Genomic DNA, 69195 nt, shown 5'->3' on the forward strand with positions numbered 1-69195 from the left:
CTTCTCCATGGTATGTAACAGACCCACGTTTCATATATCCTTCAGAAAGGCACTAAGTAGACTACAAATCCACCAAACTGCAGAAGAGATTTGAAAGCACACTGAGATAAGCATGTGAGTACAGAAGAGAGGAGGAGGAATTTTTTAAGGACATAAGAATACTGACCTAAATCAGAGCACAGAAACACTAACTAGCATGTGAAGCAATTCTATCCATGCAGCACAAAATATACATTTTTAGAAAGAAGATTCTTGGAGATTTAAACCATAAACTATGTACATAGCTCCCTCTGATGACCATTGGACACGATACAATGCAAGTCTCCTTTTACTTTTGTTCGTGCATTCAACTGACAGCTGACTGGTTAAATTCTAATTGCTTCCAAGTGAGGTCAGCAAAGGTATTTATCGAAAAGGACTGAACGGGCTCAACACACACATGCACGCGCACGCATAAGCACATACACACCATCTCTCCAGCCTGTTGATTTATGGAAACAATTATAATTCTGGTGGAGTCTTTCTGAGCTGAGAAAGTTTGTAGCTACAGTAGAGTGTCTCATGTTGCAAAAAGGAGACAACAGAAATGGAGTACTTGGGTATCCAGCTCTTATCAACAGGAACAAGTAAGTTATCTGTCCTTTACAAGATTATTCAACAGTTTCTAACAGCTAATAACTTGTTTTTCTTTCTATATGCTAGATGCTAAGAAAAGAATTAAGAAAACTATTTCTACTAATAAACTGAAAAGGGTAGGAATAAAATCAGAGGGCTAAAGCCATGAGATCTATTTTGAAACCTGAACTAGAGAAAAGTTATATTATAGATTGTGCTAAAGTAAATATATAGTTATGAAGTAATGAGGAGAATTTTATCATTCATGAGAGTTGAAATGAATCAATAGGAGATTTTGGAAGGACTTAAAACTGAAGAGAGAACTGTGTTTATAATCAGTGTAAATGTATGGTTATGTAAAAAGTTGTATGAGAGATATCTATTGTATATGCACTAGCATGTTTTTTAAAATGAGCTCAGCATGTCATGTATTTCTGTGTAGTACTTTTCATTAGCATAATGTATCCTTGCACGTTTGTAACAATTGAGCATAAAGACTTACACATGCACCTTTTCTCACAGATCTTTTACTTTCAGTGCAAGCAGCAAATTCAAGTAGTAAAGAAGGTCACAACAACAAAGGTTTTTATAACTTGTGTCTTTAAAGGATATTCTGACTGAAGAGATATTTAAGAAGCTCTTCTATTTCGCCATTAACTATTAAGGAATAACGATCAGAATTCTAGAAGAGGGAGCAATCTCACTTAAATGAATCTGTAACTCGTAAAGACAGAAGGCAGGTCGGTGACCTAAGAGCAACAGTCTACTTGAGATTTAATTTTCATTATGTTGTTCATGAACACCCAGAACACTGCACTATAATGCACAAATGGATACTGACATGGATCCTGCCAATTTTGCTCTACAGATCATACTTTTACATTATCTTTCTAATGGGCACTATATCTTTAGCTTGCAATGACATGACTCCAGAGCAAATGGCTACAAATGTGAACTGTTCCAGCCCTGAGCGACATACCAGAAGCTATGATTATATGGAAGGGGGGGATGTAAGAGTGAGAAGACTTTTCTGTCGAACTCAGTGGTATATGAGGATTGATAAAAGAGGCAAAGTGAAAGGGACAAGAGAAGCAAACAACAACTACAGTAAGTACTATTTTTGCTTTTTCTAAGTTTTTAGAAATTTACACATCATTGTTTCCTATTCCTTGATTTACCATAATTCCAAAAGAGTTTTGTATGGTGTACTGACCATTGTGTGAAACGAGTTTTCCAATTAATCGTACAGCAGGACATTTGCTATTGATTTTGAAATGCGTCATTTTAAATACTGCATTGTAGATCTGTTAATGTATTAGTTACAGCTGGGAACTATTAGCAAACAGAGAGCCTATTTTAACAAGTGAACTAAGGTTGTATGTACAAAAATGTATAGCCACCAACTCTCCTCATAAAGTACTCCTGAAACATTAAACCACATTTATATGGAGCACAAACTACCTACAAGTTTTGTGTGTTTGAGTTAACAATTAAAACACAGAAATACTAGAAAGTTCAATGGAAAGAATTATGTAAACTGTCTTGCAAAATCTTTTAGTTTGCCAAGCCAGGAACAAAATCTATTATAGTTTCTGCAGTTCATTATTACAATGATCATAATGCTGAAAAAATATTCTTCCCCTTTCTTCCAAAACCATGACTCATCTAGAGAGAATGGACATACAATATTTTATGAAGCTGTAGTGAACACAAATTCTGATCTGGAAAATTAATTGTTGTACTAATATGTATCTTCCACACAAATACCTATATAATCTTTGATTAATATTTGAAGACATAAATTTTTACAGTTACTGTTTTTGCCACTTTTGTGTTGTTACAAATGTATTGTTTATTTAGAGAAACATGGCATCTGCTTGAAAAGGCATTACTTTATTAAGATGCAACAGGAAAATACGTAGGATTATACTGCACATTTCAAAACAAAATTATAACTAAAAGGGGCCAGGGACATGCTGGTCTAGTGTTTAGAGACAAATAAAAGGACAAATATATTCCCAAGAATGCTGTTTTAAAATGATTTAATTTCTTGTATATAATAGTGTGCTTTTTATAATAGCAGCAAAAGAAATGCATAAATCAAACTTCAAGAACTGTTAGTGTGTTTGAGCCTTCAGCTGAAGCTGAGTGCTTGTTTTCTAACAGAGCAGCACTTTCGCGTGCTACGCGCCTGGCTAGTGGGCTTCATAATTTATTCCTTCGCTCCATGACTACATTAAGAGCTTGGCAACTTGTGTGGCTAAAACTGCATTGACTAATGTTACTGTTTCTTTTAAAATTTGTTTCCATATGTCTCCTTTCTTCCTACACTATTACGTAGTGAATAACCATATTCCTCTGAAAGACAACACATGGCCAGCAGCCAACTAAATTATTTGGTCCATATTCAAGAAGACTCCCTTTGAGTTTCAGAAGGGCATTGCTACAATAGAGATCCATTGGACTAGTTTTGAAGTGAAGTTGTTCCCATAAAAAAAATCACTGGAAAACGTGTTACTGACTGCTGAAACTGATTCTTCAGAATTAATGCAGATAAATGAATATTCACAGTACCAATTTTTTTTCTGTTATTATTTACAAACACATTATGACAGCATCTAGAGCTAAGTAATTTATTATACAGAGTTGCTTTTTAGTTCCACGATGCTTAAGTGAAACTTCATTAGCAATTTAGCATTATTTCAAATTCAAGCAGAGGTTCTCAGTTCTCTGAAAGATCCCATTCTGCTTAAGCACATTAATAACACCTATAAACATTCTGTAGAGCCCGTTACAGAACAACACATCCTCTTGTGCCAATGATGTAGTCTCTTGCAGTTTCCTGAACACTTAATGATAATTTAGTGATGGTAACTATTCCAAATTACAGAAAGGCAAACTTGAGTCACTAAATCCTTACGTTTACATTGCAGTGGAAAAAAAACCCAATCATTTTTCTGCAATGCAATGAGTATGATGAGAAAACCATTACAATTTCATTTGGTTTATCTGGTAACTGATGTGCACTGTGATGAGTCACCTTTAAACTGGCAGAAGTATGTAGCAAGTTCCCACCATCTTAACTTGAATTTATCTATTGTATCTTAAGGAATAACATCCAAATGCTTTTGTTGAACAAGTATATAGGCAAATATAGACAAAGAGGACTAGAAAAATGTGAACATTGATAATCTGGGTTTTCTGAGAAACTAAAGAAATTAGTACTGTACAATGTTACGGGAACACTTTTTGTCATATCCTTTGCTCAACAAAGATGTAAACAGCCTTTCTGAAGATGTGCCTATGGCTCTCTACTAAAATCAATAACCATAAAGAAAATTATACTATATGAGGGGGCAAAAAGCAAAACAAACAAAACACCCAGAAAAAAATAATGCCCACCTGGACTAGTACATCTTCCCTAAGGAAAAAAAAATTAACATTAGAAGTTTAAAGAGGCTATTTTTATCCAGCTTCTCTGAAAAGTGTAATTTTAAAATCATACAGATGAAAAGGATGCATTTCTGTGTGTTCAAACATTCTTGTTCCATGATTTCTGCAAGTCAGTAAAAGGTAAATCAAACCTGTTTCTTAGGATGGAATGCCAGAACTGCTGCAGTCAAACTGATCAGTGGACATGAAAAGTGTTGCTCCAAGAGCTTTCTTCTCATTTTATCCCAATTTTCCACTTACATAATAAATAAAAGGAATTCTTTTCCCTTTTAAATTTGCTAATTTGTGCTACTAAAATATGAACAAAATAATATTTTTACTTATCATAACTTAGCTTTATGAAGGAAGCTGTCCTGACAGTTCTGTAGACCAAGTGAGCTACTTCTTTTCAGCCCATGATGTGTGAAGCATGAATACTGTGAAGAACAATCTTCACACTGAGAAATGTCTGTAGAAGGATAACTTCACCACAACTCTGGCAAGTGCCAAAATTCACAGAGGTTCTCTTACCAACTGGGACTATAACTATAAGGACACAAAGATGGTGAGGAATTAAGGTCTTTGTATTTCAAACTTCTCTAATTACAGAATAAATATATATATACCTACTATGAAAGTAACAGCATAAATAGTGAAAGTGTTATAATTTCTAAGGTTTTCAATTAACAGCCACTGTATCAAATGTGTGTGGATTCAAATTTCACATCACAACTAAATACTGAACCAAATCTTCACTCACCAATTATAAATAATCTGTATGCATCAGATTTTTATTTCTAAAAAACATTAGAATTTAATTGCTTAGTTACAGAAATACACGTGTGCTGTTTCAGTGCGAGCAAATTGCCAAATCCTGTCTACAACAGTGCTGACCTTGTTAGGTACCCAAAGAATATGGTTCTGTGCACAGTTCAGAAAGCAGCAGAGCCTTCTGGTGGACATAAAGGTGATAACTCAAGAGTGAACTAATCAAATCAGAGGACAGTGATCGCCACTAAGTAGGGGAAATCAATTTGCACCTGACAGCTTTGCTTTCAGTCTGAAACCTAAATGGCAGAGGGAGAACTGAGAGTCACCCACTGACTTAGAAGGCAGCAGCCAAAAGGTTAGGTCAGCCAGAAAAATCTGTCATTATTCATAAAAAAATTTCTCATTTACAAAACCTTACTATAACTTGCCAAAGCCTGAACCTTTTTAACAAAAAATAAATTCTGCATCCTGTTCAAGGAAAAGAATCTAAGTGGGCACACAAAATGCACTTTCTGAATTCATGATTGTAAAATGTGAGATTGACTGAACAAATCTTGGAGATAACAAGGCAATTTGCTAACTCTTAATCTCTGATAGAAAAATAAATCACTCCTTATCACTGTTTACTCCTGCTTTCGTTTCAATTTGTGTTTCAGAATTTTGCCAGATTTAGTTAATTTTTGTTCAGAAAAAAGGCAGGAAAAATCAGTTTGTTTTGACTCTATCCAAGAGGATTTTTAACTATGACTGGATGATGCTTTAGGACTTTCCATGCTCTGTTGCCTTTGGAATCTCATTTTAAAGACTTCAAAGGGTCTCTTAGTTACTAGGAAAACCTTCCGGGAACCTGAATCCTAACACGTCTGATCCTATCATATTCTATGTGTGCTCTAAACCCAGAAAGTGCCTATTTCCTCTTTTTTATCAGTGGGTAAAGCCAACCAAAGAAAAAATAGAGAAAGTAGTCTAGTGAGATCTTGACATAAAATGGCTGAAATCTTGATTACAATTTTATCTTGGAAAACTATTTCTATTTTGACCACAATCCAACAAGTCCAAGTTTCCAGCAATATTAAATTAATTTCAACTCAGTTTTGTTCAAATGTAAACCCTAGCTGATGACAAAATACACTTCATATACATCTTAGTGGTTAAATATTCTAACTTGCTTAGAAGTCAGAATTACTTTCACTAGCATTTTATATAAGCTTCTTAGCATAAAACAAATGTAAGTATGCTGCGTTACTGTATCAATTTTATTCCTGTTGCTTAAATACATATTACATAGATGAGCCAAGAAGATTCAGCTCCTGAAAATCAGGTATTTCAAGACAGGTGTTGATGGACTAGATGCAGTTAAGGCTTATGCATGTTCCAGACAAACAGAAAGTCTGTCTCTGCAATTGCATTCTTGGTTTTTTAAGATATTGTGGTTCAACCAACACTTTGGTGCCAGAAGAACACAAACCTTCACTAACATGGAAGTGGTTTGCTTCACATTAGAACTCTGCTAATCTTTCCAATTATAACAGAAATATTTAATTCAAATGGAAATATATACAGATCCTCTCAAAACCCAGCACCAAGGAACACTTTCTCTCTCACAGTAACTAAACAAACCTAATACACCAGACTCCCCTGCTGCCTCTCCAGTTCTTTGTCTGGCTCAGGGGGTACTCTCACGTGTAAGCCAGCAGAGAGATCTATGCCTATCTCTCAGCCTATGCTTTATCACAAATCCCAGGTTTTCACCCTCAACTGCTGATGAAGATGGGTTTTAGCAAAGATGCAGATAACAGAAGTGGCTGAGTTGTACCTGTCTTACAGCTTCTGTTGAGTTTTTTTTGTGAGTGTAGCATTTGTGGAGGTGAGAAGTAAGCAGGGTGTGAAGACTGAACGAATTGCAACAAGATTCTTAGGTGTCACCTATCAACATCCAGATCACTGCTCAACTGGCATAGTATAAGAGGGGTGCCACAGAACACAATTAAAACTGTTTACAACTTCTGAATTTACCTCCTGAATCTTCATCACCTTGTCTGTTCTTAGGCACTTGCCAGCTGAAAAAAAAAATGTGTAAAGCCAGACGGTAGCAGTTTACACTCACTTTCTTCTCACTCTCATGAACAAAAATGATTGCATAAGCTCTGTGGGGGAAAACTCAAACCTCTGGCCTCAGGCCCAGGCAGCAGCTCCACAAGTTAACATACACCAACAGGGCTATGCCTGCCTGGGGGAGCTTCAAAACTGAGCTACCATCAGTCTGAGCAGTGAAAAAACCGGAGTCTATACACACTGCCCTTACTGATTCCTTTGACCTTGATACACCCTCGTAGTCCAGCTGTGACTGGGCAGTTTTTCTGTATCTCTCAATACCAAAATTTATCAGAAATGAGCAATAGTGCAGTTTTGTAGAATGATCAATCAAATTTAGCAGCCAACTGCAGAAGCAGTCATGGGACACATAAGATAAATTGTAGCTCCTTTTCCCCCCACAGTTTTCCCCCCCACATTGTTTACAATTTCTGAATCTTCAAAAAATTCAGTGTTGTATCATTAAATATGTTATTGCTCCATCCTAAAGAAAATGTGCTGAAGTGGCCCTGACCTGAAGCTCAAGAGACTTGAGGCTAATCCAAACTTCTAAGCAATTTGCTTACAGACTTTGGGAAAATTCTTCAAACTCTCTATGCCTCTATGAAAAAGAATTATTCACCTCTCCGTAAAGAGCTTTAAAAAGTATTAGTGAAAAAACCTTCCAAACCACAAAAGAATTGTGTGTTAATCTTATAAACATTAAATAATTTGATAATAGAACATTAATTGACTAACTGAAAAATAAACTGAAAGTCCTGAAATCAGTAGCTAGACAGAAAAACACAGAGCTCAGATGAATCTTAAAGAAGCAATTTCCATACAGGCAAATAGAATTTGGTATAAAATTTCCTTATACAGTCAGTCTTGCAAAACAAAGCCCAAACCCAGATATTCCCCTTCACAGCTTCCAACTTTCTGTATTGTTTGATTATCTGAAAGTGATTGTTGCAGATTTCTAGGATCCTGCAATACACAACAGAGTTGGCTTCTCCCCCATCTTCCTTAAGGCTTAGGAAGACCAAGACATCCTAAACCATATAATTACACTGTTCCACACTACAAGATCTATCAACTATCAGTATACTTTGGAACATGTTTCTCCTCAAAACAGAGTAAGTTTAGGCAAATGTAGGCTGTTACTCTCCATGGGTGGCACACTGCTTTTGTTGCATAATTGACTGTCTATGACTATATTTGGCAACTGTATTTCAATTGTCTTGTTTGACCTTTGACATTATTTTTAAATCTGGATATGAAAGAAAGATCAAGTTAGCCTTCTGGTGTATGCAATTTAGAAACATTATTAATAAAAAGTTAATAGTGAAAATTTTTATGGCAGTAACATAATAGAGGTTAACAATCATAGCACTGAATTGTCACACTTTAAAACTTTCATAACACATGACATCATTTATTCAAATGGAAAAAATTCTTTGTAACAATTGGCGTTGAAAAGTTAGAAGTGGATATTCAAGATGTGGCCCACAACTTCATGAAAAGACACCAAAGAAGCAATAAAAATACCAATGCAATCAATATACTCTTTTGACTATTATTTAGCTTTTAAAACAAAGAACAAAACCAGGATGAAGTTATTAAAGGGTCTAGATACTCTATTCAAAACACTGAAATCTTCCTTCTGCATCCATTTTTTTTTCAAAATTAAGACCAGGCAGAATATGGATAGATCAACTCAAAACTACAAATGAAAACAGCAAACATGATCATTCCATGGCATTGATAAACACAGTGACTTCACTAGGGACCAACACACACCACTCATGTCCATCTCTTCAATAATGAAACATTTTGAATACCCCCATAACCTGGGGGATTTTTCTTTTTGAGGTGTTTCTTAGCATTAGTACTTCCATTTTTGGTACGCTGGCTTGCTTCTTTTTAAATGTGTCAGCAGACACTGGGAGGTGCTATAGACTATAAAAAGAAGGTGATCAGACTTGTCCTTGGCTATTTTGATACCTTGGGTTTTTTAAAAATTGTCTAACTAGAAGGTATTGTATTTCAAAGCAGAAAAAATAGGCCCAACTCTTAAAAAGAAGAATATTTTCCTTAATAACCTTGATAATTTTGTGTTTTATTATGACCTTTAAATGTCACATGGGGCTTGATATTTCAATCAAAAGAAAACGGTCACAGGGGGAAAAAAAGAGAGATAACTTCATGACTGTTAAAACACAGAAATTCATTTAGATGAACATACATGTTATCTAGAGCTGAAAAAATATTAGAGGGAAAAAATAACCATAGTCAACATCAAATTTGGAAAAGGTTGTATGTGAATCTGTGCTTGTCAGGTGAACTGGTGCCGTTGTTCAGTGGCTGTTTGTGTGCACAGCTGGAAGGCAGTAGCAAACATGGAGTTTTACATGCCAGGTGTGTGGAAATGTTCACTGCAAGAGCTTGCTGGCTTCTTGAATAACACATTCACAACATTACATGGTGATGATAGACTTGTCCTTTGAGTGGCCTACATGAACTCTAAGGGTGGCAATGTTCAGGCTCTCTAGCTAGTCACTGAGCAGATGGATTTGGGAGAGAATGCTGATCTAGTCAAAGGAAGAAGGCAGCAAACAGTGGAGTGATTCCATCCAGTGTTATGTAGGTCCTAGTGAAAACAAGAGCTATATTCCCTGACAGAGACTCTGAAGTAAACCAGAAAGGAAAACTGAATCCTGGAGAGTGCAGTCAGTACTAACACAATAGGAAACTGCAACTTTCACCAGCTTTCAAAAGCAACTTAAACTCCACAAAGCTAATTTATTTCCTTTGGAATAGCCCAGGCAGCTTGGGGACTGCACATAATGTGCAAGATGATACACAGAAATCCAAGCAGTTTTTGAGTGCTTATTGGTGACACTTTACAAGGATTTGGGGAACTAGCTATGTAAATCCAGCACAGAGTGATTCAAATAATGGAACTTGCTTGATAGAGCTGCCTTACAACAAGGGAGATTTAGACTGTGGGAAAGGCCAGCACAAGATCTCCCTCAGCAGCTGCCCTTTATGCTTGCTTGTAGGAAAACTGCACCTGAGAAGTCCTGAAGTCATCACATCCATGTAGCTTCCCAATGCTACAGTAAAAAATTGTAATAGTACCTTTACATAAAGACAGGAACAAATACCTGTGCTCAGTGAAATTCATCCCATCTGAATTTCACGCACAGCAGGAGTGCCTGCATTAGCTCAGCACCATCTTAGCAAAACCATACTAGAACACAGCACAGAAAGAATTCTCTGCCATGTACATCTCTGACCACATCTGAATGGCAAATGTGACAAAATTCACACAGCACTCTGCCTACAAACATTACTACTAATGAAAAGCAAAATCGTATACAAGTACTTTCAAACTAACTGGTGACAAAAAGCCATTCTTTTCACTTAAATAAGCTTCACTCTTCTAACCAAACTTCTGACGTTTTTTACTGAGCATGGAGATTCCACTCAGTATTTCCAACAAAGACGGAAAACCAAAACCAAATAAAAAGGTACCTAATTCCCAGGGCAAGCAAGTTCTTTAGAGCACTCTAAATGACTGCAAACCAAAACAAAATATCACCTACCGTACCAGGTAAGAGACAACATAAGAACTGTGGTAAAAACCCCAGCAGGAAATGGGTGAAGAGCCTTTTCCCTGTAAGGAATCCACTCCTAACTGCTGGCCAGACACAAAGGCCTGGCTCTACCCTCCTTCCTCTCATTAGTATATAATCAGGTACACAGGTGCTTTGAATCTCTTGCTCTGTTTTGCATCCTGCCACCCCATCAGTACTGGCACTGCTTCACAGAGCCAAGCATACTCTTTGAGCATCCACTTCAGCAACCAGAAAAGCTTTCTTATTGAGGCTGTGAAAGACAGTCTGGCATGTTCTTCTACCTCACTAACAGTGCAACAGCCACATATTTGTGTTGGACTTTGTAGTAGATATTTATTAGTTCAAAGGAAATCAAATGTTACATCTATTTTGAGAGTAGACTTAGGAGTGTCTGCTCAAATTATAAAAAAAATGGCAAGAGTCCTAGGCCACTTATACTCGTCCCTTTAAATGCCTTTTAAATTGAGCAATGAAAATAACACAGCTATTAATAAAACCAAGCTTTTAGATTATTATACACCAATTTCAATCAGAATGTTTATATTAGCAAACTGGCACTCAGCCTCCTTTATCAAATATCATACTAAAATTACTTAGCATGCCTTCATTTCTGATTGCACCCTTATGTGACTTGGGAAATTCAGTCTATATTACTGAATAGAACTATCATGCAACAAAGCTAAAGAAAAAAAAAATTGCCACATCTTTCTAGGAAACTATTACCACATATTTCGCAGAAATCATGCTCTGTTGATTTTTTAGCTAAGCAATACAGTGTTTTGAATTTGAATTCCTCTAATTTAGTCATTCTTCTAGGACACATTCTGATGAAAACTTCTGAAATGGCACTTTCATCCAGAGGGAACACTGGAAGCAAAACCAGTCTATACCAAAACCATAAAACTACCATTAGACGAAAAGGAGAATTATCAAATTATTCATAACATGCAAGACAAACCCCACTAATTTAGTTTGGTGATGAACAGCCTAACTCTGATCCAGGGAGATTATTTAAGAGAAACAAATTAGTAACAATGGCTATATCATAAAAGCAGAAATTGATCTAGTGATGAAAGATATTTATCATAATTATACTGAGAAATTATTGGAGAATTATTCAGAACTGTTCAACATTTGAAATGGAATACACTTCTGTGTTTGTAAAAACAAGACTTTTTCTTCTTAGATAACAAAATATTCAATAAACACAAGTACTTGTACACTGTCTTTTTCATATAGGATCTGTAGACAACCCAGAAACAGCTCTCTAAAAGGGCTGACTCAAGGGACTACTCAGCTACTCAAGGGACACTTCAAGATACCTTAAGAAAGGGCAATACTTAAGGCTAAACCCTACAGCATATATATGGTGCTTACATTTCTACATCACTTTAGGTGGTATCTACAAAGATGTGCAAGTTGCCACTGTTATGCAACTGTGTGAGACAAAAATAACAGAAGTCATGTTTTCTGACTTTGTCCTAATCACTTGTAAGTGATAATCTTGTATACATAAGATAAAGACATGTTTCTCCTCCTAGGGCTCAATTAAAATCACGACTGCCATTATTAAAATCTTTTTTCCCTTTCTTCTTCTTCACATTACTGTTCACTGTTTTCTGTCTGTGATGTCATTTTGTTTAGGGTATCCTTATTCATGTATGAGAAAACAGATTAAATATTACTTTTGTACAAACTATTTCCCCAATAGACTACCCAGATTCCAAAGGTGGTCACCTCTTTTAAGGTGATTTAGAAAAATGAAGAATATTTATGTCTGTATACAGCACTGTAAATATTGAGGATTTTGGATCACAGCTTATTATATTGTCTTGTTCATACTTCAACAATGCGGTTCTGGGTGTTTTCAGCTGAACTGAGCTTAGCAAGGAGAATTGTTTGTTACAGTGCTCATTTCCCGAGTTGACTCTCCAACACCAGACCCGTCACAGCAGGATGGTTCCTTTCTTTGTTTTCCTCTTAAGAGCTATCTGGCAGCTGCACCCCAAACTAGCCTCTGTCAGTGGATTCCTAAAGAATTCTGCATACATCATCTCTTGTAATCACATGTGCTGCAATCTATATCACAGGTGGTATTGTACAAAAAAGTCGGATTTGAGCCCTGTCAGACCATGCCATATTTGTTTCATTAATTTCAATTTCTATGTGAAAAAAACAATTCCCTCTCTGTGTGCATGGTATTTGATTGAAATAAATTCTCCACAATACAGAGATGTAATCAACATGAGAAAGTAATTGCCAAGAAGTACAGCATTAGCTCTTTCCAAAAAAAAGTCAAAATATGTCTTTTCTATTCATACTGACTTAGGGATGAACTATGGAAAACTATCACTGATGGTCTAAAGAGCTGCTGTTGAAAGTAAAGAATATTGCACAGCTGTGGAGGAGTTAAGTTACTGACTAGTGGAAAAGCTATCTAACCCTGTGATTCATTAGGAAAAGTTTGCTCAAGAGTTGAAAGACCCATATTAGGAAAGAGACAAATACATGCCATTTGTAAAAGTCTGGCTCTACTGAAATCAGTAAAAGTTTTGTTATTGATGTCTATCCATGACTGAGGAGTTTATTTTAAAATATGGCAAATAATAACTATTGCTCCTCCAAATCCATGTGCTTTTACTTTAAAATATCGTTTCATAACATTGGTAATAAATACTGGGCATAAAGGAAAATGAAATTCCTGTTCCACTATTAATCTCTTCCTGACTTTGAAGTCAGAATGACTTCTCTGTCTTACCAATATCTATGTAGGAGTGATGCTGCTATCGCTATTTATTCTACTTAAGATATGGTCTGAAAAGTGCAGGACATCAGAATATACCAATTTAGGATACTCAAAAAATAGTTAGCTGTCCCTTTTCAAATAGATGTGCAAATTTATATTTACATATGAAAGATATAACTGGAAGTTTATTCTACATTTTTCTGACCTATATTAAAATCACAGATTCACATTTCTATACTGACTAAAAACTGATAGCATTATTTATAGTGAATGTATATTCAATAGTAGAAGTACTATATAAGAGTATGAGTAGAATCTCATTTTGTGAGATTTTTTTCCACCATAGAACATTTTCTTTTACATATGAATCAAGAATATTGATTTTGATATTCATATTGATATTCATGGGGGAATTAAGGTGGCACAAAAAGACGAAGTTAAGAACTGCAGAATTAATTTGTTTCATTTAGTCTGGTAAAAAACAACCATCATCTCAGCAAACTTGGATAGTGTTTCCACAGTTCTTTGCTGCAATACAGCTGAAGTCACAGATATTTTTATGCAAAGAAAGAAAAGGTTTCTTCACCACTTTAAATGCTTGGAATAGCCATAATTGTTTCAGTCAGAGCAAAAAGCATAGCAAATCCTTTACTAAGAACAGGTTTTCTTTATATATTTTAGAACATACCACCACGGGCACAGCCAAGCCCTGTGCTCTTTTAACTGTACACTCTTCAAGGCAGTTCAAAAATTTCCTGCTAAGTTCAACGTTATGGAGTCACTATTCTTTTATGTTGCAAACATTAGGAGAGAATAGTACCATAAGGAGTAGAAATGGTCATAAATACAATGCAGGCTCAAAAAAGGCTGTCAAACTGAGTCTGCCAATCACAGAATTATGCAAATGTAATGCAAATCCACCACAAAATAAAAATGTAAAAGCTGAAAACCCTTTATTTGCATATGCAGCATGTGCTACCCAGTCCAGATTCTTATATTAAAATCCCACTAACAATTACCTGAGTCATCTAATTTTATAAACCTATGGAAGAAATCTCATTTTACTCTGCTTCCTTAAAACGAACATTTTATTCTTCCCTTCTTGAACAAGGTCCTTGTTGAAGCCCATTACTGAAATGTATGTTTTCAAATATCTACAACTCACAGACCAGCTGTTTCCCAGATTTTAAAGGGGTCCATATATTCTGCTACAGGTTGGTTATGTAGTACTTCTGTGGAGCTCATCAAACTTCCATGACACCACTACATACAAGAACAAACTGTAGCAGAAAAAACTGAAAAGTGGAACATTCTCAAAGGCTCCTGACTGAAGCTGTTCTCTAATGCTTGAATGGTATGAAATCTGCCATTTGTTTCAAGGTCAAGAGAAAAGTATGTCTTTACACTTACGCCAATGCACAGCTCTGTTGTCCATCAAACAGGTTGGTTGATTATCATCAGAGATGGAAATCTGGAATTCTACCAATATAACAATAAGGATGCCAGAATGGATCTGAATTTAGGTTATTAAATCCTTTAACAGACTGGTCACAGATATCTTTATTGCAAACAGTCACTGTATAGTGATACAGCAGTACCTGTGTGCTTTGAGAGCTGAGAAAATGAAGTACTGCAGTTTGCAGGCACAGGAGAGCTCACATCCTTCCTTCGGCTGCTCAGGGCCACAAGAAACTTTCCTTTGTTAAAAGGAAAGGCAAAGGCAAAGGCAAGGGCAAGGGCAAGGGCAAGGGCAAAGGCAAAGGCAAAGGCAAAGGCAAAGGCAAAGGCAAAGGCAAAGGCAAAGGCAAAGGCAAAGGCAAAGGCAAATAAAGTGAAGTGGTTTCTGCCATATTTTACATGCTCTGGTTAATTGAGAGAATACCTCATGTGGTGTTCTTGGTGATAATGCAAAGGAACACTGGGTAAGACAACAAGGCAGCTTTCTAACTTCATAGTTGCCATTTTTTATGTTCCCTCTATATATCTTTAGCTCATATAAACTGATAATTTAATTAAAATAAATATAACTGCGCTCATTCACAAATGGGGATATAAAAATTAGAACAAAAGCAATGGAAAACTGGATTATGTACAACCAAAAATATACTAAAAATTTGTTAAAGTTAATTAAAACATTTAAAGAAATACAATATAATTTGGCTAATCCTATGCTCTATTATTTGTTCAGCATTTATTACTTATTCCATTACTTTTTTACATTAGCTATGACTGATAACTTCTTGTCAATATAACATCACACTATTCTATCACAACACACTGGAATGTGAGTACTAGAACTCTGATTTCTACTTGCAGGGTACAAGTAACTGTCACTGAAAAGTGAGGCCACTACTCCTATTTAATGCAAATAAAGCAAAACACAGAAAGGCTGTGGACTCTAGAAAATAGAAAATGTTTACATTATTCTAGTTGAAATGGTTTTCTCACTGACTTCCTGATATTATGCACCTGGACAAAAGTAAGAGTGTGTATGGATACTTTTATCACCAGATTCAAGATGGTTACTCTACATCCTGGCATTTGCAGTCAAAACTGAAAAGAAGTCCAGATTTTCCAACTGGTCAATTGAGCTGAATTTAAAAAGACAGATTAAAAAGTCACATAAATAAATACAGAATAAAAGAAGTTTGGCTGCAGCTCCTACAGTCTACTTGCTATGGTAATAGCAACTGGTCCTGTAGCAGAGGAACAATTTTCACTGCTGGTGCTGATACTGCTGTTTTTCTGTTTTGGTATAGAATTGTAAAGCAAGATAAAAACTCAGGATAACAACTGGATGACAATTACACATTTACAAATACCTGGCCATGTAAGAACAGAGAGGTTTCAAAGTGCTGCCTGTGTGATAGCAAATATTCTATTGATTTCCCTAAAGTCAGGCTTCCAGTCAGGCTTAAATTTTAGACAGGTAAAAACAGAGTGTTTACCTGAAGGAAGAAAATTAATTACTTTAGGCAAAATTAAGACAAGGAATGACTTAAGCTATTTGAAAAAACAGCAATGGTAGCATAATTGACACACATTTTGATCCATATACTGAGCAAGACAGGAGAAACATCTGCTACAAAATCCTCATTTATTTATCAGAATTGAATTAGATTGGTTTTGATTTTAAGGGGGTTTTAATTTTCTCCTTCTATTAGTTTATAATTTAGTCTCTGGTCTTATACAGACTTTGAAAGTTGAACTAAATCTAAATTATTTGTCAGCAGCAAACCAGAACTTGAGCGGCCATACATATAAATATATGTCCAGTAGTGTTTTGAAGGCAGGAGTGAGCCAGCTGGTTTCTATCAATTCCCACTCTGCTAGGCAGCAAGGGGTTAGCACAATTTTCTTAGCAGCTTCTTGCATTTTGTACCTTGGAAGGAATTACGTAGTGCCTGCTTGTGTTCCTCTAGACACTGTAATTGATATATTTAGATATCCAACTTCAGCTGTTCCTGCACAAAATAGCAGATCTGATGTGGAAATGGAACTAAAATCTATGCAGTTGGGCAGTGCTTGCCCTACATTTTACATAAGTATTTGGACTGGGAAAAGATGTGTCTTTTCAAGAGGGATTGCAGTGTTTATGACTGAAATGAGCTCTTAACTACGTGAAATAAAATTTAGCTGTCTAAAATCTCAAACCATTTAAAACTCTTTGCTTCTACACATAGGCCCCTCAGGATACCTTCAAGCTCTAGCATACTGCAGCCACCTTCTTTATTCTGCAACCACTTTCTGAATTTTACTTATTTTAAATAATTTTGGTTTTTAGCTACTTCTGGGACCATTTTCACTGTTAAAAAGTGTTGTATTATATATTTTAACTGATAACACATTGCAGAATGTCATTATGATCAATCTACAGGAACTTAATATTTGCTTTTAATGATTTGTCTCAACAATATATAATTTTAAGTTATCCTCAAAGAACACAGGAAGGCAGTTCTTAGATTCAGTTTTTCCCCAGAATATGGCTCTGCTCTTCCTCTTGTCAAGCCTGTCTCAGGAACCAGAAAAACTGCCACAGGAACAGCTGGAGACAATACACAGAATAAAGCAGCAAGGCCTTGAGCTCAGGGAAAATTTCATATGAAAAGAGCAGATTCTATGTTGGATTTATTTTTGCCCTGTTTAGCTGAATAAATCCAGCACCCTTTGCCACTGTATATTTAGGCTGATTTTGCAACTGCCTGCAGCCAGTTCATACAGGTATGAATGATATACAGATATATATGAAATGCACCTGGATTTAATGTTCCTCAGAACACAATCCAGAGAATGAAATACTTGTACATGGAAAAGGCACATGCACTCCTTTTTTTCTTAGACAAACAGAAGAAAAAGTCTTCTATAGAAACAACATGAATAATTTCATGTCAACTGTGATCACTAACTCAGAAAAGGAGCAAACACAGCTCATTACCAGATGAAAACACAAAAGAGCATAATAACGAAAATTTTGTAAAAAGACAAAGTAATCTATTTAAAGACTTTTGCATTGTGGAAGAATTTGAAAAACAGGAGGCTGTGGTCGTATGTGGAATTTTCCAAGTTCAGATAATCAAAATAGCTGTAGACACTGAAACTGAATCTGGGAAATTTCCCACCTTTAGTTAGATATATCTTATTTTTCTTCGAAAAGGTTAATAAGCAACATTTTACATTTACTTTTGGTATTTTGAGTCTACATTCTGAAAGTCTGCAGAGCTTGAAAGCATCATTTATTCTACTAAAATTGGCACAAAATATTTAAATACTAGAAATAGCCTTCATCTGAGCTGTAGGGAAAGCATTTGTTGTACAAGTTCAACTCTAAAGTATTAAATCATTAATTTTATTACTGCTTGGAAACAATTACATTTTGTAAACAGTCATTCCACTCTTTTTTTCCATTTTTCATATCAGTAAATTATTAATGCTGTAATAAGAGATCACTTTTTCAGACTGAGGATTAAGACTTGAATTTTACATGACAGTATTAATTCTAAAAAATAATATTATTCTTCATTATAACCATATGTTTAGCTTCAGGACAATTTTTATTGGAGGGAAATGTAGTTTCCTGCAAAAATGAGAAATGACTACATGCTGTCTAAGAGGCTGATCAAGAAAATATTTATATAAAGCAGTGGAGATCAGCGAAGTAAAGACTTCTAATAACTTTAACGAGACATTCCCAAGAGAAGGACTGCCTGGGGCAGCATGTTATTCAGTTGGTACTCTGTACTGCTATTCACAAGTCACACCTTGAAATTGAAAAGATCCATAACTTTGCAATCTACTGTAGTGAAAAATATCATACCTTTTGGTTCTGAAGATGAAATCAATTGAAATATTGGAAATAGAGTGGTCTGAATAGCTAATGTTCAACAGACATGCACAGAAGGCATCAGTTCAGTCAGAACATTCTACACCAACTCTTACGATGCCACCATTTTCAATGAAGAATGAAGCATTTGATTTATAAAACTATCTCCTAACTCAGCAAAATTAACAGAGAGTTAATACAAAACTGAGGCAAAACAGGTTCAATAGGAAAAATACTTGAAAATTTTAGGGTATTTCTCTTTAGCAATTATTAATTGCAATACAGTCAATTAAATTCTCACTCCAGTAATTAGAGGAGGTAGACTACAGAGTGCTATAAACTGATGAGCACTGCATTACATTTATACACTTTGAAAAATGACTAAAAATAGGTATTATGGCTTTTAATATTTCCCATTGCAGAACAAATGTGCTAAGTTTAAAGTAAAGACAAAGATGTATTTCCAAGCATAGTTCAAACCACACTCTTCACTTTACACTACAGTATCCATGGTTGGAAGGGTAGATTATACATCTGATGATGCATAAGAAACTGTGTAAATACTTTGAACAATGCAGAATTAAGAATGGAACTTGGCTTACCCCTTCCTTTTCTGCAATAAAGGTAAACACCCACAAGTCCAAGTACACAGTATTTCCCATTGCAGAACAAATGTGTAAGGTAAACACCCACAAGTCCAAGTACACATGCAAAGAACAGATCTTGTAAGTAAAATAACAGCATTTCTAAACAATCATTTTAGTTCCCTGTTGCATCTTCCCTCTTATGTTTGGTTCTTATTTTGCCTTTTTTATACTGTTTTCACAGAGTTATCAAGTTAGCAGTTTGTTTCATAAACCTTAACACGGCTCATATTCCATAACTAACTTATCTGTTGAGTATCACCAGGACAATGGTTTATCATAAAGTTGTTGCATCTAGAAATGCATGTATCAATTAGTTTGTATGACTGGAAAACAGTGGAGATATTTATGGATAAGGTAATGTCAAATAAAGAAAATTTAAAATAATAATCTAATGGAGTACAAAAAATACTTTAATGGACTTCTGCTCAGACTTAGTTGATTTCAATACAGTATGCCTCCTTTTTGTGCCCAATGAAATGCAAAAGGGGAATTAAACATCAGCTACTTATGCTTAATCAAACATTCTATACACAAAGCAAATCCTGTAAGCAAATCGTGCTGCTCAAGGATGCTGAACACCGAGCTGCAGCAAGGCCCCAAGGAATACCTCTCTATCGTTAATCACGGTTCCTCGGACAACTACAACTACAATTTTTCCTGCTTGGAAATTACACACAGGGCAAACCCAGGAGTTTTGAGTATTTCTCCATGATATCCAGATGTCTGGCATATCACTGAAGCAGTAGCTTCAACTGTTCTCCTGAAAATCCTTGACAGATCCATTATTTCTGTTCAGATCATTTTTACAGCCATATTCATATTTCAAGTGCTTCAGAGACTCTACACATGCACAGCAAATGCACACATGGATATGGCAAAAAGCCCCTGAAAATCTTTTTTAGCCTTCTATGCTGTAAATAACAACATATATGTGTTTATGACATAAATCAAAATTCTGAGTACCACAAGGAGAAGACAGAGGAAAGGGATAGTGAATGTATGCACCAACTTGTTTTCTGTTAATTAATTGTTCATTAAAATCACATCCACAGACAGAAAATTCCTGGTGTGGAGAAATCTCCTGCTTTGTAACATACTGTAAGATATTTCAACATATACCTGTACATTTATTTTTACTTAAAAAGCTTATGAACAGGAGTTCTGTGAGGTACCACCCAGGAAACTCCTTTATTCTCTTGCTAAGATAGTACTCAATAGAAATGCAAATTCTGCTTTCTATCAATTTTAATTTAATAATAGGGAAGGGTAAAAATTAAGTCATAATACAAAACACCTTAAATCAAGACCTTTATTTGCAGAAATTTTTTTACTATTAGTTTTTATATTTGAGAGAAAAACAGCACACTATTTTTTTACCTAAAAATGAACTTCGTGATGCATTCATTTTAAAATATTAAGACTTAAAATAACTTAAACTGCACAAATACTTCACAATATAGGCACTATATTTAAAAAAAAAAAAAGAAAAATATTTCCTGAAACAAATTACTTTCAAACTTATCCAATAAAAATATTCATTTCACTGATAAGATTCTCCTGGAAAAACATTTAGGTGTAATACACCAGCTCCTTACTGTGCTGGCTTACCAAATGCACACATGTACCAATAACAGCATGAAAGTTTTTCAAGATTGACCCTCATGAACCATATTTTCTGGCTTTAAGAGGTAGAAATATTAACTTATTAAGTGCCAGAACAAATGAACAAATTAAATTATTAACATTAAACAGTGTCTTCTAAGCAAAGACGAGATAATTTTCCTTGGCCTTGAATCATTTGCAAAGATCATTTGAATTCATAAATATGTACTCCAAATTCAATTAATGAGAAACACACGTTAGTGAAATTTAGAAGTTACATTTTGTTTTGACTCATTTTCCATCCAAGTCTTTTCTGCCCCTCTGTCCCTATTTAAGATTTCACATACTTTATTTTTAAAGACCATTCTGCTGAGGAAAGAGTGTTTCACAAACACATTCCTCACAAGTGCTAAACTGTCAGTGCCAGCCTCCCTACCCCTAAAAATCATCAACAGACTGCTTTTTTTCAACTTCACTGCAGAGCCACAAGAAATAAAGTGCTGTACGTATCATATGTGCTCCCACAACACATGTACCTGGCAGAACGGAAAAGTACCGGGATGAAATTGCTGTCAGCTTTCTGGAAAATATAATGGATGCCAAAAGGTCTCTTTGAATGAATGTCTACAGACACTGTGACTCTGGCAAACTGAGGAGCAGGGAGCAGAAACCGTATGTGACAGACACTGAGGGGATACCTGGAACACATGAAACATCTGGAAACAGCTGGCGGGGGACTGAACTCAATGTGTGCTTCCCAGCATCTTCCTGAACAATCCTGGCATAGCGAGGCAGTTCCCTAGAACATGAAGAGATCTCCCTCTGTGGTTCTGCTGCCCCTCCTCTCCCAAAAGCCCCCTGAGAGGTTATGCCTGCCTGTGGGATCTTCAGGCATCAGCAGCACTTACTGGATTCCTTACAGCTCTCAGGAGCCAGAGCTGCAATTGCTCTTTCAGCCTCTTAGCTGACAAATGAGTAAAGAGAAATGTCCTGATTTTGCTCAATCACGAGCTTCTTGCTACTTTGTTATAGAGAAGATACTTTTATCAAGGGTATTATGGGCAAACACAAAGAAACTGCCTATTCTATGCCTGCACACTGATGGAAATTAATATACTCTGCAAATAGATTGTGTAGTAATAAAAGCAAAGGTTTAACAAATACAATGTCAGAGTGTTGTAAAAGCAAAAAGGAGTCTAACAAATAAAAGGAAGATGAAAACGCTGATTTGAAAATATGAATTGAATCAGAAAACACACAATATCAGGAAATAAAAACAAAATTATCAAATACTACTTGCCAGCAAAGAATGTGACAATGTGACAATGCTGAATTTTATAGCAATCATATAACTAAATGCCATTTTAATGCATAAATTTCCAGCCTGAGGTACTGCCCTGCCATTCATGCTACAGTTATGGAATAAGTCTACACATAAAAGAGTCTGCTTCTAAGTACTGAGGAACTGTCATTCTAGACCAAAATGTCAGGAAACTCAGCTCATTAATGACAAAAACCTGATACATATTTCACCCACTGGAAGTGTTGTGTCAGCCTAAAGGCTTGTTTTGTTTATTTTCTTATTTTTTTTCTACTGGGTATCAACTGTGTGTTATTTAGTTTGTACCAAGTGGTTCTAAAAACAGCTGTCACCATCCATAGGTATCTTTTCCAAAGACAAACTATAGCCCATCTCTGCTGAGTGTCTTTTACATACAGCAGAGTAATTTCAGCTCTGTAGGAAACTTCATTCACTACAGGAATTTTGAGCTACATTTGATACACTGACCATACAACCATATAAAATTGTTTGGAATTTCATGCTGATTTTATAGGAAGCACAGTTGTTTTCAATTTTGGATGCCCATCTCTAGGTTGCTTTTTTTTCTTTTCCTGGCTTTAATCTGATTTCTTTCCCAGTTACTTTGTGGTATATTAAGTCTTCTCTTAAACCTCTTCCAAACTTCTCTGGGGATGCTTTAGATAAAGCAACTGAAGAACATAGTTTACATTTTAATTTTGAAATCAGGGATATTTAAGACCTTGTTGAAGCTTGGCCTTCTGAATTTCTCCTCATCAACATCTTATTAATTTAAGGAAGCCTTTAGAGTAATTTTGGATACTAGAGTATGAAAAGAGTATTTCAATGAAACAATCTATGTATAAGAATTTTCTCTTTCCCATTCTAGCTTGGTGACTTTTTTCTTTTCATGAATAGATATTGAAAGGATTAAACACATTTACTTCAAAAGGAAGCACATAAGAACAGACCTTCTCATTTAAGACAAGGAAAGACATTGATGTCTCAACTGTGAATAAAGTAGAAAAACAAGTACCCCAAACCAAAATGAAGTAACTCAAACAAGTTAGTCACAATCTACTTCAGGCAAAAAGAAAAACCTAAAAAATAATGTAAAAATTGTAACAATAATAATATTGCTTTGGACAAAACCTTTTGGCATTTCCTTTTTTAAAGTAGTAAGATTTCTTATTACTGTAACTTCAGCCAACATCAGCTTACTCAAGGAAATCTCAATTCCTGTTAGCATGATTTGTTTTAAAAAGTAATTTTAAATATTTCATTTTTTAAAATTCTGTATAAATAGAAAACTCAAACATAGACTTTTTTAAAAAGCTCCCCTTAAGTTAATGACCAGCAGAGGCAAAAGAACAAATGGATATAAGCTGTCACTGAAGAAATGCAGATTGCAAATTACTACAAAGTCTCTAGCCATTAAAATAAATCAAACTCTGGAACAGCCTTCAGCAGAAACACTGGGGGCAAAGAAAGAACAACTCCAATTTAGTATTGGCAAAGTTTATGAAAAGAGAATTATCTGATGCAATTCCCAGGCTAGCAGAGCACTGGACTTGATGACCCAGAGATCCCGTCCACTGTTGTGTTCTTTGTTAGGCTAAATGCAGATGTTCATCTGGTTTTTAGCTTCACTGTGGTTTTTCTAAAGTGATATTTAAATGATAGTTAATATAATTTTTGTAAGTTTCGGTTACAAATTACCCTTTGTTACAACTATTGCTAGGCCTGCAGAAGAGCGGAACTTGTCAAATAATTCTAAAAGCTTCACTTAAAAAAAAGCTGGCTTAGCATTAAGGGGGAGTACAGAAGTATAAACACTCTGAGCTGAATGCCCAGCAGTGCAGACATCATTGGGAGAGGGAATTGATCTGCAAAAGAAAAAAGGATGATAAATATACCCATACTGATACATCAGTAATATCAAAGAGAAAAGGAAACCAACAGGAAGGAAAGCAAAGGACAAGAGGAGATAAAAATGTATAGGGAAGGAGAAATATCATCATTACTTAATGCCTTTATTAAAACCTAATTAACAAAAAAACATTACCGTGTGGCTGTGAAAAGTCAATGCCAACTTGAAAGGGGAAAAAAGGAAATGTTTGGTTAAAGAGGAAATTCAGGTGATAATCTAACACATGCCTCTCCCAGCTCCCTCACTTGTCTCCCCCATGCTTAGCTAGCTCTTGCCATTTGCCTCAAGTTGGCTGCCTTTGAAAGACCCCATTTTGGAGAAGGAGTCACAGTGCAGTTGCTATGGCAGAGCTCTGCCAGTGACTCAATATTGAAAGAAATAGCTCAAACTCAGATACATAACTCGAAACTATTGCTTAAGAAAACATTAATAATATTTAAGCTTGAAAACAACCTAATTGTTTCTTAATAACTTGCATAATCCCCCTTCCTTCACTTTTTTTTTAAACATTAACAAAAGAATATTTTTTTATGTTGCAGGTAACTTAAATGTATCATAGTGACTACAGAAGAGTATTGCTGATATGTATCAGTGAGATGAAAATAAATCAGGTTATAGAAAACAACACTAAATGTTTTCTGGTTTTGAATAAATAAGCTCTCAGGGCAGCCTTTAATGATTTTCAAATACACGTATCTTTACAGCTCCAATCAGTCATAAAAGCACACAAAGGTCAAGCAAATACTTTATCTTATTTAAGACACTGTGGTCTGTTTTCTATCACTTGCAAGTTCTAAGGTTTACACTCTTTCAAGGGGATGATACTGCTACACAAGACTTCAAAATAAAGGCTTTGCACAAATGCTGTGAACCTTGGCTAACTACATACTCCAAATGAAACCCTCATCCTGATAAATTCTAAACGACACTGCTTTTCTGAAAATAGAGGAATTACTTACACTGACATCACAACTTCAGTATATACTTAAAAATTACCACCATACAATTTTAAAGTGGCTCTATGCAGACATGATCACAAAGGAAATTTTTTAAGTCTAGCCCTTTCTTCACATAAATACACACAATTTTTCTGTTTTCCAAGAATAAATTCAATAAACGTGGAAATACTACAGAATATTAGTTCAAGGAAACCTTCTGAGTTACCTGGAGAACAACCAACCATTTTACAGCCCTTGCTGTGTACCTTTGCAGGTATTCTAGAAATCCGAACGGTGGCAGTTGGAATAGTGGCAATCAAAGGAGTGGAAAGTGAATACTTTCTGGCAATGAACAAGTCAGGGCGACTCTATGGAAAGGTATGGATGCAAATTTCTCTTATGTGTACATCCCTACAATCTTAGAGGTATTTTGAGATGTAGCATTTGAGTGGTTTTCTATAAAACAGATTCCTAAGTAAAATGTATTCTGCACTTATCCCATGCATCCCATATTAGGCTTTTATGTCCATTGAATAAAGTCAATGATTAGGTCTTATATACATCTTTAAAATGTGGAATACTAAGGGGGACTATACAAAGCTAGAGTATTCAATACTCAGATTTCAGAGGCCAAACATATTTATTAAAATATTCCTAATATGCAGGTTCTATAATGCCTATTTTTCACCCATCTCCCCTAATCTAAGTATTTAAAAATATTAAAATTTAACATTTACTTGCCTTACCATATTTTATTATTTACTCTCAACAGAAAGTCTGCAATGAGGACTGCAACTTCATTGAACTGATTGAAGAAAACCATTATAACACATATGCTTCTGCAAAATGGACACACAAAGGAAAAGAGATGTTTGTTACACTAAACCACAAAGGGGTTCCAATGAAAGGTAAAAAAACAAAGAAAGAACACAGAGCATCCCACTTTCTTCCTCTGGCAATATCCTAATCACAAATGATCTATAAAGAACTAGTTCCAGCAGGAAGATTAATTTTAAGAAGACTGTTTGACAAGATACCAAGAGAGGCTGGAATACTACTGAGAAACTGAACAAGCTGGACTTGCGCATTTATGTTTATTTTTAAGAGACTACATGAAAAAGATTTGAAAATATACACAAAATCAGATTTACTAACTAAAAGTTGTAAAAAATTCTAAAGAGCTGTACAATCATTATCTTAGTCATTGTAACTGGGTAGTTTCTTAAATTAATTTACCCTGAAGAATAAGTCATTACTTGATTATCTGATAATATTTTATTTAAAAAACTATCTGCTTCTTAAATATGGCTGCTATAATAATAATAATAAGCAGATGATAATGTTGTGTAAAATATGTCAGACTTTAAGGCTGCTGGAATGAATTGTCAGATTATCAAGTCAATAGAAAAGTGGAGGCTGAGCAGTATTTTAAATACTTCCCCCAAGAAACTCATATCCTATACATAAACTATATGATCAAAAAAAAATATAATCTTGTAAATGTTTATTGTTGTATTCAGATAAGAGAGTTAGTTTGGACAAATTAAGTTTACTCTAACACAAAATGTTCCTATCTATTAATGAAACAAATACCTAATGCTGCTCTAAAAGATGTTTCAAATAGTGTATGTAAAATAAAAATAGGAATAAATAATGTACTTCATCTCACTTTTCACAAATTAACATTTTATATAACAATGAAGCAAAAATTCAGACATATTAAGGTTTTTTATGTAACATATCCTATCTTTTGTATAATTCCTGTTAGGGCATACAGCTTTCAATATTGTTTCTCCATTCTTATACATGCTTTTTCTGTTGTTACAGCATTAAACTTTATTTTAAGTTGTATTTGAACTTTATTGTTTTAAGTTATTTAAATGTTATTTATAAAAAAGGATACTTATTAAGCTGCATCTGTTTCATATGCCTTTAATTCTAAAGGAATAACCAAATGGTCTGGCTGAGATGGATGAATTTTTTCCTGTGACCAGACACAAAGCCTAGTACACAACCCTCCTGCCAACATACATTGGATGGCAGACAAAAATGACAGCCTGCAGCAAATCACACAATGGACATCTCAAAAGAAACAATGCAAAAATTCTAAAAATCTATGCCACATACTCTTGATAATTGAATTACTGGCATGCTCAGAGTTATGCCAGGTAAAAGCAGGTTACAGTTCCGCAGGCACTATAAATAATCCTAGAATGGTAGAACCTCCACACACAGATACAGAAATATGTGCAAGCCTGTGTGACTAGTTTGAAACTACAGCTAAAATCACTGTGACCTGATGAAGAAAAGACATCTTAATTTCCTAGCTATGAAAGTGCTAAAAAAGCCCTACTTGACTTATGCCTTATATCATTTAACTCACTTTCCCTACACTTTTTCTTGGGTTTGTGATAATTGCACTTAGATAAAGATCACCAAAAACTAGCTAAAGCAGCTGACCTGACTGGGATGGAGTCAAGTTAGTTTAAAATGGTCTTAAATGTTTCAATGTTACGCATTGAATAACAAGTGTCTAGAGTCAACCATTTCTCCCTACATGAAACACTTTCATTTTAAAAGCATTCACAGAAAATGGCAACAATTTCCTTTGACAAATATTTACTTTTTTTAAAAAAATCTTGTTTAACAGATAGTACCATTTGAAAATCAATTGTGATATTTGCAAGTCCAAAATGAAAGAAGATATAAACAGATCCATGCAAAAAAAAAGTGTCAGTACAGCTCTATCAGTAAACCTTCACTGTGTTTTTGCTACTTTATTTATTACTTGTTCACTGAACACAACAAACTGTACTATAAAGGAAGCTTTTTTGTTGGTACTGCCCTGCACTACTTTCTGTGAATATTTAAACAGTGAAACAAAGCTCACACTTATGATCAACATTAACATACTAGCAGAAGTTTCTATATCTAAACTAGGTTAGCAGAAGCTTTGAAATAAAAATGAAAATAACAAAACCCCATTAGGATTGTTTGTGCTTAAAAGCTTTACTGAAGTTTTAACTAAAATGTATGTATGCACGTTAATATATAAATATATATGTAAAAAAAATCTTAAAACCAGATGCAGACAGGCTCTTTTAAACAATCTTGTGATTATGTACTTCAAGAACACAGAAATACAGATGAACAAATCCTGAATCCAAATTGTAATTAGCCCTCACTGCTAAATGCTTTATATAATGAATCCCAATGTTACCACCATTTTCAGGTAAGCCAAGGCTGCTTCATGTTTTACAGCTGTCACAACTGAAATGTGTTCTGTGGGGGAATAGTTCCCAGAAAGACACCTGACTGCAAATGCTGCAGTCATGTACCACATTCACGTGCCCTTACAACTCAGCAATTGCCAATGTATCTTTATCTTAGAAAATCTATTCTCAAATACTGACTCAAAAAAAAATCCGTTTAGTGCTAAAACCAGAGAATAATAATCAGCAAATTTACAGTGACGATCTCCAGTAGCAAACTATTAGAAGACAAGGATAATAAGAATCGATTAGATTTTAACAGCAATTCAGAAAGTTGTCAGAAATCTTCACAAAAGCCTCCTACATCAATTACACCACAATCCAATGCAATTTTAACATACAATATACCATGTTGGAGGGAAATATGTTTATACATAAAGAAACTGATACACATGTCTGGAAATGGCTCATTACTAATCTGTATAATATTAAAAGTTCAAGAAAACCCAAGCAAAAAGGGCTATAAAAGCCAAGCTCAAGTGCAATTTCTTTGCCTTTCCTTCACAGGCATTGGCTTTGCTGGAGCTTTTTTCTTTTTTCCCACTGACACTACACAGTGTGTCCAGGCTGGGGCTCAGAAGGGAAACACAACTCCTGTGGTCAAAGCAGCACCTACAGCACCACTCCCATCTCACAGAAACTGCTCCATTACTCAGCAGCTGTAATTAGAAAGGGTTTGCTTATTTACTCCTGTATTACTGTTGATAAACACTCTGGGTCACAAAAGAGCAAATCTCATCTGAGGAATCTCAGAGAAGGCTGCAGAATCTCCATTCTTGGAGGGTTTTAAAATACAAAGCCCAGTACAGGCAGTGTGGGCCCTAATTTGAGCAGGAGATTGGACAAGAGACCTGCAGTACTACTCTTCCTATTTTAACAAATCTAGGATTCCATAAGGAAGTTATTTTTCTTGAAACAATCCCTTCAAAAAACTACACAAAACATATCTCCTTGTTAGGGAGATACTGACATATTTGTCTCATAACTTGTGACTCTTTAAAGGTATGCAAAATGGTGTAAATACATTTCATACACAATAAAAATGACAATTGGACAATATCCATGACCTTTAAAATATATTATATGGTACAATACAGTCTCACTTTTGGTTCTGTTGCAGGTACCTTAAAACACGGCTCTGCATAGCATCTGTAATAATCACATTACTAAATGGTTGATCAATTGACTATTAAAATACACTTGTCTGTGTTTTAAATTACTTTTTGAAGAAATATGTATATTCTCTTTTAATAAGCTGAAGCAAGATGTAAGTTGACGTTAAATCAATAAAGTAATAAAAACATCAGTATTTCATTGCACTCAGTGACCAGTATCTGAGCAGTCTAAATATTTCATAAACCTATGAAATCTATCTCCTCACTACTATTTTTTCAAATACTATAATGATTTTGTAACATTTAACATGTAGAAAAAGAAGTGACAGGTGAGATGATTTTCCACAAATTAGGAAAAGTCATCATCAGAGCTGAGATCCACACTCAGAAATTTTTTTTTTTAACATTTAGTAACAACAAGAAGAACAAAAAAGGAAGTACAATTGTTTACATCACTGGATGAGTTTTAAATGGTTACAGTTATTTAAATCACACATTTATTTAATACAGCGGGGAAGGGGAATTTACTAGCAGAAAAAGATGCCAAATTCTCTATGCTGATAATTTTGAAGATTAGGACTGTACTCAAAGCAGAAACTAGATGGGAAAAATATTCAAACAGTTGCACAAGGTTTTTAACATTACATTTATACGAACTCTATAAATATTGCCCCAGGAAAATTTCTCAAAACGCTTTTTAACACTGAAATTCATAAAACAGCAAAATTTAAGTTTAAATATTTGGGGGTTGGGAGCTTAATATAGTATTAAAACTACCAAGTGTTAAGTCTCTGTAAATAACTTCACAATACCTGTCTGAGGAAAGCTAGCTTGTAAATCTTATGCATTCCAGACACTGAAATTCCATAACTGCTTACATTCCAGGCCTAAAAAGGGAGAATTTCTTCCATTCTGCCTGGAAGGCCAATCCTAGCTCAACATGATGGGTTGTTTCATTAGGGAAACACTTTTATTTAGGGACCTGGCACTTGAAAAGATTGACCCAATACAGAAGGAAAAACAAAATTACTCACTTTAGATTACATTACTTTCTCATGAAAATAATTCTTTTACTTCAGTGCTAACCAGAAAAGAAGAGGAATTAGAATGAAAAGGCATAAATTTGTCTCATAAGGGTTAGTCACAGAAGTTAGCCTGGCTCAGGTCTCTTTGCACCCCTCCCTTCAGGAATTTATACACATTGCTTAGTTTCCCCCTAAGCCTTCCATCCCCAGGCTAAACAGTCCCAGCTCCCCACCCCTCCTCATGGGAGGGATGCACCAGCCCCAGTCCCCTCGTGCCACTCCCTGGGCTCTCTTCTGTCCATGTCTCTGTACTCAGAGCCCAGAACTGACCACAGTACTCCAGCTCTGGTGTTACCAGCACTGAGTACAACAGAAGATTCAGCTCCCTTTTCTTTCAGCCAATCTAGTAATATCTTTCCTACCCCTAGAAATGTTCTTTATAATGTTATATCACATAATTTTAATCAGAATTCAGGACCAATTCCCTTTGGAATTACAACTGGCTGTCCAAACATAAACACAGTTCACTATTACCTTGGACAGCACCAGTTTTGATGGACAAGAATTCAGTCCTCAGTTAGTGACTGCTGAGTTTTCAGGGTTCATCTACTGGCCTTTGAAACCTTGCTCTGCTACAACTTTCAGCAAGACACTTTCAGTGTCCTATTTGATAAAAAAGACAAACAAGTTTGAGTCTGGTATGCACTGCCTTTGAAACCTTGCTCTGCTACAGATTTCTTATACAACTTTCAGCAAGACACTTTCAGTGTCCTATTTGATAAAAAAGACAAACAAGTTTGAGTCTGGTATGCACTGCTAAAACATCAAACATACACAAATTATCTGACTTATGAAATTACCTGACTAATCACAGCAGGGCAGCAGAGGACCCCACCTCACAGTGACCTCTGCTGCTACCAGGACACCCCTGTGCCACAGGCACATCAGGGTCTCTGCTCACCCCAGCAAACAGGGTAAGCCTGTTTATTCCTTCTTGAGTTACTGTGACGTTACTGCACAGTACAGAAAAATGGCATGAGACTGTTAGAGGTTAATAATTCACCTAACTTGCCTATGCACCTTATTCCTATTGATTTCACCAGGCACAAAAGTGGATCTGAACAAGTAACTACTCACTGGCCATGAAAGTGAACAAGTGATTATTAAACAAAACTGTGAGCGCCCTGAAAGCCTAAGATAGATCACTACTGGAAGGGCTAAAATAGTAAGGCTTCTCCCTTTTATTTTATTGCCACAGGAAAAAAAAGTCATTGCATCTTGGCAAAAAAACATCAAGACAAAGGCTACAGTGACTTCAAAATTATTGTCATTATAACAGGCACCCTGAGGTCAGACGTGTTAATAAACAGCTGAAGTGATTTATTGACCCTGCTTCACAAATAATCACTTTCTACTTGTTTTCATATTCTTGTTTCTATATACTAGTGAAGTATCAAGCTCTAAAAGGAAATATGATTATACTGGAATGGAACCGCTAGATTTTATAAAAATCAGGCAAATGTTTCCACTGGGTTTAGATTTTTGGGTTTAAAAAAGTACCCAAACGTTCCTGTGTTCAAAAACACAGATACATTTCTGTTTCTAAACGCTGTACAGCAAACTGAGCAACACACAAAAAAAGGATTCTGTAAACAAGAATTTCCTTTCAAGACTGTAACTTGATAAGAGTAACACAGACTTTCAATTTTAAAGAAACCACATTAATTGTACTTATAAAAAAACACTAAAGTAAAAATTATTCAGGAAAGCTAACAGGCAATACACAATGACAGCAAAAGATATTTCACTTTATTAAGTGAACTGTGCATAGGCAATCTGTACAAAGATTCTGTAAAGCCATATTCGTTTGTAGACACTACATCCCTCAGCTAGGTCTCAAGAAGAACTCTCCACTTTGCTTAGACAGCCTCACACAGCTCTTTCACACCCACATTACAAGAGAAAGCTTTGTGGAAATAATGGCACATGACAGAACTCTTCCCATCCTCTGACGTGTCTGCAGTACCTCATTAATTCAGATTTCTGAGTACAGCACGTTCCAAACCTCCTCTCCTTAACAAGAACACACACAAGAGACAGCCCACCATCTCTTCCTGGGCATTTAACCTAGTTGTAGAGAAAATGTATCAGAGTGGTGTCACTGAAAACTGGGAATGCAAACTTAGAAGTTTTTGCTCCGTTATTTTCCTCTGAATTCTTTCACAACAAAAGTAAGGTTTTCCTACCTTGGTGAAAGGGGAATTATCTAAATTCAGAAAAAGCACAAGAGCCCATGAAAACAAAACAAAACAAAACATGGGGGGAAAAAGGCAAGGGTAAGAAAAGTTGTGGTTATGGTTGGTGCAGACTAAAAAAAGGATTAAGAGAAGATGGGTTGCATAAAATTGTGGCTGTAGATGCTTGAAGGAAAACAATAATTTCAGAAGGGAGAAGAGAGAAGAAACTGGCTACCCTGAAGGAAAAAAAATGCTGGATAATATTCAGAAAGGGAGCAAGTCAGAAGCAACATCAACACAAGATGGTTAAGAAAAAAAGGTTAAAGTAGTGGCCATGAGAGAGAAGAGAAGGCTAGACTGAAATAATAAAAATCCAGGTCTGATCCATCATGACAGTGAAAACAAGGGGGTAAAAGAGGCTACAATGCAAGACATACTGAAAATGGGATCCAGATACCAGAGAAAGGAGTAGAAAAAGAGTGGCTGTCATTAGTATAAGAAAACTGACAAATCAAACCAAGATGGATTATCAGCAGCTCCTTTCAATGCTTTGTTCACAGCTTAATCAAATTGACTTATCAATATATTGGCAGGATATATGTTTAGAGTTGATCAAAATTCACATTTAATTTTTAATTGCTTTAACATTTTGGGTTTGTGCAAAATAAACTGAAAGTATTAGTAACAATTTATGTTGGCAATTAAGAATTTGCAGTGTACTATAAATTTAATTCCAAATTCTATGGTCATATGGATTATGTGTTTAAAATATTGACAAGACTAAATGGCTGCTGCAGAACTGGCAGATGCACCAGCTTGTATTTTAGCAGTAGCATCTTTACTAATATGAATTACTGTGGCAGCCTTAAGGCTTTTGAGATTCCATTTATTCCACAAACATTTCCTTGGTTTTGGACCTAAAATTAAAAAAAAAAAAAAATTTAGAAAAACGTTTATGTGAATTTTGAAAACCACCCTATGAATATCCCCAAATGAAATTAAAATTGCTTTATTTCCTGTCTCAAATGTGCAAGTTTTTATGCCACTGTCAACTTTAGGCATGAGATCCAAGCCTGTTAACTGAAATAATTACATTCATATACTTAAAGTCAACCAGAACAGTTTTTGCTATCTCCCTTCTGCTTCTGCTTGGGTTTGCACATGGGTGAATATCCTTACTTTGTGGTCGTTCCAGTTCTGGTAATTTAATACATTTGCATATGTTTTGTTGAGGTTGCGAATTACTCTCGCAGCAATACTTAATTTACTTTATTCCGTGGTTTTCAGTCTTCATTCCACTCGAATTTCACACAGCTCCCACACCGTAAGTTTCATGCAGACACAGACTCTGTGCCATAGCAGTGGTCTCCTGGAGTTCTGGGATTTTTTCTGCTCTGACTAAATTTCACTTAAATCCATCCATTATCTGTTTATAGTGGTTACACATTACAGAGAACGCTGTGGGCTTATCCAGCTCTTCCAAGTTAAAGGCCCTTTAGGAGTTTGGAGCATGTATAACTTTGATGTATATAAACCTTCTCTAAATTAAATTTTTCAGGGTGATCTTTTTCCTACATACAATTTTCTCTGTCTGTAACTAAAAAGAAAATTCTGCCCAACACACAGTGACTGACACAGAGAAAGATTTTGAGAAAATATTTCTGTATTTTACATTTACTTCAAAAACATATTTCTTTTGCATTTGTCAATCAGTTTCAACATATAAGATAATGAAATCCACATTGTCATGAAATCTAAATAAATGAGCACTAGAGATAGAAATCTGCTCTAAATCTAAGTTTTGGAATGGATATCAAATGACATATGCAATCTAAAAATCATAAAGTTTTACTGTCAAAACATGCAGGTATTCAATGGTAATATAATACTACTTCCTTTAATGGCAATGTAATACTACTTCCAATAGAAATTTCTAGGACAGGTATAGTCTGAATTCTGTAAGAATGTTTGTAAAAAGTGGCTCTTTTTTATAGAGAGATACCTTCAAGGCCACCTACAAACAGTTGCTTTTGCAAAAACCGTTTTGAGCTGTTTGATCCACTTTGTTTTTCTTTAGGAAAAATAATGCCATGGATAATTAGTTCAGATTCATTTCCAGGGTACTGTTTTAAAATAATTATTCATATTTATACACCTACAACCAGTATTAAGAACTCATCATAATTATTATTACTGAGCAGAAAAAGCTAGCTTTGACATCAGTATTTCTAGTACTGCATTTTCTATGTATGTATACATGTATGGCATTACACACACAAGGCAACAGATAATAAAGGCAATAGGTTCTCACTGAAATGCACAGCTGGTACTCTGGGCAAAATATACCCCAGGGAAAGGAAAAAAACTACCAGTACCTGATACCCACTGAAAAACTAAGTCTACCAATCCCTCCTTAAAGTCATCATCAACATACTTAATAGATTCAGGAAATACTGCCCAAAAAGCAACACAATGACTTGGATATCAGGATACACTTGACAAAATAACACCATATCTAAAATGTCTACAAAAAAGATTTCATATTGTAATTTTTTTAATTAATGTAAAAATATTTAAGTGAACTGTCACAATTGCAACAAACTTCTGTTAGAGAAAAGAAAGCTTTTAAAAATCACATCATTTATTATCTTCATTTTACTATTCACATATTATATGAGCCAAAAAAATTCTCTTTAATGACTGCCCATGATAACTTCCAGCTTTTCCTCACCAGTTCTGGTTGCTCTGTCTCTCAGGTACTTACATGCAAGTGCTTCCAGCTATCTTCTGGAGCCAAAAGCTGCCAATGTGGATGCAGGTACATTGGCTTATGTGTCACATTAATACTTTTATGTGCCAAAATGCAGCAGCCACCCATGTATCACTGAAAATGCTACTGGTACTCTTACCTGAGACAAAGCATCTTTAGCATCCCTGGGAACATGAAGAAAATCTACCACAAAATCTGCCATTCTGTCAAACAAGTGCTCTTGGTTAGGCTTCAAGGGGGAAAAAAATCAGGGCAAAGATACCTACATGAATTCAGATATGGCTGTGTGCAAAACAGTGCTCCACAACTTGGGTTGTCAAACCCTCAGTTATCTGAGGGGAGGCACTGCCAACACAAAGGAACAGCACCAAAACACATATCCCTAAATTAGTGCCCTCTCTTACTCCAACACGTCGTTCTTCTAAACATTTTAACGACTTCTAAGTGTTTAATTGGTTTTGAGTAAATTGAAGTAGTTCCTGGTTCAGAACAGCACTGAAAAACATGCATTATCTGAAGCATATGTTAAGTTTATCAGCCAACAATTAAGACAGAATCTAAGTGATGTACTGAACCAAAGCCAGTGTACATAATCACAGCTTCTGCCACAGGAATATTTTCCTCCTCTTCTTAATAAAGAACATAGTGATCATCTGAGGTAACAGAACCCACACACTTTTGATTTATGCTCTTAACCTAAATATTCCAAACTGATACCTTTTATAAATTTTAGCACCATTACACAAAGTAAGCAAAGTAAAATAAACAGTCAATTTCATCTAAAAGTTTATTTTAAGCTTCATGATATAAACCTGCTAACTAAACTAATTCTTCATATGCTCAACTACAGCTCCTTAAATTTACATGAAAAGGTAATCTTGGACCTACAGCTGATGCAGTTGAGCTGCATGAGTAAAACACTTGCATTTTTGTACTTGTGGGATATGCAGATTTTTTGTTTCATAATAACAGCTATAAGAACATTTAAAATCAATTTATATGTTAAACTTCTGGAGAAACCATGACCACAAAGAATCCTGAAGCACTGCAATAGATTATTTTGAGAGAAACAGATTTCTCCAGACTTAGAGAACAATTTTCTATCAAAACAACAAAAATATTCAGTACAATGAATGCAGGGATTTAAAAACTCTTAAAACCACAAAACAAACCATAACTAGACAAAGGTAAAAAGTACAAGGATTTTAATTTGAAACACAATCCACAAGCATATAGGAACTTCTTTCAGCTTGCAGAAGTACTGAAGGGAAAAACTTGCAGGGGAACACTTAGCTTTTATTGAGAGAAACAAAAGCAGCTTCTTTGGGTATCTCAATATTAGGCTGTCAAAACACAAGGACTGATTTGCATTTGCCAGATACCTGCAACTTTCTCAACCTGTTAGTGATTTTTTTCAATTTTCAGTAAACCTGAGATCAAAAGTCTAAACATCTAAAGTTTAAACCACAAAAATGTTTTTGTTTGATACAAAATTAGTAAGGCATCCAGTCACACCTGTTGTATTAAATCTATAACATAATTTAAAAATATGTAAGAACACAAATATTGTAAATAATCACAATTAAAAAGTAGATGAAGACACTGGACTAACATGTTCTAGGAGGCAAGCATTGATCCTAAGCTGTACCAAAACTGTGTGAAGAAGTGCTAATAGGATTTCCATATTTCTTGCATCTTGCTTGTCTGGGTATATTTGCACATCTTTAAGCACAAATAAACAAAAAATGTTATCAGTCCACCAAAGGAGGCATTTCAGAAAGCATCCTCAGCTTTTGTCAGCATATTACAAATGTCCCTAAGAGGAATAGCTGCAGATTATAAACTCACATAAGACTTTTACCCAGTGCAAGCAGTAAGATCTACAGCCATTCTTTGGGTGCCAAGACATTAGGCTTTATGGTGGGGAAGAAAAAGACATTTAATATTTTTTAGGACTTAGTGATTACTTCTGTACATTGTCAACTTCAACCTGGGTGTGCTTTTAACACTTTTCCTCAAAAATGTTGCTTTTACCCACATGTTTTGTGGCAAGTGCTATCAACAGTTCAGTGTCCAGACACAGAGTTTATCAAGGCAGTTCAACCACCTTCACTCTGCACAACTTAACACACTGTACAGGACCCCTGCATCCCTGGAAGGATTGGAGGCTTGGAAGTGACAATTTTAGGTTCATCTTTCCTTTATTAACACCTCACTCTGTGGAGAACAGGCTTGCATAGACTTTTGCCTGCACTTTGTTTAGGCCTAAACAAAATGTTCCTAAAACCCAGGCAGACTTGGGGCTTTTAGTTTATTAGGTTTTTTCAAATTATAAACTTGACACTTCACACTCACAGAGGGAAAGCTGTAAACACTTATCTGGGCCAATGCCTGCTGGGTGCTCTGTTCAGGGGCAGTGAGATGTTCCTCTAGATACACAGGGCCACACTGGCATGAGAAGACTTTTTGAGCACGTTTCTGTGCTTCAGTGACATGTGTTTATTCTCTTCTCCGAGTCTGAGTGTGCTCTGATGTTCATACAGATATTTACACATAACACTAAAGGAATAATCTTTTTGTAACTTACCCACCAAAAAGTAAAGCTCATCAACAGATTCAACTCAGCCACTCCTTCTGCAACCAGCACATTGTAAAAACAGCCTCTTCTGAAAATGACAGAAATGTAAATATGAAATTCAGTAATCTGTGAACTTTTGCATAAAGAATTGCAATACAAGTATAAATGCATTTTACATCTAAGAATCTCTAATTCTGGCAACATTGCAATGCAGACTGTGCTTTCCTCCTCTCTCATGTACTGCATTCAGAGAGGATTACATCATCTCAAAGAGCCAGAAAAACAGAAATAGACCAGGGAGGCCCATTACAGCAGACACAGAGTAATTAAAAAGACTATAACTTTTTAGTTAGAGAAGGAGATAACTCAAGAAAAAAGGGTCATTATGTTTCTAAAGAGACAAATAAAATCATGTGCAATTTAAGTTCTCGGAAAGGCCAGTAATGCCTTCCATCTGTTGAGAGCAGCCTTGGAAGCACAGGAGGAAACTGTTCCTTGATCTAGCAAAGAATTTAAACTAGCAGCTTAAATATTTGAGCAAATTGTTGGAACCAAAGGTAGTTGTTTGAACTCCAAATGGATCACTTCACTGAAATAACTCAGTAAGCATTAAAACCAGTAATCAGTGTATTTTTAAGCACTCGTGTATTGCTGAACGACATTGACATGCTCCATTTTAATAGCAGGGCAGCAAGACAAATTATTTCTTTAAAAAAGTGAATCAGTGAAATGTTACTGACTGCACTGAAACTATTAACACACACATGCTCATTCTGTGATGCTGTGATTTCAGGGTAAAATGGTTAAATAAAACCAATTTTAAAAATGTAAACAATTCAATACTTTGTCTTGATATTATGCTAAATTTAAGTGTTTCCATTTTTATGTGAGGTTCTTCCTCCTAGATATCTACTTTTTTAAAAAATTATATTTTATAACTAAATGTTCCACATCTTTTCAAGAATTTTTTGTTTCTTTGTTCCAGTGGGGGACAAAGTTCTGGTTCAAAGCTCAAAAGAGCACACTTTCTGGTTTAAAATATTTGAGTGAATTAATACTTGTGAAAAATGTAGGCAGGTTAAAAGAAATGTCCTGCTTCTTCCAAAAAGAATGTAATTCTGACAAATCACTGGTAACCACATTATACTGAATTCTTCAACAAACCAGAAATGCATATATAGTCAAAGATTTCCCTAGCAGTCCTACTAGTGTAAGAAAAGAGAGAAAGGTAAAACCAGAACCAACTACTCTCCCTTTCATCCCCATCAGAACCTTCTGCCTCAGGGTTCAGGACTTTCTCTTATGTTAGTAATGGCATGGCCTGATCAAATCTTTTAAAGAAAGGTTTATTCAGGATCATCACTCAAGCAAGGTTCCAACCACAGACAATTGCTGTACACCACGCAGGCATTTTCCTCCATGGTACAGATATAAGAAATTAGGAAGTTAACAGCAGAGAGGCTGCTCTCTTAAAGGTGTGCCATTTCTACAAAGCTCTTTTGCAGTGCCCAAAGGTCTTGGAAATACAACCTACACTCCAACTCATTTCTCAGTATTTACATTCACAGGGTTTTGTCTTCTAACACACAAAATACGACTTCATCTCATTAGATGTTGAGAAAAATTATAAATACCTGAAAGATTTGTAAAGGCAGTGAATGTCAAAGACAGAACTTCAATTTCTGTCTCACTACCTCCATAATATTATACTATTATTATTCATGCACTTCTGAAGTGCACACTGAAGAAAAAGTGACAAATCTGCCATATTCTCACATATTCAGTAATTTGTTTACAAGCTGGAAGCTTTGTGAAGGTTGCAGATTAGCCCAAATTCACCCTAAAGGCTGAATATTGGGTAAATGCTACAATGGAGCAGCATCCTCAACCAGGCCAAGGAATCCCACAGAAGAGATCCCATGTTCCCTTTAGAGAGATATGCAAAACAAGCAGAGAGGAATGCGGCAGCACAATTCCTCCAGCCAATAAATATGCTCTAAGGAGACTACTGGGAGCGGGGAAAAATAGAGAGTAAAAACAAAAACAAAAAAACTTGTGATCTATGTTTTCTGGAGTTCTCATGGGGGTCAAAGCCGCAGGCTCACACCCCAGCGGCTTCCAGGCGGTGCCGCCTCACGGAGAGGGCAGCGCTGGGCAGGGCACGCAGGGCACGAAACACCTGGCGTGGGCCCAGCTGGGAACGGCGGGATTCTCCCCCCTGCCCGGGCAGCTGGAAGTCATTTCTGGCCAGAATCTGTGACCCGAACCACGGAACAGCCCCCGCGGGGCGTGAGGCGCCCACACCAACACAAGCGCCTGAGGCAGAGGGAGCCGCGCTCAGCCGCGGGCTGTTTCCGTTCCCCGCCTCCCCGAGCCCGGCACTTTCGTTCCGGGGCCTGCGAGGGCCGCGCGGGAGCCGCGCCGGGCGGCGGGTGAGGAGCGGGCGGTGCGGGGGGGCAGAGCCGGGCGAGGAGCGGCTGAGCAGCTCCCGCCCCGCCGCGGCGGTGGAGGCAGGACAGAGGAGGCAGCGCGGCTCGGGAGCGCGGGGCGGGCTCGGGCGGCCCGCGGTCGGAAGCGGCTGTGCGCCCACGGGGGCTCCGGCACACCCAGGCGGCGGAACCGCGCTGCGTTCGGTGGCAGGGCCGGCGGCCGAGGGCCGTGCCCGCCCGGAGCGCTGCGCTGTCCGCCGCAGGAGCTGCAGAGCCGGGCTGCGCTCGCCCCGCCCGGCCGAGGGCAGCGGGCAGCGCAGGGAGGGGCTGTGGCACCCCTGAGCCGTGCACAGCTCCCCGGCTGCACCGGCCGCCGTGCTGAGCGCTGGAATTGCGGCTGGAGTGTGCAGGGCACCCTCCACCGACAGCGATTTACCGGGGCTTTAGAGATGAGGTGCAGATGGAGTTATTTAGTCTTAAAAATATGTGTCTGAAATGAGATTTGGGTCTTAAAATTCTGGTGTGTAATTTTCTGAAGTGTACAGTACTGTATGTTTAGTGCTGCAGCCTGGGCCCAGCCATTATTTCGAGGCCACAGCGTGTCCCTTGGTAGCATCGATAACAAAAGTGCTCCAGGGTGTCACCGTGGAGCGGCACAGAGTGCAAGACATTGCCCTGAAAAGAATCGGTTTGCAGGCTGGGAATGCATGTCCAATTCCAGGGCCTCTCGCCCTCTGCTTCTTGAGGAAACTTGATAATAGCACAGGTTACTCTGAGATGTAAAGTATACTGCCTTTATCTCAGAGAAACTTGAAAGCAAATTGCACTAGAAAATTCGTATGCATATTAGATTTTGTGTTTATTTGAGTGGACTTCCCTGACCTTCCAAAAGTTAGACCTTGGCAGAGGCAGAGGGGAAGGTATCATAGCATGCATGAGTATTTAATTTTAGCAGAAAATAACAATTTTTTCTGGGATTGATTTTAATTCGGTGTTGGAAACTTAGCTTAGGTTTTTGGTTTTGTTACTTTCCAATTACATTACACTTGATTTTATTTAAACGCTTCATTTTGGATTACATTTCAGGACTTACTGCTTGTTTGTTTTTGTTAAACATGACTTTGCTACATGATTTCATAAGTGTGATCCTTGACATGAAAAAGTAAATCTAAGTTAGCTGAAAGTAAATGCTGAGAATAACTCCATTCATTGCATGTGATGCAGCACGAAGTGCCAAAGGCAGTTTACAACCACTGCAGGCTGGGGGCTGCTCTGGGGGTCAGTGAGAGGGGTTGTGGCAGCACAGCAGCACTAATTCTGTCTGCCCTGCAGTGGCACACGGTCATGTTTCTCATGCCCTGCTCACAGTACATGCTGGAAATCCTGTTCCAGCTGCAGAGGTGAGACAACAGCTGTCCTGAGGAAAGCCTGACAGAAATCCATCAATGGTGCTAAATAAACACAAACTTGTGGAAGTCTAGACTGGGTCAGCACTTACTATCTGGAACGTAGGGCACCAAAGCCCTCTTCTAGCTGTTACTTTTCACCTCAAGCTCTTCTCCTGGAAAATTTCTTCTATTTCACAGAGTTCTATCCAAGAGGGATACCTATTAATGAGATAGTTTTGTTAAATGGGATCATACAGAATATTTTCCAGTAGATTAGTTCATAGTAATTGGATTTTTATTTAACAGCATCTTGTCTGTGTCTGTTTCAGCTAGCTATGTCTTTAAATTCATCTACACTTTTAAATGAAGAAAACGCTCAAGGAGCAAAAAGAAATACTGAGTGTTTGGAAAGCCTACTGCAGACTCCATCACTGATTCAAGATAATCCACTCCAGCAATTACAGTTAGCATCCCAGGAAGTACTGGAAAAGGCAAAAAAGAGTGGGAGATCAAAATGCCCCCGATGCAATAGTTCAAGGATGTTTTATTGTTATACGTGCTTTGTTCCTGTTGAAACCGTCCCTACCAATGAAATTCCAACTGTGAAGGTTAGTATTCCTTAATGATTTTTTAAAATATTTTTGTGTTTTAGTTACTGTGGACAGAGAATAGTCTGTCTGCAACCATTTCTTTTCTGACTCATTCTTTACAGACATTCATTTTGAACACAGCTATAAGAATGAATAAACTACAGTTAGATAAAATTACTGTTCTTACTTGAGGAATTACATGTACAAACACTGAAAATGTTCCAATCCTCACATAAACATTTATGTGTCTTCTAGATGAGAATATAGGCTGAAGTTACTCAGCTTCTCATGCAACTGTGTTTCCACTTAGTTGTTGAAAGTTTCTTTATGGTCCTCTTGCACATTCTTCAGTTTCTAATAACTCTGGCCAGAAAACGTTATATTATGAAAAAAAAAAATTGTCCAAAACCAAGGGTGAATTTTACATAAATTGTGACCTAAAAGACATTCCTATATGTCCTGGTTCTATAATTCAGATAACTATTCCTAAAATATAAATAGTGTAATGCCTTTCAGCTGAGTTACTTGGGAAAACTATCAGAGAGGACTGAGACATTTTGCAAAATCAGTTAGGATCTAAGATGCATTTTGAAGACATTGGAGTTTGAAAGCATCATAAAAATACTTTAGAAGTACTTTTGAAATTTGACCTGGTAAACCTAGGTTTACTAATTTTAGGTTTACTAATTTACTTATTTCATTGAAATAGTAATTTTCACAGTTGGGTGAATACCTAATAGAGATAAGTATTCATATTTAGAATCATTATATTGCTCAAATTAAGACCACATCCAGCTTACCTTATTGATTCTGTTTCTGGAGATTTTATTTATGCTACTATGGCAGCATTCCAAAGTGCATCATTGTTTACTTAGCTATTTGCTTAAATTGAATTTAATAGGTGCTTCTTCTAACTTGTCTCCAGTTTAGTTCCAAACCTATCAAAAATTATCAGATACATTTTAATTACACACCAATAGGAATTTCTTCCAAATTTTGAATGTTTTGTATAGATGTTTGTAAATATGATGATAAATACTGCTTTTTTCTTCTTTTACTCTAGTTGCCTTTGAAGATTGACATTATCAAACACCCAAACGAAACTGACGGCAAAAGCACTGCTGTGCATGCTAAGCTCCTGGCACCTGATGACGTTACAATTTATAAATACCCTTGCATTCCAGAGTATGGGGAGAGCAGACACGAAGTAAGAGATCCTCTAGAGATAGCCAGGCTTAATGCTGGGGAGATGCAGCTTCCTCCTGCAGTGATAGTGCCCTGCAGGGAGGAAACCACTGTTCCATTAGTGCAGCCCATCCTGTGCTCTCTGAAAGCTTAACAGCAAACACACAGTTCTGGACTGTAACCTTTTCTCCAAAGCTGAGAAAGACTGCAGCACTATTTAACCACCTTGAATTTTCTATGTTTATCTCCTCACATAATGGAGATAGGGTTTACTGTGTATCTGAAGAAATATTTTGCCTGTAAATGAAAGAATTCAAATTTGAGCAAGTTAAACAGCAGTTGAATGTTATGCTCATATTTAGCAGCTTCAATATTTAAAGCTTTTTAAAATTTTTAACATTGACTATCACACAGGAAAACAACTAAAATTCATGTCTTGACTCAAGTCATAGCATAGAGCACAAAAAAAGTGAGTTATAAACTTGGATGTATATGTTCATTTAGATGGTAAGCTATCCCTTTTGGCCCTCCTGCCCCATATACTGCTGTGACAAGTGACATTTGAACTTCCTCAGGGCTGACACCATTGTCTTGGCTGAAAAATCTTTTTATCCAGAAGTGTTAGAGTTGATAGTAGAGGCATGGAAATAACATTAATTAAAAATCTCTGTTAAGGATCTTAATTCATTAATGTGCTTTTAACATGGATTTAACACCGTATTAGACTATAGAATATTTTTAAGAGATACTATTTCATGCTGTCCTGAGTTAAATGTTTATAGACATGGTAGAAAATGTCTGTTCTTTAATATAACAGTTCCTGTTGTTCTATTATATTTTATTGACACTCAGATCTATTTTGTTTTGTTCTTTCAGGTAGCACTTATATTTCCTGGCCCCAATTCAGTTTCAGTAAAAGATATTGCTTTCCATCTCCAAAAGTACACCAAGAAAGGTGTCTGTTCTAGTGACAATGACTGTTCCAGAGAGCCCCTTCTTAAACAAGCAAAAATAGAACCTGAAGAAGAAAAAAATCCAAATGAATGCATCTCAAGCAGCAGGAGTGAAGGCGCTAGACTGAAGAAAATAATATTTATTGACAGTACCTGGAATCAAACTAACAAGATAATAACTGATGAACGACTTCAAGGTAAAAAAATACAAGTTGATACTGAGGCATTATTGCTGCAGAAATTATTAAAGGACCTATGTCTATAACAGACCTGAGCACAATGTAAGCTTGTATGTACCCCTATCTCTGAGTGTATATGAAGGATTCAGCAGCCTGTTCCAGGGTTGTAAAATACTTCCTGACCCAAAGACTCCGTTACTTTTCATGTCATATAATTTATTTTGCAAAAAGATAATATTAGTATTGAGAAAACATTTACATTTATTTGTCTCACTTCTCTATTGGAGCAAATTTCCTCAGTCTCAGAGAACAGGAGCTGTCATGTTAGACAGTAGAACAGTGGTTTGAATGGCTTCTGAAGGAAGCCAGAAGATCTTTTTGCAGGTGGCTGCCTGCTTTCCAGAGACCCACGGGACCATTTGTGTCCATGTTTGTGGCAGACAGGCCCCAAGAAGGTAAATGAGGGATTTAGGAGGTTCAGCACAGGTTTGTCATGGCTTGGGTTCGCTTTCTCCTGAAGTTGTTAATGGACATTTCCATGATCTTACTACTCCAGACAAAAAGGGAATGGCTGCTTGCCCTCCACACTCTTCCAACTCTGAGAGCAGAAACCGGTAATTCTGCAAAACATTTTTGTCTTAGGTTCTTTACAAGAAGTTTACATTTAAGCATTCTAATTAAAACCACAAAAGACAAAACAATTTAGCAATAGCATTCCATTTGCTTTGAGATTAATAGGAGTTTGAAAATACTTTAATTAGTGCAAAAAGTGCACTTAGCTGGGAGGCAAGTTGTCAAGTTTATATGCTATATATATATATATATACACACATATACACTACTACTGCTTCATACTGAATCCTACAAGGAATTTCACAGACTTTCTTGCATGGAAGATGGATGTGCCCTTGCTGTCTAGTCAGTTTATGAAAGAATCCCACATGTATGATGTATTGGCTAATTAAAATCTTGTTATAAGTATTTAGATTAATACAAAACATACTCTATCAGCTACATTGAAGTATTACTGTAAAGATTAGAGGAATTGCACACGTAATGTAAGGCATTTGAAACTTCTTTTAAGAGGACAAATTCAAGGAAAATAACAGGCAGCCAGGGGAACTGAAAATTTCCATGGAAGCCTATGCATATAGGCTAAAAAGTTTTAATTGGTGTTACTTATAGTATAGTTTTAACTATATACATATAGTTAAAAAGTCTTAATTGGTGTTACTTTGGAGCTCTTGAATGGTTTCCAGTTTCCCCGTGACAATGCTGATTTGGTGGACTACTCTCTGCTTTCTGGAACATCTCAGTCAGTTCCAGCTGTTTTGCAGCCCCCTGGGTTCCTGGGCACTTTTCAGGGTTGCTGTGAGGTTTGATAGTGTCATGCAAGTCAGTTTCTAGTATGGGAGAATTTTACCCATCCACACGTTGGGTGTAACAGTGTGCACAGCCTGTGCATGTATCGCTTTCCTTAGTGCTTGTCGTAAAGAACATAAATTGCATTAATACCTCTTTTAGAGATTGCAGTTTTCACTTCCAAGATGAATGGGGCAGAGCTTCCTTAGGCATAAACTGATGACATTTTATGTTGTACATACATGAAAAATAGAGAACTGTTTTCATTTTTCAGTTCAATTGCAAATGAAGTCATCATCCAACAAAATATCCATCATATGTTCAAGTTCAAAAAGGAGTGATCATAATTCCAAATAAAAAGTAATTGCCATACTTATTAAGATTAAGTTACAAGAAATATTGAATGAAAACATTAATGAAGCCAAGAAAACCTAAAGAAATGCCTTGTGTTTTGTAAGCCTGTATTTATATAGACAGTAAATCTAGTAAATTGTGCTGCAAGAGAAAGCAAATGAGTACATCAATCTTAAAATAAGCTGAGAGAACTTGGACAAAATATACTTCTATATCTTGGAAAAGTGCTTAATATATCTTTAGAAAACAAAACCAAATCAGCTAAAGACAAGAAATACATGAGAGATGGTAATGTTTAGGATTGATTACTTCATTAAAAGTGATCCCTAGATCAGAAAACAGTTGAATCTAATGTTAATGATGACTTTCTCGCATGAGTGATGGAGCTTATTGGCAATATCACAATGATTGTTAAAGAAACTGATTGCTTGGGGGTTTTTTTCCCTTTAAGTTTGAACTGCTTTGTATCAGCCAAATATTTTATTAGCTTATTCATAAGTATTGTGGGGTTTCATGTGAACAGTGCATATTTGTAAGCAAACATTGCCTTTGGCTGTGTACAGATCCAGTACAGATGAAAAATGCTCAGTGAACTTTTATCCTTAACCCCCTCTGTTTTTTGGGGTTTTTTATGAAAGGCCCTAAAGTCTTTTGTTTGAAAGTTACTGATACTGCACTTGTGGAAACCTCAGTAGTGTCCATGGTCTTGCCTTCAGTGAACTTTTGCTTGTATTCAAACCACAATTACGTGGGAGTTTACGTTGGAGGAATCATCCCTGAGATTTACTTCACTGCTTTTAGGGTGAAAGAACTGTGGATTTGATGGAAGTTTACACTTTCATTAGGGCTGAGAATTCAAGCGTTGAAAACTCTTGAGGGCAACAATCTTGATGCAGTTTCCTACTGCTATTATAAGTTTCACATATGTAGCATTATTAGAGGTAATAATTAGACTATGCTGTTTTGAGGTTTTGGTTCTGAAATGCCAATAATAACATTTAAATTCAGGGACAGACTCTCCTGTTCAGGTTTTTTTTAAATCCTGTAATTGAGATTTCTTCCACAATGCAGGATACCATACATTACTACCTGCAAAGCAAACAACTAAATTCCTCTTGCGATTACACTGAAAAGAATTCAACACAGTTTGTAGGCTAAAAGTGTGCAATTACAAGTGCTGGGCTCTGGCCTGAATTTGGACCTTACTGAAACTTCCCTGTCCATAACTTCCAAGCAATTCTTAGTTTTTGTACTGTTACCTGTACTAAATTGTCCCATGAGACAGAGTATCAGAGTATGATAGAAAAAGGTAACTTCACAATCTGCTTCTGATATTGTTGACAGGTGTGTACCCTGTTCTTCATGATCCAAGTGCCCATCCTGTTTACAAAGTGATAACACATTAAGTTGGTTTCCATTTTGAATAGTTTGTGCATCTTAGGAGACATAAAAACTAAGATACCTGTTTAAATTTCATCTGAATAATAGAATAGTTACAGAGACTGTAAGTAGATTGAAGATTTTTTTGTGCCATACAGACACCAAATTTCATCTTTCATCTGAAGTGGGAATGCTTTTAGTATCTAATAAAGTTAACTACAAGATGCAGTCATACTTACTCCTGAGTAATTTCAGTGAAATTTCAGTTACTTAACAAGCAGAAATTTAAAGTTCCTGACTCTTGCAAATAGTTCTGACTTGAGCAATACTGACAGTCTAAGGGATTTTGTTTTACTCTTGAAAAGTATTAACTTTGCAAAAGATGAAATAATAATTTTCTGAACATTGGTGAGTCTTGGTAGATGTGAGTTTCACTCTTGCCACGTGAAACAACTTTGCAGTTTACTGAGGGCTGTGTGGCTGTTTGAATGAAAGGATAACTTATAATTAACTGCAGATTTGGAGATTGTAACCTGGGACTTACAGCACTTCATCAAATTCCAAAGTGGTCCAAAAAGGAGGATAAAATTATTGCCTCAGTTTTACAGATGAAAAATGTAGGTACAGGAAGAGAAATTATTTTCATGCAGGCACTGAGCAGGCTAGCAGCAAAGTCAGAAAACAAAACTAAAGTCTTGTTTGACATTCTTGCCACCAATCCACATTGTCTAATCTAGGTCATTTTTTTTTCTTGACAGGGTTACTGCAAATTGAGTTGAAGACAAGGAAAACTTGCTTTTGGCGTCATCAGAAGGGAAAACCAGATACATACCTTTCCACAATAGAAGCAATTTATTATTTCCTTGTGGACTATCATCAGGAGATTTTGAAAGAGAGCTACAAAGGACAATATGATAATCTGCTTTTTTTCTTTTCATTTATGTATACATTGATTAAAGATGCCAAGTGTTGTGCAGGAAAAGAGTAAGCTGTCTCTCAGTGCATGACACTACTTTTTTTTCTAATAATAAATGGCACAAACATAACTAGGATTTTTTTTTTAAATAGACTGTACTCCAGATAATGTCCAGAAGTGAGCTGCAGACCTCCTTCTGCACGCTTGAGGTTGTACAACTGCTCACATGAGCAGTCTGATTAGAGTTACTTATTTGAAAACACATTTTCCTAAATATTGCTGTACTTCAACCTACAGGCCTGATGTGCTCACTGTGATGAGCACAGTTCCTGAGATGGGAGTGGAGGACTTGTCCCTCTAGAGTAAAAGGAGTAATATCTTTTAACTGTAAGCAGGAATTAGCATGCTGGCTTTTCATTGTTACTAATACTTATGGCAGATGTTTTCTTTGTGTTTTACACAGCAATGCTGATTTTGCCTTCGTGGCATCAAAGGCTTACTGAATGAGCAGATGGTGTTTAGTTGCTGGAGAGAGTGGCAGCAATAGAGAATGAAAGAGCACATGAATTGAATATGAGTTATATACTTTCAAGATTAATTCTGGGAAATTCTTCTAGTAATAAAAAAGTGGTCTCTTTAAACACTGTTATACAATGTATGATTTCTGTAGTACCATTCACGTTCTCTTATATTAGGGTTATTCTCAACTTCTTGGGTAATTTTAGACTTCTTCAAACACATTTAGTTAAGTGTTTATTACTGTTATATATTATCATTATTATTATTAATATCACTGTGGCATATTTTAGGCACCACAAATATTGGTTCTGACCACAATATTTCTGAGGCTTCCTTAAACTAAGCAGGCTGTGAATCTGCTCTGTTTTTCCTTTTGCAGTAATGGGGCAGATTAGAACAGTCTAAGTAAGACTTTGTGCTGATGGGAGTTTTGTCATAGGTGTAGTGCTGCTGTCCAAGTCATCACTTGTGAATGCAGTTTTGCCAAGCTACACCAGTACAGCCAGTGCTGGCAGAAATAATAGACCTGAGCTTGAGAGCAGAGTTCTGTGAATATATTTTAGATCATACATTGATAATTATATTCCTAAAGCAGAAAAAAATGTTTCATTAGAGTTACAATATAAGATGGATAAATATTTCTGAATATTCTTAGAAATGTGTTACTAAAGACAAAATATGTCTTGTCAAAGTGACAGACTGAAAAATTACAATAGGTTACTTTTTAAACAAAACATCCAAGTTTTTGTTGTCACTTGTAGCATACTCTCTAGGAGGGCACTCACACACCCTGGTGAACATAGAAATAGTGTCTTGGAAAATACTTCAACAAAATGTTTTTATACTTACACAGCAGTCCATACAGGCTCAAATAGCTGGTTTATACTGCATTTCTAATGCTTCAAGATAGTGAAATCTTAATATTGCTTCAAACACAAGCTACAAATACACTCTCTTACAACATACCTCATACTGGTGTGCTTATCTGCAAAAGTGCATATAAAAATGCATTTCAGTGGACAACATATCCCCACTTGCAGAACAAAATGCTGGTTATGCTACGAAATTATGAAATGTGCATGAACTGTAACAGCACCACAGGAAACACAGGCTTGAAGTCAGAATGAGAAAGATAATTTTTATATCTACCTATATATTGAGTTCACGTGCCAAGCAATGAGAAAAATCAGCAGTCATGACTCAGTGCTATTGAAACAACACTACCTATTCATTTGGTTCTTATTGCTATTGAAAAGTTATTTTGGCTTTTTTAAATTATTTATGTTATTTCTTTTGGTATGAATTTTGATAGTCTTTTGATATTTCAGTCTGTTCTTGTATTTCTTAAACAAAGATTGTTGTATTATTTTTTTTAAATCACACAAGTATAATAGCTTGAGAAGCAAACTTTCACCCACTTTAAACAAACAAACATAAAATTAACTCACTGACCTAATGTTTTACAAGAACCAGAGAGAAAAATCTGGGGGGAGATGGGGAGTTATTTCCAAGACACATTTCCCTGAAAACATGTTTTTTATTTAAGAAGCAGAGGTCAGATAAAAGCTTGTATAAGCTGTTCTTCGTTACTTTTGGAAAATAGTTTCATAAGGTGAAAAATTGTTTCCAAATTTAAGTTTTGTGTATCTCACTTTATTTGAACAATGGGAATTAAGAACCTTTTCCAAAAGCAAATTAGTTTTAACTCTCAGATGAAGTTAATGTACAGAAAGGATTTTAAATCTGGCATACTGTGTCCAGGAACCGGGTTCAGATTCTTTTTCTTCCAGTGCAACCTCAGTGTAATGCAAGAATCATTTGTTATACCAAGGGACAGAGGCACACCTAATATCTGTAATTAGTTACAGTCTGTTGCTATTCCTCTGATAACCTTTTATGGGGGCAGGAAGGAGGTTTTTGTCACTTCTGTTGCAAATCTGTCCTGTCTGAGCAGCAGATGTAGTTGCCCTTTCTCTCATATATATAAAAATATTTACATCCTCTTATTTAATTTTGATTTTGGTATAAGAAGCCAAACCACGTCATCCATCTCACACTGAAAGCATCTTAGTACAACTGATACATTTCCCCAGCTTTGAGTCTAAAGAAAAATTTTGTTCCACTAAATGAAAGCAATCAAGTGGTTAATCCTTTCAAGTGCAATTAGCAGCACTGACCTCCCTGTTCTTTAAGTTGAGGGTCATGGGGAGGTAAAGGCCAGTTCTGGGCCTTTTCTTTCATATCGGAATACCCCTTCACTATCTCTTCTGTTTCCAAAAACATCAGAGACCAAGAGAGAAAAACAGGCTTCTGCTTCCATTAGCAGTAACTTAAACAGCCATAAGTTAAAGGGGGAGGAAAAGGAAGAGCATCTCTATCTCCTCTCACAACAGGAGACATCTGGCCTCCTGTGGGGAGGCCCCAGATAACAAAGAACCTGTCAGTGCAAACCTCCACGATGTGTTCAGAGATCCATTTTACCTGCAGTCTGGCTCATTCATTTCCTGCCACTGAAGCCATCTGCTTTTGCTTATTGTGGGTATTTTTGTTCTTTGTTTGGCCAGGAGCATGAAGTGGCTTCACTTTAGCATGCCTGTAAGCTTGGTCAGAGGGAGTATTTAATCCTTTTCTCAAAATGAATAAGAGAGGGAGCTGCTGCAAAAAACAATTCCTTTCCTGGAAGGTAGCAGAAATGTCATCCAAGCCGAGGTTGAATAAAGGGTCATGACAGCGCATGGGGTAAAGATACATTGAGAATGAAAAGAGATGCCAACTTGGAATCTACAGCACAACCTCCCAAAGCACTTGTAATTTTACCTGATTTAAATCCTTTGCTACTGCTTCTTGCAATTTTTGAGTCCATCTGGTTTTCCACATAGTGTTCTTCAGGCCCAACTGCAGAGTAATACAAGGATCTGTTCTTACCTTGCCCTTGCACTGTGTTTCAGTGCTTTGCCTGAATGCTCTAAAAATCAGTCTACGTAAATAATGGCTATAGCATACTTGTACAAAATGTAATATGAAAATCCATCCTACCTACCCCTTGCTTCAAAAGAAGAAGGGAGGGAAGGAAATTTGCTATTAATTTTCCATCATTTACTGTAATGCAGTTAATACACTCCCAGGTGCCATTAACTTGTGTCTCAGAGTATTCTGGGACACAAAAGTTAATGGTGATTGCAGCACAATTAGAACAGGAAAGCTTTCTCACTAAGACCAAAATATGTGGCAGTTAAACTCCTGATCTTTGATACCAGAATATGAGGTCACCTACTAAGGTACTGAAGGACTCAGCATAGTTCCTGAACTGTTATTCCTGGTCTTGAGGGACACCATTTTAGTAAAATGCTAATGCTGTCATTAAGAATGTTAATTGTGACTGATCAAACTTAGTAATACCAACATTTAAAGGAAGTGTTTATATGAAAAATCTACCACATTCTTCCTGTTTGTTTGTTGGGAAAGATAACACATAGCTGCCATTTTACAGATTCAGAAGAGAAATCAGATGCTGTCAAATTTAGAAAGTAGTATATCACATAAAACTACTCATAGTGGTGTGATTTCTTCACCCTATCTGCCAGAAATAAATTCAAATAATTCTGAAGTTCCAGAGTAAGAGGTGGGAACTAGTTCTCTAATGCAAAACAGGCAGCAGACTGTAGTTTCACCTCATGGAAAGTGGAAATTTTTGTCTAACTTTAGCAATACTGGTGCGGTTGCCACATGATTTTACTGCTGCCTTCTCAGACCACTGGTGTTGCAATAGGATGTTTAGAAACATACCACAGAAGAGTGAGCAGAAGAGAATGTGCTCCACCAACATACTCCAGACTCAGTCCTGCTCCTTCTCTGATCCTGTGCTTCCCTTACCTGTAAAAGTAATTTCTGCCTCTGAATAAAGTGTCTATCTATGAAACTGGACCCATAACTGGCATGAAATCTAAAAGCTTTAATACAATTTCTGAACTTATTTGCTTTGGAGATGGATACTAATGAACTGAAGAGAATCAAACTCCTTTAGATTCAAAAAAGCATCCTTTTGTCTTTTCTAGAGAAGCACAGTACTTTGGGTTCTAGCAAAAGAAGCCTGCTCAAGCTGAAACTCAGCCTTCATTTAATTTACTAATGTTAAATATTTTTTTTATTTCAAGAATATCATAATGTTTTATTTCTTTAAAAAATTATTTTTGATGTTTCAGTTTCATGACTAAATTGTTTGCCAAGTGCAGCATGAATTTCAGCTGACCTGAAACTGCATTTTCTAGGGATTAGTCGATGCAGCTGAAACATGCAGTATAGACTTTCTGTTCGCAGGTTTCCTTTGGGCAGAATCAATGCTACAGTGTTTCTCTTTTTTCATGTTTACAGCAGACAAGGAGGCAACTTGATACAGCTTCCATTGTCAGAAGCATCACATAACACACCTCAGACTACTTGAGGCAGTTAGATCATGTTACTTCGTCTTTTAACCTCACACATGTCTGAGTGTGGTGACAATATTGGCTTTGCTCTGCATACCTGTGTTGGTTAAGGATACAAAAGTGCTTGATTCTATTCTATTGTGACTGGGCTAACAAAAAAATATAACATAGGAAGCTTTACATCACCAAAAGCTTCCTCTTTTCTTTGAATATGGCTTACTTTTTCCAGAAAACTGGTTTAAAACCAATGCCCAAAGCAGCTGCCAGGGAATTGGCCAACAAAATTAGTGTCAAATTCTTGAATGCAGAATGCCATCTAAGGTAGGCATGGCTGAGCTGATTTTGTTCATTTTAAAAGAATTTATTGAAAAAATAATGGAGTAAGAAAAAAAAAAAAAAACTTGAATTTTTGAACCCCATGAAAACTAACACAGTAGATTCAAACAATTAAGGTAACATGCAATACTTCAGCTGTTCCAACATGTGGATGGTCTGATGGCAATGGCCAGGATTTGGTTTTCTGGGCCTCTGCAGAGTTCTGCCCTCTCAATATAGGAAGTGGTCATTTTCAGCTAAACATGTGCCTGTGTGTATTCATCTTCGAGGTATTGACTCAGAAAATAGATTTCTAGTTTATATTTTTATATGTTGGCACTTGTAAGAAATTAATATGTCATAACTAGCTCTGTACTAAATTCTGTCACTGTCTTTCAGTACCTTGTTTTGTTTTCCAAAGTTCCAGTATTGGCATGCTACTGATAACAGAATTGGGATCTTCCTGTGCTGCTGAGTTTACTGTGTCATTTGCACCAGTGACCAGAGCCAAGTCTGTATCTCAGACAAAAAGGAAATCTATTACAAAATGTGTTATTATAGAAGGAAAAGCCACTGCTTCAAGTTATCAAGACAACACCAAAGCACATTAATCAAGCATACAATAAATGATGACAGTTTGTTGTTTCATCTGAATGAAAAAATTAAATCCATCTGTTGGTGTTCAAACCTAGAATCCAATCTTGGCAGTTCAATGTGCTAATGAAAACTATTGAAAAAATTTCATGCATTCTCTATGCAAGATATCATAAAAATAAATACTCTTAAGACTTAAGAGGCAGTGTTACGCAAGGCTGTGGTGAGGTCACTAAAAAGAGCACATGTGTGGGATCTGAGGATGACGTGCATCATGCTATACCACACAGGGTATTTCAACACTGCTCACTTACAGGCCAAACCTCCAGTATCTGTTCTGATCAGCTCCTCAGTTCCATGGCTCTGCATGCAAGAAGCACTCCATTTGCACCCAATCCAGTGCAGCACCAGGAATTAACATTTTAGTTATTCAAAAGATTCCACCACTTAAGATAGCAGAACACAGCTCTAAAAATTGCTTATAATTCCTAAAACCTCTAGCCATGCTGGTCATGAAAGGTATATTGCTAGAGTAACACTATTGACAAAAATACAGGCTTTATTTAGAGCTTTAGCGCCAGCAGTATCAAATAGATTTCCCTTGCCTTCTTCATGCTCACTGAATTCTTCAAGGAGCTCTTAATAGGCTTGTGAAATATCTGCAGAAGCAGCACTACTCCCTCTGCTCAACATACTCACTCCTGTGCCTACCAATTTTTATTTTTTTTCAAAGTTCACAGTTTGCCCAGTAAAGTCAAGCTTAACAGTCTGTACATCTGTTTGGTCTCCTAGAGTCTGTATTAAAATCAGCACCATGTTAGAGCTTCCATTTCTCTTGACCTTTCTAACTACAGGGCTGGCTGTGCTTCCCAGGAGCATGGCAACCTGAGAAGAATGAGAGAAGAATGTTTGGCTGTACCATTTTTCTATCTTCTGCCAGAATCCTCCAAGTGACTGAGGGGCATGAGCCAAAGGAATTTAGTGTACTGTTACCCAGAGAGCAGGTCTAGGGCATCCATAGGTCTACTTTGAGCATAGAAGGGAATAAAAGCAGTCTGATACAAAAATGTCTGATTTTCCTACTGTTTCAAGTTCCTAAAGTGCATGCAAATGTAATGTCAACAAACTTACAGCATTGAATGCATCAATACAAGCAGATTATCCTCATTTGACAGCAATGAAGATACACCTATTTCAGATGTTCTTGAAACACAGATACATAATCTTGTTTTTCCAATCTGAGTTTATATGATGAACAATGAGTGAAACATTTTAAGACTGTCAGCTGAAAACATTTGACATTGAGTTTTCTAGAAGCAGTAAATTCAAGATCCCATGGTACTAAACTTAGCTTGTAATCTTCCTTTATGAGCTATCTCCTGCACAGTCGCCTAGAACAAAGTCATCTAGATTGACTCCCATCCATTAAAGCTGGGTCCAGCCATGCAAAGCAGCTCTAAACCAGATAAAGCAGTGAAGAATTCTTCTGTGAAGGCAATACAGCAAGTGCAAGGTGATACAAAGATCTGAAAAGGTGCTGTTGAAATGACCACATCCCCACCTATCAGTGGCCTACATAGTCTCTAGTTTAATAGTTGACAGCCTCAGAAGGAAGTGAAAGAGGTACTGTAGAGCCATCTTTGCCTTTCTTCCTAATGCTGCAGCTCATATGCATGTCCAGAGACATTATCACAGCTCTTACAGCCTTCCTTACTTATGCAGTGTTGAATATATTAGGAAATATTTGCCATCCTTACAAACTTAGGAATTATTAAAAAAAAAAAGTCCAAAAGACCATTAAGTGAGTAAAAATTGAAACCACAAATCATTAACACCCTAAACATTGAAAATTTTATGTGCATATTTTTAACAATGCAGCATTCTACTTGGAATTCACTATTTTATTACAAGTAAAGCCCCTGACCCTTTTAAAAATAATTTCTTTAATCTTCAGGAGAAGAGTATATCAACATTTCTAAACATTTCTATTTTTATCAAAATTTCTAAGACTTTGAGTGTTTTCTGCTGGATTTTTTTAATGTGACTATACCAAATGAACTGCACTTAACACTACTTTCTACAGCAGCATGCTTTGCTGGGGGAGGCACTTTGGCAATTCCCTTCCTTTTTTTCCACGTCCCTCTCCTCTCAGAGGCCCCTCATCATGATGACCCATTCATTTGGCTACAGGCTGCATGCAGCTGCCTCTGAAAGAAGCCAACTGTATTCTTGGGTCAGCTGGAGAAGTCAGCTTCATTCCAGCTGTGGGGATGTACAGCACCTCCAACGCCTGTGACTTAGGGCACAGAAGACCCAGGCTTCCCCTCAGGCTTCAGCAGAGGTGCAGAACATTTCAGCTGGCTACATAGCAACTGCTCAATTGCTTCAGGCAATTCAGTGTACAAAAACTATTATATTTAAGAACTGTCTGCTACATATTTGGAACCATTGTCTTTTGTTCCTTTGCCTTCATAGGCATTTGCAATTTTTTATAATGAAAGAGGAATGATTAGCTGGCACATTTCAACTTAGTGGCTTATACTGTGCTGTAGATGGGATGCATGAAAACGGAATGTTTCCTGATTTCCATTAATATTTTCCATGGATATTATGCTACAGTCCTGAAATGCCATGACACAAGCATTTTTGTTATTGTTGCAATTGAAAATGGATGTTGGCCAAAGCTTGCCATTCTTAGAGAAATCTCAGACTGAGCAGCTGATTACCCTGCCTAAATCTTGTCAGTACTGGGTTACCCATTTTTAGGAAAAGCAACTTTGGGAGGGTTTTTTAACGAGAATTAATGAGGGAGGCCCAGTAAAGTAACGCCAGTGACTTCATCTCTCATTTCTTCGCTATAAACCACTACTATTCAAAGGATAAAAAACCAAAACCATTTAGGTTTGTGTCCAGTTCTTTGTATTTCCACTATCCCCACTCCGGCACTGAAGGCCTTCATTCTTTTTTAAGATGAGGAAAATTCCCAGAAGAGTTCACAGACATCAAGTAAGTCATTATTCATGAAGGTCTAATCATAAAGAAGAGGACTGGCTTACATTGGAGGTGGAATACACATCAACTGCAAAACCTCAACATTTCATTATATGACAAATTGTATAAACTTGATGAAATTAGTCTTAGGGCCTTGATTCACCCTTTTGCCTTATGCTGTATCATTACAGAAGAATGAGCACTGTTGGACTACCAAGATGTATGCTCTGAGGCTGACTAATAACTGTAAAAGTCTGTATTTATGGGCAAAACCAAGAAAGGAATGACTGCTAACATCAGATGAGATACAGATAGCATATAAGGAGAGAAGAGGTATTTAACAATTTTAATATTTGGATTACAAGTGTGAATTGGATAGATTCAAAAGAAGTGGGATCAAGAGACTTTGACATGATTAATGTGAAGTGAACAGTGAAATATTCAGCATTACTCAAGACGTGAGGTGGCTTGGAAAGCTTGTTGTTGAGTAATTTGAACAGCAAATATCTGAACTCTCACCCAGGGTAATGACAGAATCATACTCCTTTATCTCTTCAATAACTTGGTCTAAGCCAGCTTCAGTTCAAGTTCCAACAGTTTCCATAGGTTTCCTTCCTGCTGTAGATGCTGTGCCATATCCACCCAAAAGTGACATTTGGCAAAGATCAAGCCCAAATGTGAACATATTAAATGAGTATATTGGTCAAAACAAGAGTTCCAAGTCCATTAAAAGAATCCCAAAATAAATAGTTCATTTGTTCATTTGCTGTAAGTTCCCATGTAGTTTGTTTGGGAAGTCAGACTGCATTATTTTTCAGCTCATTAAAGTTTACTTTAACAAGCTGTGAAGCTGATAGAGAAATAGTTCAACAGTTTAATATTGCATTGCCTTTTTTTTTTCAAAGCTTCAGGATCCCACTTGGCATAAAAATTACATTTCAAACAGATTTTCAGATATGCTTTGGAGAAATCTTTGTTTTTCAGACATTTTCAAATTATTTCTCTTCCCCTCCTTAAACTACCTTAACATTTTTCCCTAGTGAAACAAAGATGTTCTTTGTTTAAACAACATTTCCCATCTTGCATGTTATGAAACAGCACATTTCGCACTTCCTCAAAGCCAGTTACTGGGTGAGATCTTTCAGTGAAGGCCATTCAGTGTTTTATAAAATATTAACTTACATGTCTGGTTTCACAAGTAAATCACATCGCTGTTATTGTTTTTTTTCTAGTAGTTTGTAAAGTTCAGTTCCCAGATTTAGTGTACTAGGACCTGTTTACATACAGCAGGGCTAGACCTCGTGCAAAACGGTGCAAGTTCTCTTATGGCAGAAGATCACCACTTCAATCAGAAGGAATCAGCTCTCTCAAGGCCACTGGTTTGTACTCCATGCCAACGTGTGAGTGCCAGTCATGACTCAGAGTGTGACCAGCCAAAACTGAACTGATGGCACATTCACACTGTTCAGGGAAGTGCTGTGTGGAAGTGCTTGAGCTCCGGGTAAAGGAGTCACTAAAAAGCAGGGTAAAAATGAGGAAGAGCTCTCCTAGCACATATATACTGCTTGCAATCCTTCTGTTGCCTGGATATCTCTACAGCATACACATCATGCAGCCCAGACATATTTTGATTTCTTTGCTGTCATGGGAATTTTAGGAGTTTTTTTGCCAAATTTTAATTCTAGAAAACCCACCAGACATATATATATCTCCAGTTGTCATAACTTCATTTTTTATACTACCAATATGAGCAAAATTCTGTCACAGAGCCAGTCCAGTCATCCAATCTCCTGCAACATCTTATTTGTAAAAGTTTCCTAAGTAGATGCCTTTGTCTTTTTTCACACAGAAAAGAGGACAAACAAGTGGAATTTCCTTACCACACACACAATGCTCCATCCAGAGGAGCCAATCAAGACATCCACAATTGTCAAGACTGGTGTCAAGAAAACCTTCTGCACACAAGGCTCAGCCAGAGTGACTGTTTGATATGAGCGGAATTTCCTTACCACACACACAATGCACAACAGGATAGCTCCATCCAGAGGAGCCAATCAAGACATCCACAATTGTCAAGACTGGTGTCAAGAAAACCTTCTGCACACAAGGCTCAGCCAGAGTGACTGTTTGATATTTGAGTAACAGGCATAGCTGCTCCACCTACAGCTGTCAGCCCCTGCAATCTGGTATGCACCACATAAGGGAAATAAAAATTGAACTAACATTTCAAGAAATGATATCATTCCTAAAATATTTACTAAGCGAAATAAAAGCAAATAAAAGTTCATTTAATCACCCAGTTAGCAGAAGATTGTTACCTATGACCTCTATTGGGTTTGGTCATGTAAGCAAATATGCCTTTAGAATTTTTGCTCAAAGATTTTACAGGCATAATAGGAGCAGAAACAATTTGTTACTTTGCAGGACAAGACCCTTACTCACTTATTTTTTTCCAAAACCAGTCCAAAGTTACAGCAATGGCTAGGATTACATATACATCTGACTAGATAAACATCCACAGCTTATTTTACAGCATTGCTGCTGGCTAGAAAGTTTTGGATCTCTGCAGTGTGGTTAGTGGGATCCTACGAGGTCTTGCAGACTTGTTAAGGAATTTCTATAGGGATAGATAAACATTCTGCAGAGTGCTTTGTTGATTCCTCATAGTTTATGCCAATTTTTTCCGTTGACATGCAAGACTCCCTTGTGGACAGTACTCAGCAAGTGCTGGATGTGCATGCAAAAAATGTGCATTTGCAATGAAACAGTTCAAGAATTGCTCTCTGGAGACTTCCACCATAATTGAGGAGAATCCTGTAACACCAAGAGTGCCTACTAATCCAAGGGTTCAGCTTGGACCCAATGCAGAAATGGATCATGCTAGCCATGGATGCTGTCAGCAAGCCAGCTAGTGGTGCCCAAGGAAGAAATCGTGCTGAGTTCAGCACCCCTGGAAGTGAGCGTGGCTGCTCTAATGCTGTATTGCCTTTAGCACTAAAATAGTTTTAATGCTAAAGCCTAGAAATTAAGAAAAGTTACAGTACAGAATAAAAATACCAAAGATAACTGGTCTTCTTGGTGATTAGTTAAGCTGAAGGAAAGATCGACCAATTTCAGAGAAAAGAAAAAGTTAGGAATTTTTTTTGTAAGGAATTCTCAAAAACAGAAGTGCTCCAGCTCCTTTTCCTGTCACAGTCTGTGACTCCTTCTATCAGCCTTGGTAATTTGAGAAAACAAAAGCAGTTTGATATGATTGCTTTGTAATATCAAATAGGACATCAATTACACAGAATGTGAAGTTTGAATAGCTGTATAACCTCACAGTAGATAATAATTGCTACTTAAGGACCTAAAAGATCTCTTACTACAATTCGTCTAGCCACCAATTGTTCACATGAGTCTCTTAGGAATAAAGCTCTATGGAATCTAAGTCACATTCTCAGTTAAACAAACACTGTTTATCAAATCCAGAAAAAAAAAAATCCTTGAGACTAACATCAGCATCTCTCCTAATCAACACAAAAGCCAGTCACTAACCTGTTTTTCCTTGTGTTCCAGTCCTACCAAATTTGTTAAGCTAAATTGTGTAAGACTGCTTCCCTTGAAAAGGGCCTAAGATAATTATGCCCTGGCTCCTCTTAGGAGCCAACTGGATTTTGAGGAAAACAGAAAAGGGCCTCTAGTGAACTGCATACTAAATTTCATATGACAGACTACAGCAGAGTACCCAGCAATTTTAGAAAAGTCACTGAAGAAGCACTGAAACTACACCCCCATACAGTGCCCACATATGCCACAATCTGGAGAGCACTGGCAGAAGAGTGAACATCAAGGTGTGGCTATTCAATTCCATAGTTGGCAATTCATGTAAGAGTTGCTGCTGCCAAGCCAACTAGACTGTGAAATGAAGCTACAGGCTGAGGAAGGTCAGAGATTTCAATTCATTTTGCAATGGTAAGACCTGCAAAATTAAATTATTTAGATCCAAAATGAAATATTACATGGTGTTTCATACTCAAAACATAAACAGACCATTGAGCAAGAAAGGACTGTTTACTTATGTTGTTTTCCTCTTCATACAATGAATTAGAAATATAATAGTTATAGGAAATTTTAACCTAATTTAAGTCTTTTCCAAAAATACATTGCTAGAACATTTCGGGATGACAGCTTGTAAGAAACAGAGCCAGAACAGCTCCTTTGAAGCCACTGTTTCTCATGGATGGGAGAGAGTTGTGTGGATGTACCCGCCAGAGTTTCCAAACACATTCTGCCTACAGACAATCAAGGCAGGCAAAACAGGAAGACTGCCACAATCTAAGTGACAAACTGGCAGAGTAGTACCTTCCCCTCCTTCTCTCTTAGCAATTTTCAGGTTCAGCTTTTGAGAATTTCTATTGGCCTCCATAGTATTGGATACAAAATCCTCCTTAACAAATCAGCATTAAAACTAACTTAAAATTTTCAAACATTTCTTTTCCCCTAAATTTATTTTAATTTAGATCAACTGAGGCAGCTGGTAAATTCATAACAAGAAAATTGTTTCATGTAAGAAAACAAATGGGAAGTTCCATGGCAAGTGCTACCAATTTTTAGTTTGTAAACAATGAACAATATTTGATTTGAACAAAACAAACTTTTATCAGCAATTAAGATCTTTCACCCCTTTGATACAAGTGCCACCTTTAGGAATTTATGTCTTCATACTATATATTATCCTATCCTCTCAAAGAACAGTAAATTAATCAATAACAAGGATGCTGTGGATTGAGCACATCTACTTACAAGAAGTGCAGATGCCCAGTGTGCCACCCAGAGGCACCCCAGAACTTCTGCTGAAGATTTCAGTGCTTCAGTGCTGCTTGCTCCTGAAGTTTTGACACCTCAGTTGTACCAGGGGTGTTCCCAGATCCAGAAGTGCTCCGAGTAGACAGCCCTGCCATCCCTCCTGCACAGCACTCAACTGAGCTGAAATATATTAGGTGAAAAAAACCAAAACACAAAAATCCAAGGAAAAAAAAACAACATGTAGGATTGATATACTTCAAACTATTTTATAATTGTTAGGAGGACTGAGAACAGATAGTTTGTCTTTAAAGAGGAAAGATTTCTTCTTTGTTTTTTATTGTGAGTGAATATCCGTTTTTGATTATTAGACTTCTGCACACTCCTCTCAACATTTTCTGGTTTCTGTATTTTTTATGATACTAATTCAGCGAGCAACTATGAAACTAATTAGCATCCCAGCAATTCAGCTCCAGGATCCATTGACATATATTTGAGTACATGTTTTCAATTATCATCAACACTGATGTATTGTTTTCTAATATTAGTTAAAAATGCCTCAATTACTGCCTTAGTCTTTATGGTTTTCATGCTTATTTCTTGATACTCTGTCCTTATAGAAAAATCCTTAGCACATTAGTTCAAGCTGAAAGATGAAAAAAATACCTTTGCTAGATGCCCTGTGTGCATTTAAAAATGTTTTGACCATTATATTCTTCATGAGTAGAATTTTTATATTTTATCGAGGTAAATATGAAGTTCTGATTCTCTCACATTTTGATTTTAGATATTTTGATATAAAAAATTCTCTAAAATTCCTACATGACCTCATTTAGTAAACATGCAGTCATCCTTTTGATATTTGAAGAGCACATGGTGAAAATTTTAAATAATAAACTGTCTTTCAACCTACATCACTGAAGGAGTTGAAAGTATGATCCAAAACAATATAGTCAGAAAAATCCATGATGCTCAAATCATAACCATTCAACAACATTCTTGGAACATTTGCAAAGGCCAAAGACCATGTGTTGGCTGGTATCTGCAAGAAATATTTATGGGCTTTTCAGGAGTCTAAGCCCAAGGGCTTCAAGCTGAGAGAAGGGAAACTGTCACATTAAGGATAGGAACAATCCTGAGATGGAGCAGGTTTACAGCTATTGTACCCTGAGGAAATCTGGGGTTAAACAGAGTAGCTGTATGATTGTATCACTGTGGCTTTCACTATGGCCTGTGGAAAGGATTCAACACAAGAAGCAACAGAAATTTCCCAGAACACCTCTCAAGTAATCATTTGTAAGACAACTGAAAAAAGTTAGCTTTGGTGATTTTTACACCTTATGTAACCTTCTGACAAGTCCCAGGACATCCATTAGATTTTTTCCAGTGATGGTAACGTTTGAAAAATTTTAAAGGCTTAATGAAATTCAACACCTCATTTCTTCCAGAGTAAGTGCTGAACAATTTTCTAGGATGTTGGAAGCCTTAAGGGCAGGTAAAAAACAGTTCAGGTCTGATTACTATCAGATTGTTGTCTTCCCAAAATACATCCTTTCTCTGTATTTAGTAAAGATGAATGCCAGTTATGTTCTACCTCTAATAAGAAATATCTCAGTTTTAATAAGTTTTCAACAACACATGCATCTGGATATGGATTAAAAAATAGCAAATAAATGCATCAGAGAATGGATTTTAAAAGAGAAAATAAAAGTAAAAATTGTCTCCTGATAAACTCTGATGTAGCTAGAGATTGGTACCTGAGCAAATGAATTAAGTTCTTTGACGAGTACTTCTGCTTTTGTAACTGACTGAATATTATAGACTTGGAAATGCAAAGCTGTTTTCTCTTGAATGAAACATAGCACAGTCAAAGGAATATGCTCAAATAAGGACAGTAGAAAACAAAAAGGCTATAAAATTGTTTCCTTGGCCCTAGGGATACCAGATTCCATGGTCTAATGAAGAAGGATGACAAATATTTGCCCATATAAGTGAATGGCTTTCCTAGAAGGCTGTTTTTCAAGAGGGCCTGATTCTGCACACAAGCCTTGTTCCTCGCTGCTTGCAGCACTAATATTTCACTCAGGATCCAGCTCTTTACTTGCTCATATTACTCATTTTGCTAGCCAAGACCACCCTACTAGCTTTGGGTTTTTTAGCTATTGAACAAATTCTACCTTTGTTTTACACTGAGAGCTACAGAACTTCATGCTAGATTATGATATCTAATTCATCTGCTTTTCCCAGTCTTGTGTTTTGAAAACTACCCCATAATCTCTTTAATGTGTCAATAGTCTTTCATATTTCAATAAACAGAATCAATCCTGCTGCTGCAAGATCTATCTGTTCCATAGGTTTCCCAACTCTTTCTTTTTTGTGGTTGCAGACTTCATCTCCACATGCAGTTTTGGGGAGTATTTTAGAGAAATGCTAAAATGAAGTTGCTTATCTTTAATCACTGAAAATATTAAATTGTGATTCAGGGTCCCTTTTTTCACCACAAATTATGACTCAGAAAGCAGCTAGTTAGCTTATAAAAATCTGTTCCATCTGCTCAAATAATAGACAGGTAAGTGTGGAGTGCAATCAGCATGACAAACCCACCCCTGAATGTAAGATTTAACCTAGTAGCTTCATCAACTGATGAAACACTCTCCCTTATTTGGGAGATGGATTCTTTTTTGGATTAATCAGGCAGAAAGGAGCTGGTCCTATGCAGAGGGAAAAGCAAAGGATACAGATACCTGAGGTTGCATCAAAATTTATCATCACTTCTCACTATTCCATTAATTCCGTTAAACTTTTTCTTCTTTTGTCATCACTCACAAAATTACATATATTTACTGTAAAGACAATGGGTATAAACATGAAGTTGATGCTATTGTTGGCATTCCTATATGACGATTATACAATCCTTTGGTTGCCAGTAGATCTTTGAATATGCATCACAAATTTAAAGTAAATATGAAAAAAATCAGTTAGTGCCAGGGGTAAAAGTTTTGAGGCAGGAACTAAAATTGTAATCTCATTTGTAATTCATTTTGGAGAAGTCATTAACCTTGTTTTCATTTCCTATAGGTCCCTTTTAATGAAATTGAACTCAAATATGCCACAGAGACGCATACTAGAGAAGAAGGCAGACTGTACACTTGGGAATAATAAATACAGTTTCTGCTATGAGAGGCAAAGGAAGGCCAGGTGTGACTCCCTGGGTAGAGTGATAACCACTACTCCAAGCAAGAATAAATCTGCTCACTATTTGGTTTTAAAAAGAATTGGGAGAGAGAAGCATCAGTCCTAAAATATCTGCCAAACCTATAAAGAAAAAAATTATGCACTTAGAGTAAAAAAGCATTTTTCATTATTAATCATAAAATAAAAACAGGCGTAGAACCCAAACTCGTCTTCCACAGAAGTTGTCACAGACACCCATTCCTGCTCATGCTTTTGCATGCATATCTTGTGTACATTGTTTTTGCCAGAAAATTAATTTTGGAATAAGAGACTCTTGGCCAACGTGACAACAAAGCGTGTACCACAGGATTCAGCAGATGCACATGGGACTGCCAAACTAAATTTATGAAATAAAAAATATTCCACTTGGGCAAATATGGAGAAATTGTTCACCAAAAAAACTCCAAAATCAAATATGTCATAAATTCCCCAGTGGCTTTTCACAACCTTTACTGCATTAGTAGAAATAAAGACCACAGTGTAGCATCTGAACGTTGTTAAAAGATGCAGACCACACAAAGAGTTCAACAACACTTCCTTGGGAGAAAATATTATTGCTTCCAGTTCTAGTCTCTTTGACCATATGTGTTAGTGGTTTGAGGAAATGTTTTTCCCTCTTTAGGAAAAGACCAGATCATTTCATTAATCCAAGATAATATGATATTCTACTTGGAGCCATATTTTGTCATCACTCTCACAAGGTTTTGTTCAATACACCCAAGTAAGCTCTGAGCAAATCATTGTACAGAATTAATTTCTCTGATCAAGACAAAGCCTAAAATAGCAAGATAGTCCAATCTCACTCTGAGAAATGACAGTTTAATTTTCAGTTGTACTGTCATTTAAGAAAGTTTTTAACAAAAACTTTAAAACACGTATACAAAATTGCCCACTGTTAATCAAAGAGAAGAGATCTTAAAACAAGGATGATACTTTGGACAAAACATGGTAAGTCCATGACCCTAAGAGAAGACAGTAAGGGAGGACTTTCAGCTACTGTAAAAAGTTTGGTTAAAGAATGAGTGAAACAGACTTACTTCTCTGCTTTCCTCCTTTAAAATCAACTTTTCATACTTCCAGAATTTGCCTTCCTTGAACTAATAGATATTTCTACTGTTACTCATTCAACTTGAACAGCAGTCTTTAAGGTAGTGAACCCTCGAAAAGCTGCGCTATACATATCCTTTTCTGTTATCATTTGCATTATTCTTTCATTCCATCATTATTTTTAATGTGAAGTGCATAACAATCTTGTTTATGAGAGGAATACGCTTGAACATAATCAAAACCTTGCTATTTGATTCATTTATCCATTCCATACATATATTTCAGCACAGATAATGACATCTGGAGTTATGCAGTATACATAGGCCCTGATCCAAAAGCTTTTCAGAACAGCCTATGTTCATTTCAATTGGCCCTGGGTTGGGTTCCTAACCTATACTATACTGGCTCTTTATTTCATACATAATTAATATCAGAGTAAATTTATTGGTAACAAAAGGCATGTGGTGATTCACCAAGGACCCTGAAAAGTGAATTTTTAGCCTTTTATTTAATTGGAAATCAACAGGGCACGTTAGCAAACCTGACTTACCACTATCTGTGGCTTTTCAATGTTAGTCCACAGTACATTTCAGAAGCTCACTTTATTTTTACATAATTATCCCTAGCATCGCTCATCATCAAAATGCCAACTGCTAACAAGAAATATAGAAAAATTTTCTTGTACCTCTTATATAAACTCCAATTGTGTTCATAATTTTCCTAGATTATAAGGATATGACTCTTCCTGAAATTGTGCTGATCTTTTTTTTCAATAGAAAAGAGTGTAGTCCCTGGCAAAGATTATTGAAATAATGCTTTACACTTTCCTGTTGCAGAAAAGATAATCATTATGATGGATTCCTACTGTATCTTACCTTTCTTTATATTATGGGCTGGCTGTTTCAGCAAAGCTCTGTCATGATCACTTCTTTGTCCTTCTGAAATCAGTGGAATTACTCACATGAGTAAATAGAATGGGATTTGGCCTTTACCTTTTACTGATTACTATAACCCTTGATCTGCAAAATAGCACCAACCACTAAATGCAGTCAGTTGTAGGAAACAATTTTGTGTTCCTACTAAACCAGTTTTGCCCTGATAGATTTCAGATGTAATACACTTACCACTGAAGAGGGAAGAACAAAAATCAAACAAAAAGTTCAAGAAAAAATCAAAGCAAACACAAAAGAAAGCACAGAAAAACACTTTAAAAAGATAACATAGCTAAATCCTAGACTGTGTTCCTTAAAAGCTTAACATGAATATGCTTCTCTTTACAAACACTTCCTTAGCTGAAAAGTAATTCCAGTCTGCCAATATCTAGATGCTTTGCATGTCTGTACTTTGGTCTAATGCTACCTGCAGGCAAATATGGATTCCTGTCAATCTTCAATTCACCACAACTACAGAAATTAATTTTTCTACTTAACTACATCCAAAATAAACTTGACTGAAAAAGAAACAGTTTATCTCAAGAAACATCTTGCATACAGAAAATTGCAGTCAGCACACAAGTAATATCAGCTTTTACAGACCTTAAGGCTGTCTCTTAATTTAACTGTAAATTTAGTTCCTTTTCTCCTCCAAAAGAATGGGCTGAAGGCTATAGGAAGGCATGAGGGCTGCTGTTATTACAACACAGACTACTCAGGGTATAGCTTAACGATGTCATGTCAGGGTCTAAACATATTCTCAGGTTGTTTTAGCAGAAAATCACTGTATCTTTAGCAATGCTCCACCTCTCCTGACCTTGGGGCAAAGATGTAGTAAAGTGTCACCAGATAATTTGACCTTTGAAGTACTTGCACTTGAAGTCCTTTTGTGCATCACACACAGCTCACCTATTCCTATTTATCAGCTCCTGTGTTCAATACCTGCTCATTTGAGTCCATAAACTCTAGCACTTGAAGTTCTACTGCTAAGGCAGAGCTCAGTAGCTCAGGGGATGGGCTGATTCTCAAAACACATCCTTTTAAAATATGAGTTCAAAGGACAGAAGTAATTTTACAGTATTGACATTTTTATAAGTATTTTTGCCCCATATTTTACTGCTTGAAACCAGCAAGAAATTCCCTTCCCAACATTTTCATGTAGACATTGAATGATAACATTTCCTCAGAATGACTAAATTCCCTAACAAAATTACTGCTTTCAGACAACACATTTTATATGTTTTTTATCAAAAATGTTTTAGTGTTGAAACTTACCTTTATTACCCAAATTCTTCTAATGACATGATCAATAGCCCTATAATCTAAATCGTCCTTTTGTTCAAAGTGAAAATATTCTTTCTCAGGAGAAACAGCTTTAATAATTTCAAGATGTTGATGGAAAAAAGGCTACTGGCTTGAGTAGCCATTCTACTTGGCAAGTCCTTGTAACCAGTGTTCACCACACCCTGATGAGAAAGCAAAATAAATAGTTGTCAAAGCTTTCATGTGTTGGAAACTTTTCACATGTTCTCCACAGATCTGATGCTTGCTTTATACATGCTAGTAAATCAAATTTGCATATTACTACAGACACGAGTTACTAAAG

General features: G+C 36.4%; 2 protein-coding genes across 6 annotated transcripts; both read left to right on the top strand.

The window, feature by feature from the left end:
- The first annotated feature begins 421 nt into the window (after window positions 1-421).
- FGF7 (fibroblast growth factor 7) lies at window positions 422-27544 on the top strand. 4 transcript variants are annotated; one of them, XM_039723223.1, is made up of 4 exons: window positions 422-626; window positions 1153-1722; window positions 25290-25393; window positions 25788-27544. In XM_039723223.1, the coding sequence occupies exons 2-4, from the start codon at window positions 1437-1439 to the stop codon at window positions 25980-25982; spliced, it is 585 nt and encodes a 194-aa protein (XP_039579157.1). In that variant the 5' UTR covers window positions 422-626; window positions 1153-1436; the 3' UTR covers window positions 25983-27544. The 4 variants fall into 4 exon arrangements, with proteins under 4 accessions (XP_039579157.1, XP_039579159.1, XP_039579156.1 ...); XM_039723225.1 differs by having other exon boundaries at window positions 441-626; window positions 1528-1722; XM_039723222.1 differs by having other exon boundaries at window positions 492-626; window positions 1138-1722.
- A 12834-nt stretch (window positions 27545-40378) lies between these two features.
- On the top strand, window positions 40379-49375 carry DTWD1 (DTW domain containing 1). 2 transcript variants are annotated; one of them, XM_039723588.1, is made up of 5 exons: window positions 40379-40437; window positions 42159-42437; window positions 43483-43626; window positions 44481-44754; window positions 48591-49375. In XM_039723588.1, exons 2-5 carry the CDS (start codon window positions 42165-42167, stop codon window positions 48818-48820), a joined length of 921 nt encoding a protein of 306 aa, XP_039579522.1. In that variant the 5' UTR covers window positions 40379-40437; window positions 42159-42164; the 3' UTR covers window positions 48821-49375. The 2 variants fall into 2 exon arrangements, with proteins under 2 accessions (XP_039579522.1, XP_039579521.1); XM_039723587.1 differs by lacking the exon at window positions 40379-40437 and adding an exon at window positions 40607-40895.
- The last annotated feature ends 19820 nt before the right edge of the window (window positions 49376-69195 follow it).

The sequence above is a fragment of the Passer montanus genome, unplaced genomic scaffold (genome assembly GCF_014805655.1).
Source record: "Passer montanus isolate IOZ18808 unplaced genomic scaffold, ASM1480565v1 scaffold5, whole genome shotgun sequence".
NCBI lineage: Eukaryota > Metazoa > Chordata > Aves > Passeriformes > Passeridae > Passer > Passer montanus.

Bases quoted from the DNA above. Each gene is read 5' to 3' on its own strand.
- FGF7 (XM_039723223.1), top strand. From the start codon at position 1,437: ATGCACAAATGGATACTGACATGGATCCTGCCAATTTTGCTCTACAGA. The intron at 1,723-25,289 runs GTAAGTACTATT...GTACCTTTGCAG, and splicing joins AGAAGCAAACAACAACTACA to GTATTCTAGAAATCCGAACG. The intron at 25,394-25,787 runs GTATGGATGCAA...TACTCTCAACAG, and splicing joins CAGGGCGACTCTATGGAAAG to AAAGTCTGCAATGAGGACTG.
- DTWD1 (XM_039723588.1), top strand. From the start codon at position 42,165: ATGTCTTTAAATTCATCTACACTTTTAAATGAAGAAAACGCTCAAGGA. The intron at 42,438-43,482 runs GTTAGTATTCCT...CTTTTACTCTAG, and splicing joins ATGAAATTCCAACTGTGAAG to TTGCCTTTGAAGATTGACAT. The intron at 44,755-48,590 runs GTAAAAAAATAC...TTTTCTTGACAG, and splicing joins AACTGATGAACGACTTCAAG to GGTTACTGCAAATTGAGTTG.